This window comes from Entelurus aequoreus, linkage group LG03 (genome assembly GCF_033978785.1).
Source record: "Entelurus aequoreus isolate RoL-2023_Sb linkage group LG03, RoL_Eaeq_v1.1, whole genome shotgun sequence".
NCBI lineage: Eukaryota > Metazoa > Chordata > Actinopteri > Syngnathiformes > Syngnathidae > Entelurus > Entelurus aequoreus.
Window position 1 is genome coordinate 78,709,316 of NC_084733.1, and position 72,089 is coordinate 78,781,404.

A 72,089-nucleotide genomic window follows, 5' to 3' on the forward strand; every position below is an offset into this window, starting at 1 on the left:
GGCATGACCCCCATAATAATATTCACTGTAAACTGAGGGCGCACTCACAAGGAGAGGAGAAAAACAAAAGAAGGCCAGTGCAAAAGTAAAGGCACAAGTCACGGAACTTCTTTCGAAAGAAGAACAACACGTGTACGCGAAGTATGAGGCAAAGCTGGTTTTATCAATCTGGCTGAAATCTGTTTAAGCGAGCTTGGTCTAAATGTCTTGTTTGAGTTATATGGCTGGAGTCCACAAAAAGTCAGTAATAAAGGTGAATTAAGACGGGTTTTGATTGATTGAGACTTTTATTAGTAGGTTGCACAGTGAAGTACATATTCCGTACAATTGACCACTAAATGGTAACACCCGAATAAGTTTTTCAACTTGTTTAAGTCGGGGTCCACTTAAATTGATTCATGATACAGATATATACTATCATATATACTATCATCATAATACAGTCATCACACAAGATAATCACATTGAATTATTTACATTATTTACAATCAGGAGTGTGGAGGGGGGGTGGGGGGGGGGGGGTGGGGATATGGACATCAAGTAGTGGACATAAAGAGAGAGAGAGAGAGAGAGAGAGAGAGAGAGAGAGAGAGAGAGAGAGAGAGAGAGAGAGAGAGAGAGAGAGAGAGATCAGAAGGCATAAGAAAAAGAATCTGCATTTGATTGTTTACATTTGATTATTAGCAATCCAGGGAGGGTGTTAGTTTAGGGTTGTAGCTGCCTGGAGGTGAACTTTTATAGCGGTTTTGAAGGAGGATAGAGATGCCCTTTCTTTTATACCTGTTGGGAGCGCATTCCACATTGATGTGGCATAGAAAGAGAATGAGTTAAGACCTTTGTTAGTTCGGAATCTGGGTTTAACGTGGTTAGTGGAGCACCCCCTGGTGTTGTGGTTATGGCGGTCATTTACGTTAAGGAAGTAGTTTGACATGTACTTCGGTATCAGGGAGGTGTAGCGGATTTTATAGACTAGGCTCAGTGCAAGTTGTTTAACTCTGTCCTCCACCTTGAGCCAGCCCACTTTAGAGAAGTGGGTAGGAGTGAGGTGGGATCTGGGGTGGAGGTCTAGAAGTAACCTGACTAGCTTGTTCTGAGATGTTTGGAGTTTAGATTTGAGGGTTTTGGAGGTGCTAGGGTACCAGGAGGTGCATGCGTAATCGAAAAAGGGTTGAACGAGAGTTCCCGCCAGAATCCTCAAGGTGCTTTTGTTGACCAGAGAGGAAATTCTGTAGAGAAATCTCGTTCGTTGGTTAACCTTTTTGATTACCTTCCCTGGTTTCTGCTATTTTTCATCTTTCCCCATTAAGTGTATTTCCAGAAACACTAAAACCAAAGGTCGCTGGTTTGTGGTGTTTGGATTCTGGGAAGTGGGCCTGGGTCTTCTTCACTTTTGGGAGCGGGGGTCTGCTCGCGTCTTGGTTTCTCCTCCACAAACCCTCTAATTTTCAGCTGGAGCGGCCCCATGCAGTGCATCTGTGGACTATTAGAACCGCTACCCTGGCTGCCTTTGCGGCCTCGTTACATCACCGCTGGGACGCCAGCCCCGGACCGAAAGGAGCCACACAGCAGCCCCCGGGTCCCCCTCCCCACACAATATCACAGAGGTTGATATTTTTCCTACTTGGTCGGCCAGGAAAAGTTTCCGCACGGGTCTTTGTGTGGTCGGTACTTGTTTCCAGTGGAAGGATGTAAAGATGTGAACATGTCATATCACGGTTAACATCGCGATATTGTTCTTAGTGCTCAAAATGTGCTTAGACACACACTGAAACCTTTTAACCACACTTTATTTATTTATTTTAATAAATAAACAAACACACAAAATGTACTTGTCTTGGCTTACTTATATGACACAATACAAACAACCTCCCCTAGTCATTGTGCAAAAAAGAAAATACAATAAACAGAAATAATGTCAAACACTCTCTCCACACTTATCCATCTGCTAAACATGGATACGTTTGGAGAGTGTGTTTTGCACCTTAAACGATGTGGCGGGCGGGCCACAATAATTGACGTGACGGACCACCTTAAACAATGTGGCGGACCATTTTAATTGATTTGGTGGGCCTAATTAAAAATAAGGCAGACGACATGAAATTATATGGTGAATACATTATTTCAAGTGGCGGGCCACCTTAAACGACGTGGTAGGCCACGTAAACAACGTGACGGACAACCTTAAAGGATGTGACGGACCACCTTAAACAATGTGGCGGACCATTTTAATTGATTTGGTGGGCCAAATTAAAAATAAGGCAGACGACATTAAATTATATGGTGAATACATTATTTAAAGTGGCGGGCCACCTTAAACGACGTGGTAGGCCACTTAAACAATGTGACGGACAACCTTAAAGGATGTGACGGACCACCTTAAACAATGTGGCGGACCATTTTAATTGATTTGGTGGGCCAAATTAAAAATAAGGCAGATGACATTAAATTATATGGTGAATACATTATTTAAAGTGGCGGGCCACCTTAAACGACGTGGTAGGCCACTTAAACAATGTGACGGACAACCTTAAAGGATGTGACGGACCACCTTCAACAATGTGGCGGGCCCTTTTAATTGATGTGTTAATTAATGTGGTGGGACAAATTAAATGAAGTGGCAGGCCACGATTAAAATATGTGGCGGGCTACCTTAAACGATGTGACGGACCTTCTTAAAGAAATTGGCGGGCCCTTTTAATTGATGTGGTGGTACAAATTAAATGACGTGGCAGGCCACGATTAAATATGTGACCTGCCATATTATTAGATGTGGCGGGCCACATTAAACGATGTGGTAGGTCACATAAACAATGTGACAGACCATATTAATTGATGTGGCGGGCCTTATTTAAATGATGTGGCAGACCGCATTGAATTATGCAGCCTGTGACTAATTGATGTGGTGGACCAAATTAAATATGTGGCTGGCCATATAAATTGACATGGTGGGACAATTCAAATGATGTGGCAGGCCACAATTAAATATGTGGCGGGCTACCTTAAACGATGTGACGGACCTTCTTAAACAAAGTGGCGGGCCCTTTTAATTGATGTGGTGGGACAAATTAAATGAAGTGGCAGGCCACAATTAAATTTGTGGCCTGCCACATTGTTTGATGTGGCGGGCTATATTAATTAAGGTGGTGGGACAAATTAAATGAAGTGGCAGGCCACCATTAAATATGTGGCGGGCTACCTTAAACAATGTGACAGGCCATATTAATTGATGTGGCAAGACAAATTAAATGAAACGGCACACATTATTATTTGACATGGCGGGCCACATAAACAATGTGACGGACCACCTTAATTGATGTGACGGACCACCTTAAACAATGTGGAGGACCATTTTAAATGATTTGGTAGGCCAAATAAAAAATAAGGCCAACGACATTAAATTATATGGTGAATACATTATTTCAAGTGGCGGGCCACCTTAAACGACGTGGTAGGCCACATAAACAATGTGACGGACAACCTTAAAGGATGCGACGGACCACCTCAAACAATGTGGCGGGCCCTTTTAATTTGCAGTGGCGGGCCATATTAATTAATGTGTTGTGACAAATTAAATGAAGTGGCAGGCCACAATTAAATATGTGGCCTGCCACATTATTTGATGTGACGGGCTACCTTAAACGATGTGACAGACCTTCTTAAACAAAGGGGCGGGCCCTTTTAATTGATGTGGTAGGACAAATTAAATGAGGTGGCAGGCCACAATTAAATATATGACCTGCCACATTATTTGATGTGGAGGGCCACCTTCAACGATGTGGTAGGTCACATAAACAATGTGACAGTCCATCTTAATTGATGTGGCCGGGCATGTTAATTAATGTGGTGGGACAAATTAAATGAAGTGGCAGGCCACCATTAAATATGTGGCGGGCTACCTTAAACGATGTGACGGACCTTCTTAAACAAATTGGCGGGCCCCTTTAATTGATGTGGTGGGACAAATTAAATGAAGTGGCAGGCCACAATTAAATATGTGACCTGCCATATTATTAGATGTTCCGGGCCACATTAAACGATGTGGTATGTCACATAAACAATGTGACAGGCCATCTTAATTGATGTGGCGGGTGATATTAATTAATGTGGTGGGACAAATTAAATGAAGTGGCAGGCCACTATTAAATATGTGGCAGGCTACCTTAAACGATGTGACGGACCTTCTTAAACAAATTGGTGGGCCCTTTTAATTGATGTGGTGGGACAAATTAAATGAAGTGGCAGGCCACTATTAAATATGTGACGGGCTACCTTTAACGATGTGACGGACCTTCTTAAACAAATTGGCGGGCCCTTTTAATTGATATGGTGGGACAAATTAAATGAAGTGGCAGGCCACCATTAAATATGTGGCCTGCCACATTATTTGATGTGGAGGGCCACCTTCAACGATGTGGTAGGTCACATAAACAATGTGACAGTCCATCTTAATTGATGTGGCCGGCCATGTTAATTAATGTGGTGGGACAAATTAAATGAAGTGGCAGGCCACAATTAAATATGTGGCGGGCTACCTTAAACGATGTGACGGACCTTCTTAAACAAATTGGCGGGCCCCTTTAATTGATGTGGTGGGACAAATTAAATGAAGTGGCAGGCCACAATTAAATATGTGACCTGCCATATTATTAGATGTTCCGGGCCACCTTAAACGATGTGGTAGGTCACATAAACAATGTGACAGGCCATCTTAATTGATGTGGCGGGCGATATTAATTAATGTGGTGAGACAAATTAAATGAAGTGGCAGGCCACCATTAAATATGTGGCAGGCTACCTTAAACGATGTGACGGACCTTCTTAAACAAATTGGCGGGCCCTTTTAATTGATGTGGTGGGACAAATTAAATGAAGTGGCAGGCCACTATAAAATATGTGACGGGCTACCTTAAACGATGTGACGGACCTTCTTAAACAAATTGGCAGGCCCTTTTAATTGATATGGTGGGAAAAATTAAATGAAGTGGCAGGCCAGTATTAAATATGTGACGGGCTACCTTAAACGATGTGACGGACCTTCTTAAACAAATTGGCAGGCCCTTTTAATTGATATGGTGGGACAAATTAAATGAAGTGGCAGGCCACCATTAAATATGTGGCCTGCCACATTATTTGATGTGGCGGGCCACATTAAACGATTTGGTAGGTCACATAAACAATGTGACAGGCCATATTAATTGATGTGGCGGGCCATATTAATTAATGTGGTGGGACAAATTAAATGAAGTGGCAGGCCACCATTAAATATGTGGCGGGCTACCTTAAACGATGTGACGGACCTTCTTAAAGAAATTGGCGGGCCCTTTAATTGATGTGGTGGGACAAATTAAATGAAGTGGCAGGCCACTATTAAATATGTGACGGGCTACCTTAAACGATGTGACGGACCTTCTTAAACAAATTGGCAGGCCCTTTTAATTGATATGGTGGGACAAATTAAATGAAGTGGCAGGCCACAATTAAATATGTGGCCTGCCACATTATTTGATGTGGCGGGCCACCTTAAACGACGTGGTAGGTCACATAAACAATGTGACAGGCCATATTAATGTGGTGGGACAAATTAAATGACGTGGCAGGCCACCATTAAATATGTGGCGGGCTACCTTAAACGATGTGACGGACCTTCTTAAAGAAATTGGCGGGCCCTTTAATTGATGTGGTGGGACAAATTAAATGACGTGGCAGGCCACCATTAAACACACATTATTTGATGTGGCGGGCCACCTTAAACGATGTGGTAGGTCACATAAACAATGTGACAGGACATATTAATTGACGTGGCGGGCCTTATTTAAATGAAGTGGCAGACCGCGTTGAATTATGCAGTCTGCGACTAATTGATGTGGTGGACCAATTTAAATGATGTGGCTGGCCATATAAATTGAAGTGGTGGGCCAAATTAAATGATGTGGCAGGCCACATAATTAATTGTTAATTAATTATGTGGCCTGCCAATTTAATTGATGTCAGTCCAACTCAATTGATCTGGCGGGCCATATTAATTGATGTGGCAGGCCACATTAAATGATGTAGACCTTGAGTGTGACACCTGTGTTACAAGATACCACTTATAATTAATCACTACCTTTAAAATAAGTATGTGGGTAATCTCGTCGCCTCCTTAAAAAAAAATGCAAAGAACAACACAAGTAGCCCAAACCCGAGTGTATCTAAAATACATTTTAATCTTGCTGAAACTTTTGTTATTTTCACAATATTGTTCACAATATTCATCATTTATCCGTCGTCTCTTCTCCACAGAACTGTACAATCGTGTCAATTGTTCTACATCAAGGCACAAGACAACAGCCGTTGTGGGGGGATGAGGGGGGGAGTCCTTGGGAGGCTGATGTTAAATGGTGGGGGGCGGGGGGGGGGGGGGGTCCTGCTGGCGTTGAGTGATGAAGGTACACGATTGGAGGAGGACCACAAATGGGCGGAGTTACTGGACGTGCTCTGACCAGGCCAAAGGAGCAAAATGTGAGGAGGTGACCACTTTAGTTTTTTTGTTGTTGTTTTTTTTTTAATGAAGGAAGGAAGTCACGTGTGAACAGAAACTAAAGTGCTTCTTTTTATTATCTGTTTTGTCTCTATGCCCAAGGCAGAAAAAGGAAAACTGTTTTTTATTCTTTTTGTTCCAACGTAAGAATGCTGTTGAGTGAGCGTTTAAAGGGCCACTTCTCTGCTGATTTTGCGCTTCATTCTTTTCTCTCTCCCCGCCCTGATGTTTTCTTGCCGTGTCGACCTGTGTGAGACACAAAGGAGGAGAGAAATTGAAACGTTACTCTTTTTTTTCTTTTTATTCTTTTTCGCCACAGCGCCATGTTTGAGTCGGGACCAACAATGGACGTTTCCATCGGATGCGTGTCCGGGCCACGGCCTGAAATCTACCCCACCCCGTTAATATGGGACGAATAATTATTGGGCCACTATGAGAATTTTTTGTTTCAGAGCGATAAATCTGATGACACTAATAAACATCTCTGATACAATAGAAAATACAATTAAAAAATGTTACAACATGGCAGAATTATATATATATATATATATATATATATATATATATATATATATATATATATATATATATATATATATATATATATATATATATATATATATATATATATATATATATATATATATATATATATATATATATATACACACACATACATAATGTCAGTTCTTATATGTCTTGTACATGATAAGAATGGACAACAATAAAGCAACTTGAACTTGAAATATTTATATATATATATATATATATATATATATATATATATATATATATATATATATATATATATATATATATATATATATATATATATATATATATATATATATATATATATATATATATATATATATATATATATATTTATATATATATATTTATATATACATATATATATATACATACAGTATATATGCTGGTTAGTGTGAATGTGAGCGCTATGAGTATCTAGTTGATAGAAAAGCACTATATAAATCTAAGCCATTATTATTGTTATATATATATATACAAATATATATACACACACACTTATATATATATATATATTTATTTATATATATATATATATATATATATATATATATATATATATATATATATATATATATATATATATATATATATATATATATATATAATTATACACACACATTTATATATATGTAATATATATATATATATACATACATTATATATACATACATATGTATACACATATATACATTATATATACATACAGTATATACATACATATATGCACACACTTATATACGTATATACACACATTTATATATATATATATAAATATACACATATATGTATACACACATTTATATATATACATACATATATACATTATATATACATATATGCATATGTATACATATATGTATATCTATAAACATATATATATATATATATATATATATATATATATATATATATATATATATATATATATATATATATATATATATATTTTATATATATATATATATATATATATATATATATATATATATATATATATATATATATATATATATATATATATATATATATATATGTATATATATTAGGGCTGCAACAAGTAATCGATTAAATCGATTAAAATCGATTAAAATCGATTATAAAAATAGTTGCCGATTAATTTAGTCATCGATTCGTTGGATCTATGCTATGTGCATGTGCAGAGGCAAGTTTTTTTTTTTTATTAATTGTTTAAAAAAAAATTAAAACATTTTTTTTTTAATAAACCTTTATTTATAAACTGCAACATGTACAAACAGCTGAGAAACAATAATCAAAATAAGTATGGTGCCAGTATGCTGTTTTTTTTCAATAAAATACTGGAAAGGATAGAAATGTAGTTTGTCTCTTTTATCCGATTATTAATCGATTAATCGAAGTAACAATCGACAGATTAATCGATTATCGATTTAATCGATTAGTTGTTGCAGCCCTAATATATATATATATATATATATATATATATATATATATATATATATATATATATATATATATATATATATATATATATATATATATATATATATATATATATATATATATATACATATATGTAGTCAATCAGCAATATCAAGCAACTAAATTGCGCCAAACATGGATAAGTATGGGGAAAGTGTGTCGCTTTTTTTCCATCATGCATTGCGGGGGATTTAAATGGTTTTAAATTTAGAATTGTGTGTTGTGCTTGGACTTTTTTTTTTTTTTATAACATTTTTTTTTTTTATAACATCCACAAACTTCAGTGAGCGAGTTGTGCCAGTTTATTTGCGCCGCCAGTGGGAAAGGTTGCTGGGTCATGGATAAAAATGTTGCGCTGTGTACACCTCAACGTGCAATTCATGGTCATTAACCAGAAATACTTACAAAGTCCACAAGATGGCAGCACAGTTGCAGCACTTATACTGTCAGATGTTTGAAATTAAACTGGGCCGGATTCCCAACATCGCAAAGGCCAAAATGAACAAGGGCCATAGTTTGGACACCCCCCGCTCTTGTAAACATCCCCTGAGTTCATTGTGAACAAACACGGCGTCGATCGTGTCGGACCTCGCCACTGCTTTCGAGGAAGACATTTTGCGTGCTATTTGCACCAAATATTCCGTAGATATCGATCTTCAACACATCAAACCTTATCAGCGCCGCTACGACTGTGTTTCGCTAAAGTACAAAGACGCCTGCTGCTCTAAAGAACTGATTTGATTAGCGGGAGTGGTGACTAGCGATAGCGCTTGGAAGGAGGCGCTCTGACTTCGACTTCCTGTTGAAATGCCTAAACCGAGGGTGTCCAAAGTGCGGCCCTGTGCGGACCCTGGCCACTTTTTATGGGCCTGTGGCACATTGTAGACATGGTATAAAAATGGGAGAGACAATAGCGGGAAACAGGACCTTGAATCAATTGCACCTGGACTTGCTCACAGACTGTCTGAGGGCATGGTGCAGGATCCTGCCCTTATATGCCCCCTCCTGTACAGGACAATCACTTTGGAAACTGCACCGTGCCCTCAGACTAGAGCGGTAATCTCAGTCATGGTGCAGGATCCTGGCAAGAATGCCCGTACATACTCCCCTCTGGAAACTGCACCATGCCCTCAGACTAGAGCGGTAATCTCAGTCATGGTGCAGGATCCTGGCAAGAATGCCCGTACATACCCCCCTCTGGAAAGTGCACCATGCCCTCAGACTAGAGCGGTAATCTCAGTCATGGTGCAGGATCCTGGCAAGAATGCCCGTACATACTCCCCTCTGGAAACTGCACCATGCCCTCAGACTAGAGCGGTAATCTCAGTCATGGTGCAGGATCCTGGCAAGAATGCCCGTACATACCCCCCTCTGGAAACTGCACCATGCCCTCAGACTAGAGCGGTAATCTCAGTCATGGTGCAGGATCCTGGCAAAAATGCCCTTACATGCCTTCTTTGGAAACTGCACCATACCCTCAGACTAGAGCGGTAATCTCAGTCATGGTGCAGGATCCTGGCAAGAATGCCCGTACATACCCCCCTCTGGAAAGTGCACCATGCCCTCAGACTAGAGCGGTAATCTCAGTCATGGTGCAGGATCCTGGCAAAAATGCCCTTACATGCCTTCTTTGGAAACTGCACCATACCCTCAGACTAGAGCGGTAATCTCAGTCATGGTGCAGGATCCTGGCAAGAATGCCCGTACATACCCCCCTCTGGAAAGTGCACCATGCCCTCAGACTAGAGCGGTAATCTCAGTCATGGTGCAGGATCCTGGCAAAAATGCCCTTACATGCCTTCTTTGGAAACTGCACCATGCCCTCAGACTAGAGCGGTAATCTCAGTCATGGTGCAGGATCCTGGCAAAAATGCCCTTACATGCCTTCTTTGGAAAGTGCACCGTGCCCTCAGACTAGAGCGGTAATCTCAGTCATGGTGCAGGATCCTGGCAAAAATGCCCTTACATGCCTCTTTTGGAAACTGCACCGTGCCCTCAGACTAATGAGGTAATCTCAGTCATGGTGCAGGATCTATATATATACAGTATATATATATATATATATATATCTATATCTATATATATATATATATATATATATATATATATATATATATATATATGTATATATATAGATATACATACATATATGTATATATATATATATATATATATATAGATATATATATATAGATATATATATATATATATATATATATATATATATATAGATATATATATATATATAGATATATATATATAGATATATATATAGATATATATATAGATATATATATATATCTATATATATATCTATATATATATATATATATATATATATATATATATATATATATATATATATATATATATATATATATATATATATATATATATATAGATATATATATATATATATATATATATATATATATAGATATACATATATATATATATATATATATCGTTTTTCACCTATATATATATACAGCCCGGCTCCCGGCCAAATATTTTTAACTCAATGTGGCCCCCGAGTCAAAAAGTTTGGGGACCCCTGCTTTAGACCCTGCACCATGCCTTCAGACTGGAGCTGTTCTTTCTAAGTCATGGTGCTGGATCTTTGGCATTTATCCTCCACAGGACGGGGAGCGCCTAACATCCTGCACCGTGCCCTCAGACTGTCCAATCCAATCCATTTTCTACCACTTGTCCCTTTCAGAGCTGTCCTATCTCAGTCTGTGAGCATGAACTAATAAAGTCCATTTGCAAATAACATTGTTGGCCTGTGATTGGCTGGCTCGCTTTAGTAGTAGCACACCTGTACCTGCAAGTCAACTGGGAGATGAATGGACGGCTCTTTGGATATTTACCGTTTTTCCCGTTGGCGTGGAAGGGTTGGGGGGGGGGGGGGGCGCTCACATGGCGACGCTTCTCCTCCGCCTGCCGAAGGCCTTGGCGCCGACATTGGTGGGGACGAAGTTGCTGTTGCCCATCCCCCCCGACCGGCTGAGGAAGTCGGCCAGGCGGTGGGTGACGCAGGTGGCCGTGTTGCAGGCTCGCTTCTGTGCTGTAACGCTGCTTCGGGAGAAGCGGAGTGGCGGTTAGCGCGGCGCTCAGGCGTGCGTCGTAAATTGACATAAGAAATTGAAAAAAAAAAAAATCTGTAGATTTTGCGGTAGACTACTGGCATCTAGAATTTTACAGTGAAAATTTACAGTGTGTTACTGCACCTGTGTCAAGTTGCCCCCTCTTCCGCCCAATCTTGTAAAAACATCCCCAATCTTTTTCCATTCATTTGTGCTGGTTTGTGCTCAAAAAACTATTATAGCACAATTGTAGCACAAACGAATCTGACAAGTTTGGGGAGATTTTGACAAGGTGCGGGAGACTGGTTATGAATAATAACATGTTAATAACATAAAAGCTATATCAGTTTAACTAACTATTTTTGCAGCAAAAACAGCACAAAAGTAGCACAAACGAATGGGAAGAGGATCGTGCAGCACAAACCAAGTTTGGGGAGGTTTTTACAAGGGGGGTGGTTATAAATCATAAAACGTTAATGACAAAAAGACTAATATAGTTACACAAACCTTTTTGCACAAAAATAGCACAAAGGTTTGCGACAAGTTGGGGGTGATTTTTGACAAGGTGGGGGCTGGTTAAGAAAAAATAAGACGTTAATAACATTAAAATTACTATAGTTAAACAAAAAAAATTTGCAGCACAAACGTGGCACAAGTTTGGGGAGATTTTTACAAGGCTGGTCTTAATTCGCAAAATGTTAACATAAAAACTATAATTAGTTTGACAAACAAATGCTGCACAATCGTAGCACAAACAAATCGGACACGTTTGGGGAGATTTTGACAAGGTGGGTGAGACTGGTTATGAATAATAAAATGTTAATAACATAAAAGCCATAATAGTTCAACTAAATATTTTTGCAGCAAAAACAGCACAAAAATAGCACAAACGAATGGGAAGAGGATGGGGAGATTGTGACATGGTGGGGGGGACGGTTTATGACTCTTAAAATGTTAATAACATCCATCCATCCATTTTCTACCACTTGTCACTTTTGGGGTCATAAAAACTATAATAGTTGAACAATATACTTTTGCAGCACAATCCAGCACAAATGTGGCACAAACGTTTGGGACTAGTTTGGGGAGATTTGCACCAGGCTGGTTATGAATTATGAAACATTAATAACATAAAAACTGTAATAGTTAAACAAAATATTTTTGCAGCAAAAAAACAGCACAAAAGTAGCACAAACGAATGGGAAGAGGATTAGAATATTTTGACAAGATGGGGGGGATTTTTTATGACTAATAAGATGTTAATAACATAAAAGCCATAATAGTTCAACTAAATATTTTTGCCGCAAAAAAACAGCACAAAAGTAGCACAAACGAATGGGAAGAGGATTAGAATATTTTGACAAGATGGGGGGGATTTTTTATGACTAATAAGATGTTAATAACATAAAAACTGTAATAGTTTGACAAAAAAATGCGGCACAAACAAAGTCTGGGGAGACTTTTACAAGGGAGGTGGTTATGAATCATAAAACGTTAATAACAAAAAGACTATTATAGTTACACAAACTTTTTTGCACAAAAGTAGCACAAAGGTTTGGGACAAGTTTGGGGTGATTTTTGACAAGGTGGGGGGCTGGTTAAGAAAAAATAACACGTTAATAACATTAAAACTATTTTAGTTAAACAAAAAAAATTTCAGCACAAACGTGGTACAAGTTTGGGTAGATTTTTACAAGGCTGGTCTTAATTCGCAAAATGTTAACATAAAAACTATAACAGTTAGACAAACAAATGCTGCACAATCGTAGCACAAATGATTGGACAAGTTTGGGGAGATTTTGACAAGGTGCCGGAGACTGGTTATGAATAATAATATGTTAATAACATAAAAGCTATATTAGTTTAACTAAATGTTTTTGCAGCAAAAACAGCACAAAAGTAGCACAAACGAATGGGAAGAGGATGGGGAGATTGTGACATGGTGGGGGGGACGGTTTATGACTCTTAAAATGTTAATAACATCCATCCATCCATTTTCTACCACTTGTCACTTTTGGGGTCATAAAAACTATAGTAGTTGAACAATATACTTTTTGCAGCACAATCCAGCACAAATTTGGCACAAACGTTTGGGACTAGTTTGGGGAGATTTGCACCAGGCTGGTTATGAATTATAAAACATTAATAACATAAAAACTGTAATAGTTCAACTAAATATTTTTGCAGCAAAAAAACAGCACAAAAGTAGCACAAACGAATGGGAAGAGGATTAGAATATTTTGACAAGATGGGGGGGATTTTTTATGACTAATAAGATGTTAATAACATAAAAACTGTAATAGTTTGACAAAAAAATGCGGCACAAACAAAGTCTGGGGAGATTTTTACAAGGGAGGTGGTTATGAATCATAAAACGTTAATAACAAAAAGACTATTATAGTTACACAAACTTTTTTGCACAAAAGTAGCACAAAGGTTTGGGACAAGTTTGGGGTGATTTTTGACAAGGTGGGGGGCTGGTTAAGAAAAAATAACACGTTAATAACATTAAAACTATTATAGTTAAACAAAAACATTTGCAGCACAAACGTGGCACAAGTTTGGGGAGATTTTGACAAGGTGGGGAGACTGGTTATGAATAATAAAATGTTAATAACATAAAAGCTATATTAGTTTAACTAAATATTTTTGCAGCAAAAACAGCACAAAAGAAGCACAAACGAATGGGAAGAGGATTGTGAGATTTTGTCAATGTGGGGGGATGGGTTATGACTCTTAAAATATTAATAACATAAAAACTATAATAGTTAAACAATATACTTTTGCAGCACAATCCAGCACACATGTGGCACAAACGTTTGGGACAAGTTTGGGGAGATTTGCACCAGGCTGGTTATGAATTATAAAACATTAATAACATAAAAACTGTAATAGTTAAACAAAATATTTTTGCAGCAAAAAAACAACACAAAAGTAGCACAAACGAATGGGAGGAGGATTGGGAGATTTTGACAAGGTGGGGATACTGGTTATGAATAATAAAATGTTAATAACATAAAAGCTATAATAGTTCAACTAAATATTTTTGCAGCAAAAAACAGCACAAAAGTAGCACAAACGAATGGGAAGAGGATTAGAATATTTTGACAAGATGGGGGGGATTTTTTATGACTAATAAGATGTTAATAACATAAAAACTGTAATAGTTTGACAAAAAAATGCGGCACAAACAAAGTCTGGGGAGATTTTTACAAGGGAGGTGGTTATGAATCATAAAACGTTAATAACAAAAAGACTATTATAGTTACACAAACTTTTTTGCACAAAAGTAGCACAAAGGTTTGGGACAAGTTTGGGGTGATTTTTGACAAGGTGGGGGGCTCGTTAAGAAAAAATAACACGTTAATAACATTAAAACTATTTTAGTTAAACAAAAAAAATGTCAGCACAAACGTGGTACAAGTTTGGGTAGATTTTTACAAGGCTGGTCTTAATTCGCAAAATGTTAACATAAAAACTATAACAGTTAGACAAACAAATGCTGCACAATCGTAGCACAAATGATTGGACAAGTTTGGGGAGATTTTGACAAGGTAGGGGAGACTGGTTATGAATAATAACATGTTAATAACATAAAAGCTATATTAGTTCAACTAAATATTTTTGCAGCAAAAACAGCACAAAAGTAGCACAAACGAATGGGAAGAGGATTGTGAGATTTTGACAAGTTGGGGGTATAGTTTATGACTCTTAAAATGTTAATAACATAAAAACAAACAATATACTTTTGCAGCACAAACCAGCACAAATGTGGCACAAACGTTCGGGACAAGTTTAGGGAGATTTGGACCAGGCTGGTTATGAATTATAAAACATTAATAACATAAAAAGTGTAGTAGTTTGACAAAAAAATGCGGCACAAACGAAGTCTGGGGAGATTTTGACAAGGGGGGTGGTTATGAATCATAAAACGTTAATAACAAAAAGACTATTATAGTTACACAAACCTTTTTGCACAAAAGTAGCACAAAGGTTTGGGACAAGTTTGGGGTGATTTTTGACAAGGTGGGGGGCTGGTTAAGAAAAAATTACACGTTAATAACATTAAAACTATTATAGTTAAACAAAAAAAATTTCAGCACAAACGTGGCACAAGTTTGGGGAGATTTTTACAAGGCTGGTCTTAATTCGCAAAATGTTAACATAAAAACTATAATTACTTTGACAAACAAATGCTGCACAATCGTAGCACAAACAAATCGGACAAGTTTGGGGAGATTTTGACAAGGTGGGTGAGACTGGTTATGAATAATAAAATGTTAATAACATAAAAGCCATAATAGTTCAACTAAATATTTTTGCAGTAAAAACAGCACAAAAGTAGCACAAACGAATGGGAAGAGGATGGGGAGATTGTGACATGGTGGGGGGACGGTTTATGACTCTTAAAATGTTAATAACATCCATCCATCCATTTTCTACCACTTGTCACTTTTGGGGTCATAAAAACTATAATAGTTGAACAATATACTTTTGCAGCACAATCCAGCACAAATGTGGCACAAACGTTTGGGACAAGTTTGGGGAGATTTGCACCAGGCTGGTTATGAATTATAAAACATTAATAACATAAAAACTGTAATAGTTAAACAAAATATTTTTGCAGCAAAAAAACAACACAAAAGTAGCACAAACGAATGGGAGGAGGATTGGGAGATTTTGACAAGGTGGGGATACTGGTTATGAATAATAAAATGTTAATAACATAAAAGCTATAATAGTTCAACTAAATATTTTTGCAGCAAAAAACAGCACAAAAGTAGCACAAACGAATGGGAAGAGGATTAGAATATTTTGACAAGATGGGGGGGATTTTTTATGACTAATAAGATGTTAATAACATAAAAACTGTAATAGTTTGACAAAAAAATGCGGCACAAACAAAGTCTGGGGAGATTTTTACAAGGGAGGTGGTTATGAATCATAAAACGTTAATAACAAAAAGACTATTATAGTTACACAAACTTTTTTGCACAAAAGTAGCACAAAGGTTTGGGACAAGTTTGGGGTGATTTTTGACAAGGTGGGGGGCTCGTTAAGAAAAAATAACACGTTAATAACATTAAAACTATTTTAGTTAAACAAAAAAAATGTCAGCACAAACGTGGTACAAGTTTGGGTAGATTTTTACAAGGCTGGTCTTAATTCGCAAAATGTTAACATAAAAACTATAACAGTTAGACAAACAAATGCTGCACAATCGTAGCACAAATGATTGGACAAGTTTGGGGAGATTTTGACAAGGTAGGGGAGACTGGTTATGAATAATAACATGTTAATAACATAAAAGCTATATTAGTTCAACTAAATATTTTTGCAGCAAAAACAGCACAAAAGTAGCACAAACGAATGGGAAGAGGATTGTGAGATTTTGACAAGTTGGGGGTATAGTTTATGACTCTTAAAATGTTAATAACATAAAAACAAACAATATACTTTTGCAGCACAAACCAGCACAAATGTGGCACAAACGTTCGGGACAAGTTTAGGGAGATTTGGACCAGGCTGGTTATGAATTATAAAACATTAATAACATAAAAAGTGTAGTAGTTTGACAAAAAAATGCGGCACAAACGAAGTCTGGGGAGATTTTGACAAGGGGGGTGGTTATGAATCATAAAACGTTAATAACAAAAAGACTATTATAGTTACACAAACCTTTTTGCACAAAAGTAGCACAAAGGTTTGGGACAAGTTTGGGGTGATTTTTGACAAGGTGGGGGGCTGGTTAAGAAAAAATTACACGTTAATAACATTAAAACTATTATAGTTAAACAAAAAAAATTTCAGCACAAACGTGGCACAAGTTTGGGGAGATTTTTACAAGGCTGGTCTTAATTCGCAAAATGTTAACATAAAAACTATAATTACTTTGACAAACAAATGCTGCACAATCGTAGCACAAACAAATCGGACAAGTTTGGGGAGATTTTGACAAGGTGGGTGAGACTGGTTATGAATAATAAAATGTTAATAACATAAAAGCCATAATAGTTCAACTAAATATTTTTGCAGTAAAAACAGCACAAAAGTAGCACAAACGAATGGGAAGAGGATGGGGAGATTGTGACATGGTGGGGGGACGGTTTATGACTCTTAAAATGTTAATAACATCCATCCATCCATTTTCTACCACTTGTCACTTTTGGGGTCATAAAAACTATAATAGTTGAACAATATACTTTTGCAGCACAATCCAGCACAAATGTGGCACAAACGTTTGGGACAAGTTTGGGGAGATTTGCACCAGGCTGGTTATGAATTATAAAAAAGTAATAACATAAAAACTGTAATAGTTAAACAAAATATTTTTGCAGCAAAAAAACAGCACAAAAGTAGCACAAACAAATGGGAAGAGAATTGGGAGATTTTGACAAGGTGGGGAGACTGGTTATGAATAATAAAATGTTAATAACATAAAAGCTATAATAGTTCAACTAAATATTTTTGCAGCAAAAAAACAGCACAAAAGTAGCACAAACGAATGGGAAGAAGATTGGAAGATTTTGACAAGATGGGGGGGGGTGTTTATGATTAATAAGATGTTAATAACATAAAAACTGTAATAGTTTGACAAAAAAATGCAGCACAAACGAAGTCTGGGGAGATTTTGACAAGGGGGTGGTTATGAATCATAAAACGTTAATAACAAAAAGACTAATATAGTTACACAAACCTTTTTGCACAAAAGTAGCACAAACGTTTGGGACACATTTGGGGTGATTTTGACAAGGAGGGGTTGGGGATGGTTATGAATCATAAAGCTGTAATTACTTAAACACTACAATAGTTAGACTGGAAAATTGTGCAGCACAAATGTAGCACAAATGAATAGGACATTTTTGGGGAGATTTTGAAAATGTAGGGGGAGGGGCTATGAATCATAAAACGTCACTAACTTAAAAACTGTAATAGTTAAACCAAATAATGCAGCGGCACAAACACTGCACAAATGTAGCACAAATGAATAGGACATTTTTGAGGAGATTTTGACAAGGTAGGGGGAGGAGCTATGAATCATAAAACGTCACTAATTTAAAAACTGTAATAGTTAAACCAAATAATGCTGCGGCACAAACACCGCAAAAATGTAGCACAAATGAATAGGACACGATTGGGGAGATTTTGCCAGAGTGGGGGGAGGGGCTATGAATCATAAAACATCACTAACTTAAAAACTGTAATAGTTCAACCAAATAATTCTGCTGCACAAACACCGCACAAATGTAGCACAAATGAATAGGACACATTTAGGGAGATTTTGACAAGGTAGGGGGAGGGGCTATAAATCATAAAATGTCACTAACTTAAAAACTGTTAGTTAAACTAAATAATGCAGCGGCACAAACACTGCACAAATGTAGCACAAATGAATAGGACATTTTTTAGGAGATTTTGACAAGGTGGGGGGAGGAGCTGTGAATCATAAAACGTCACTAATTTAAAAACTGTAATAGTTAAACCAAATAATGCTGCGGCACAAACACCACACAAATGTAGCACAAATGAATAGGACACGATTGGGGAGATTTTTCCAAAGTGGGGGGAGGGGCTATGAATCATAAAACATCACTAACTTAAAAACTGTAATAGTTCAACCAAATAATTCTGCTGCACAAACACCGCACAAATGTAGCACAAATGAATAGGACACATTTAGGGAGATTTTGACAAGGTAGGGGGAGGGGCTATGAATCATAAAATGTCAGTAACTTAAAAACTGTTAGTTAAATTAAATAATGCAGCGGCACAAACACTGCACAAATGTAGCACAAATGAATAGGACATTTTTGAGGAGATTTTGACAAGGTAGGGGGAGGAGCTGTGAATCATAAAACGTCACTAATTTAAAAACTGTAATAGTTAAACCAAATAATGCTGCGGCACAAACACCGCACAAATGTAGCACAAATGTAGCACAAATGTATAGGACAAGTTTGGGGAGATTTTATGAGAGAAGGGGGGAGGGGTGTTATGAATCATAAAATGTTACTAACTATAATAGTTAAACCCAAATATTTATGCAGCACAAACCAGAACAAAAGTAGCACAAACGTTTGGGGAGATTTTGACAAGGCTCGCTATGAATCACAAAATGTTAAGAACATCACAACTATAGTAGTTAAACAAAATATTTTTGCAGCACAAAAACAGCACACAAGTAGCACGAACGAAAGGGTGGAGGCTTGGGAGATTTTGACAAGATGGGGGGGTGATTATACATAATAAAACATTAATAACATCGTTATAAATCATAAAATGCTGATAGCATCGAAACTATGAAAGACAAACAATGTGCAGCACAAACGTGGCACAAATGATTGGGACAAGTTTGGGGAGATTTTGACAAGGTGGGGAGGGGGTGCCGGTTATTAATCATAAAACATTAATAACATTAAAAAAAACAGTTAGACAAAAAAAATGTGCGGCAAAAAAATGCAGCACAAATAGTTGGGACAAGGTGGAGGGAGGGGTGCAACTTCCCAAAGGGCATTACTGTAATTGTAAAAACAGCACCACTATTATTATATAATAATAATGTGTATATATATATGTATATATATATATATATATATATATATATATATATATATATATATATATATATATATATATATATATATATATATATATATATATATATATATATATATATATATATATATATATATATATACAGTACAGGCCCAAAGGTTTGGACACACCTTCTCATTTCAATGTGTTTTCTTTATTTTCATGACTATTTACATAGTAGATTGTCACTGGAGGCATCAAAACTATGAATGAACACATGTGGAGTTATGTACTTAGCAAAAAAAGGTGAGATAACTGAAAACATGTTTTATATTGTAGTTTCTTCAAAATAGCCACCCTTTGCTCTGATCACTCTTTTGCACACTCTTGGCATTCTCTCCAAGAGCTTCAAGAGGTAGTCACCTGAAATGGTTTTCACTTCACAGGTGTCATAGTTTTGATGCCTTCAGTGACAATCTACAATGTGAATAGTCATGAAAATAAAGAAAACGCATGGAAATGAGAATGTGTGTCCAAACTTTTGGCCTGTACTATATATATATATATATATATATATATATATATATATATATATATATATATATATATATATATATATATATATATATATATACATATATATAGTCGAGGTTACTGTGGTTTATCCATTATACAGTGCTCAAAACCCGGGGTAGAGCGGACTAAACGTTAAGTCAGGAAAAAACACAGAGGCAATTTCATCCCCACAAGCCTGTTTTGTGGGTTTCCCTGAAGTTTATCAACTCCCCTGAAGAGGAGGGAAACCTGCGAAACAGGCTTGTAGGGATGAAATAGCCTCCGAAGTTTATAAACTCCCCTGGAGAGCAGGGAAACCTGCGAAACAGGCTTGTAGGGATGAAATAGCCTCTGAAGTTTATAAACTCCCCTGAAGAGCCGGGAAACCTGCGAAACAGGCTTGTAGAGATTAAATAGCCTCTGAAGTTTACAAACTCCCCTGAGGAGCAGTGAAACCTTTGAAACAGGCTTGTAGGGATGAAATAGCCTCTGAAGTTTGTAAACTCCTCTGAAGAGCAGGGAAACCTGCGAAACAGGCTTGTACGGCTGAAATAGCCTCTGAAGTTTAAAAACTCTCCTGTTAACTTTAACTTTAAGAGCAGGGAAACCTGCGAAACAGGCTTGTAGGGATGAAATAGCCTCTGAAGTTTATAAACTCCCCTGGAGATCAGGGAAACCTGCAAAACAGGCTTGTAGGGATGAAATAGCCTCTGAAGTTTATAAACTCCCCTGAAGAGCAGGGAAACCTGCGAAAAAGGCTTGCAGGAATGAAATAGCCTCTAAAGTTTATAAAATCCCCTGAAAAGCAGGAAAACCTGTGAAACAGGCTTGTAGGGATGAAATAGCCTCTGAAGTTTATTAACTCCCCTGGAGAGCAGGGAAACCTGCGAAACAGGCTTGTAGGGATGAAATAGCCTCTGAGGTTTACAAACTCCCCTGAAGAGCAGAAAAACCTGCGAAACAGGCTTGTAGGGATGAAATAGCCTCTGAAGTTTATAAACTCCCCTGAAGAGCAGGGAAACCTGCGAAACAGGCTTGTCGGGATGAAACAGCCTCCGAAGTTTCTAAACTCCCCTGAAGAGCAGGGAAACCTGCGAAACAGGCTTGTAGGGATGAAATAGCCTCTGAAGTTTATAAACTCCCCTGAAGAGCAGGGAAACCTGCGAAACAGGCTTGTAGGGATTAAATAGCCTCTGTGTTTTTACCTGACTTAACGGCTGAACCACAGTAACCTCGACTATATGTATATACATACATAATATTTATATATTAATGGTGCACACTGTAAATGTCAAAACGGTACCCATCCATCCATCCATTTTCTACCGCTTGTCCCTTTCGGGGTCGCGGGGTGTGCTGTACCACTTTTTTTTTTTTTCACGCTAAAATCTACAGACTTTTTTTTTTTTTTTTGCTGACAGACTGAATATTTCCTGTGTTTCCTTACCTTCAAAAGGTGGCTTTAAAGCCCCACCCCCTTGCCTCTCGGTGCCTCTAAAAGCCTACTTCAATTAATTTGGCGGCCAGAGCACAGGTGTTCTGCGCCTTACTGGCAGCGTGTGAATGAAGGTGAGCTAAGGCTTTCTGGTAGAAAAATATGTTTATTGAGCAAGAAAGATGGCGTCTGCTGAGCGGGGCATTTATTCATATTATAGTGAGGGGGGTGTGTGTGTGTGTGTGTGTGTGTGTGTGTGTGTGTGTGTGTGTGTGTGTGTGTGTGTGTGTGTGTGTGTGTGGTCCCTGCTTCTCTGCCAGGGTGAAGGTTTGACGAGGCGAAGAGCATCCGATTGTCTGACATGTGGAGGCTCTGCCCAAAATGGGGACTTTTTTTTTTTGTTGTTGTTTTTTTTTTGAAGGTGTCAGTCAGGCAGCTCATGCCAACATGCACTTGCCAATGAGGCCTAATGGTAGACAATGACGAGGCGGGGGGTGCAGGGGGGAAATGGGGTCAGGCAGGGGCGGGGGCGGGGGGGGTTAGATGGTCTGGATCGCCTCGCCGTAGCCTGCAAAACGCTTCTTGCCGGGCGTGCTCGCTCCCACGTTGGTGCGAGGGAACGTCTGCAACTTGTGCAGCTCCTGAGACAGTTTGCCCAGCACGCAGGTGCTGAGGTTGGAGCAGCGCTTGGTTAGGGGTCTGTCCATGCTGTCGGGGAGGGGACACAGATCACATGCAGAGAACAAGGCTCATAGAAACCAGGGAAGAAAAGACATGCAGGAGTTCATTCATCCCACCGGAGGTCTCGGACTGAGGGCCGATTTTTACATCAGGGGGTGTCCAAACTTTTTCCAGCAAAGGGGAAAAGGGAAAGACCACTTTTATACATTCTGTACGTTAAATATGCTAAAATATTGCAGCTATAAATCAATTCTCGATTCAAAATGTAATACTTTTTTACTAACATTGGGTGCCAGTTCAATGATTAACTACATGTCAGAATAATTGTATCTAAGTTATCACAAAACTTTGAGTTACATTGAGTTCAGCTCGCCCTGCGAGAGGACAAAAGCTGTCTTTGATCCTACCAAGCGAAAGGCTTGTAAAACTCCACTGTGTAGGATGGGGAGCGACATGAGGGTGTCGGTTTCTTTGATGTATTGTAATCCACAGGAAAATTTTGTCTTTACCCGAGATCTACAAAGCGGAAATGAGGCAAGGCCTGACCTCCCTCCAGGCACCTTTTCTTCGAACTGTTTTACGACCTTTTCTTTGAACTGTTTTGTAACCAAAGGCGATGGCTGCTTATGACCCCCCTCCCTTAGAAACAGCTGTTGACATGTAATCAGGGAAAGTCCAAATAAAAGAGGAGGCGTACAATCTTTCGTCAGAGCGTGGGACGACACTGTGCAAGGGGACAGTGTCTATGCGTTTCTCCTCAATTGAGCTAAATTGAGTTCTGTCTCTGTTTAATTCCTTGCCTCTTCTCTTGTTTAATAGATGTCATCAGTGTTTGAATTTTGACACTACATTCCTCCATAAAATAGATAAAAAGCTATATTACTTATAAGAAAACTGGGTTTTGTTTTTAAAAAAAATCTACCAAAACATTCAATAAAGTGGCTGGACAGGACAGATTTTAAAAAAATAAAAAAAATAAAATAGAATAAAAGATTTCATTTAAAAAATCGATTTTTAATCTTCTTAAATCGATTAGGAATCGTTAAACAATTCTTCAAAAAAGGGAAAGGCCATTTTCATACATTCTGTACATTAAGTATGCTAAAATATTGGAGCTATAAATCTTTGGGCAACACACGATTCAAACGATTCCATTCAGAATCGATTCAAAACAATTCTCGATTCAAAATCAATACTTTTGTACTAACATTGGGTGCCAGTTCAATGATTAACTACATTCTCCATAAAATAGATTTTTTTAAAAAGCTATATTACTTATAAGAAAATTTGGTTTTGTTTAAAAAAAAATCTACCCAAACATTTAATAAAGTGGCTGGACAGGACAGATTAAAAAATAAAATAAAATAAATGTATTAAAAAAATTGATTTTTAATCTTCTTAAATTGATTTAGAATCGTCACAAATAAAAATTGCCATTCATTTGAAAAACTCTTATAAAATATGACATAGGTCAATATATTCTAACCCAGTGTTTCTTAACCATAAGGCGGCATTTATGGGCCACAAGCGCCCCTTAGAGGACCACCAGAAAATATCTGATTCTCAGCTCTCATTACTGCCACAAGTGGTGGAAATGTGTATTACAATATCAAACTAGAGAGAGTATGGCCAAATAAGATTCAAAATTGGTAGCAAACATGGCGCCCTGTAGCCACACGAGTGGCTTTTTGACAAATAATTTAGGACAGTGTTTCTTAACCATAGGGTCGGGGCCAAAATATGTGTTTCTCAGCTGTGGTCCGCATACTTGTAATACACATTTCCACCACTTGTGGCAGTAATGACATTGTCAAACGAGAGAGAGTATGGCCAACTCAGGTTTAAAATTGGTAGCAAAAATGGTTTCTTCCGTGTTTCTTAACCATAGGGTCGGGGCCCTAGAGGGCTGCCAAGAAATATGAGTATGGGCCGCGGCGGTACTTAGTTGTAATACACTTTTCCACCACTTGTGGCAGTAATGACAATCTCAAACAAGCAGAAGAAGTCTGGAGCTAAAGTCATAGAAAAGTTTCTAAAGCGCAAAAAATATGACTAAAGTGTATTTTCATTTTGACTTTACTTCTATTGACATTTTACTTTAGAAACATATTTTTTTCATTATTTTAATGTATTTATTTTAGCACAACATAATTTTACGTACATGTATTTTATAAGAGTCCCTTCGTATGCAGTAGATTTGGTTTATAATTATTTTCTCATCAGCCTGACCTCAGCCTAATGTTTATGTGTTAAATAAATAATAATATCTGTGACTAACACATGCTTTCATATCATTTGACAAGGTCGCAAACTGTGAGTAAGTTGAACATAATTATAGAATACGATTAAAATCAAGGGTAAGATTACTGGTTTGGTGTTAATTTTTCACATGACTATAGGGCGCCATGTTTGCTACCAACATTAAAAACAAGTTGGCCAATACGCTCTCTGTGCACGGCTCTGTATCAAACAGCAGAAGTCCGGATCTTAAGTAAAGGAGAATGTTAGGAATTCTCCGCGTTTATATACGTTTTCAGAGACTTTTATTTTGAAGCATTTCTTGACAGTGTCACTTCCGCTTCCCTTTTGACTTGCGTTAATGTGTGGTAACTTGTTCACTCTGCTACGTTCAAGCAGTGCTGTAGTCTTTGACGATGTGAGTATGTTGATGATTGTATAAGACTCATTTAGATTATTAATATACATTGCTGTGTTTGTGTAATGTTTAGTGGTGTTTTAAGAACATTACTGGTGCTGTGTTGTTAAGAAGCTACCGGCTAACATCTCACTGTTAAGGATTGCATTGCTGTTGCTAATGTGGCTAATGCTATTGTGTGACTGCAATATATTGACAGCTTGTTTGTGCATGTATGTTTTCTGTTCTTTATATGATGTCTCTAGTACTATAATTTAATTTATGACATAAGACACAGATTGTTGTTTAATTTGACAACAGAAAAGTATTTTAATTGTGTATTACAGATACTAACCAAACCAAAGTACCGCTGTGGTACCAGTCTCAGAGTTTAATACTCAACAGAGAAGTTTATTTAAGCGCAAAAATTATGACTAGACTAGACATGAAATAATATTAACGCTGTTTAATCCAATATAGTAATTCTGCCTGAGGCTGAGCCAATCAGTAGCCACGATACTGAACAGGGCATTCATATCGATTTGCTCTTATATAGTAGCCTATTCTACTGTAGTGTTAAAATTTTAGGGTAATTTAGCCGATTTTATCGTTAAAAATGCTTAATTTAGGCATAAAATGCTAAAAAAAAAAAAAAAATCCACAATAGAGTGAAACTGGGGACTTTGTAGCACGATGTGGCAAATGTAACACACGGAGAAAAAAAATCTGTAGATTTTTTTGTACTGGAAGCTAAATCGCCAGAATTTTTTCCCTAAAATTTGCAATGTTTTCACCCCAAATCACTGTAAATTTGAAACATGCTAGCAATGTTGTCTTGACGGTAAAATTCTCACGACTGAGCTGCCAGTTTGTTTGTTTTTTCGTAAAATATACAGTTGTTGTTTTTACAGCGCTTTTTTTACCCAGCCATCAGCGCCCCCTACATGGCCTTCAAACAATATGTGTTTCTCAGCTGTGGTCCGTATAGGGCCGTAGCGACACCCACTTGTAATACACTTTTCCACCACTTGTGGCAGTAACGACAATATCAAAAAAACAGAAGAAGTCTGGAGCTAAAGTCGTAGAGAAGTTTCTGAAGTGCAAAAATTATAACTAAAGTGGTGAAATTGTATTTTCATTTGCACTTTAGTTTTATTGACAGCTTATTTCAGAAACATATCCATTATTAATACTTATTATTAATTTAGTTGGAGTTTGCTTATTTAATTGTACGCAAATGTATTCTTTATCAGTTTTTACGAGTTGTACAGTGGAAAATTTGGGCTCCGGGGTAAAAAAGGTTAAAACCCTTACGCTAATCTATGTGAAACAAATTAGTGTACAGTAAAGAATCCCTCGATCACCGCAGTTTCTGCCAGATAGCATAAAAAAAAAAACGGTTTACGACCTCATAAACGTAGTTTTTGACATTTTCAGAGCCCTCTAGACTTGAAATAACACTCACATAGTCACCTTAACGCTGTTTAATCCACTGTAGTGACGCTGCCTGAGGCTGAGCCAATCAGCGGCCACAAAACTGAACAGCGCGTTCGTATCGATTTGGTCTCATTTAGTGGCTAATTCTACTGAAGTATCGATATTTTTAGTTAATTTAGCCATTTTCAGGCTTAAATTGCACAATTCAGAAATGCTAAAAAATAAAAACTAATGTTAAATCCATGACACACCGAAGACTTCATAACTCACTGTAAAAAAAATATCTGTAGATTTTACGGTTAAAAAAAATAGAATCTCAGTCACCAGAATTTGTGTTCCACCACAAATTACTGTAAATTGTAAAAACGCTACTACTACCGTCATTTTTACGGTAGAATTCTCACCACTGAGCTGCCAGTTTTTTCCCCCATGGAATTTACCGTTGTTGTTTTTACAGCGCTTTACGACAGCGGCCCCTAGAGCGCTACCAAAAAATATATCTTTCTCATCCATGTGGGGCGCAGCAGCGCTCAGGTGTAATACACTTTTCCACCACTTGTGGCAGTAATGACAATATCAAACAAACATAAGAAGTCTGGAGCTAAAGTCATAGAGACGTTTTTTAAGCACAAAAATTATGACTAAAGTGGTGACGCTGTATTTTCATTTGCAATTAAACTTTATTTTTAAAGTATTATTATTATTCATTATTAATTGTAATTAGTAACTGTATATTCTTACGAGCTGCAGACTTTTAAGCATAATGTGGGGACTTTATTACGGTGTAAAAAAAATATTTGGAAATTTTACGGTTAAAAAAAACAACAAAAAAACTGGAAGCTAAGTCACCAGAAATTTACCTTAAAAAATGCAATTTTATCACCAAATTATTGTTGATTGGAATTTATTTAAAAAAAATGTATATAAAATACATTTTACTGTTAAATCAGTATAATTCTCACGACTGAGCTGCCAGTTTTTTCCCCATAGTTGTTGTTTTTACAGCACTTAACAACAGTGTTGGTGAACCACCCGTTGTTGGGCCACTAGCGCCCCCTACAGTGCTGCCAAAAAGTATTTATTTCTCATAATTTCGCCACACCTAGTGTGTGTGTGACCATCATTGGTACTTTAATAATAAACTTTAATCTGAGCCGCTCAGTTGTAATACACTTTTCCACCACATGTGACAGTAATGGCAGTATCAAACAAACAGAAGAAGTCTGGAGCTGACGTCATAGAGACGTTTTTTAAGCGCAAAAATTATGACAAAAGTGGTGTCTCTGTATTTTTATTTGCACTTAAACTTTATCTTTAAAGTATCATTATTATTTATTATTAATTGTAATTAGTAATTGTATGTTCTTACGAGCTGCAGACTTTTAATCATAATGTGGGGACTGTAGTACGCTGTAGAAAAACATTTGTAAATTTTACGGTATTTGTATATATATATATATATATATATATATATATATATATATATATATATATATATATATATATATATATATATATCATTTATTCTTATTCAATTTAATTTTTTTATTTTTTTTATTTTACAGTAAAAGTAATTTTATATTCATTTTTTATTTATTTTTCCAATTAATAATTTGGTGTTAAAAATAGCATTTTTTAAGGTAAATTTTTGGCGACTTAGCTTCCAGTTTTTTGGGGGGTTTTTTCAAACACCAAATTATTGTTAATTGGAAGAATTTTTAAAAATTTATATAAAATTAATTTTACTGTGAAATCAGTAAAATTCTCACCACTGATCTGCCACTTTTTTTCAATTTAAAACTCTCCAGTTGTTTTTACTGTGCTTTTCTAGAAATGCAAAAACAGTACTTATTTTTTTTTCTCAGTAAAATTCCAGCGACTTTCACGATAAAACCTACTGACTTTAACAAAATATGTATTTATCAATGAATTATGCGAAAAGGTCAAAGTTTTTTCACCCCCCAAGTACCACCGTAATAACCATTGTTAAAATTAAGTAGCGTAGCAGGCCCAAGTATTCATTAGAGACTTATTTAACGAGTATATGTGATATTTTCAACGAACAGTTTGAACAATAACACTGTGTTGGAATATTTCACAAGATGGAGCCCGCAGTTTGATGGCGGTACACCATGCTGCTTTTTTTTGCAGACGCCGCAGGTTCGATTCCCACAGCCCGGGTAACATGGGTGGGCTCCAAGCCCGAGTAAACAAACTAGTAAACGCTCATTTAAAAATGTCCCCCGAGGCCATGCTTTGGACACCCACTGGGAATGATTCATTGCCGGAAAAATCCGTTAGATGTCCGGTGGGATACACAGTGGTTGTCTACAACCATGCAGTTCTAGTCACACATACAGTATATATTCAGCTTTTTTTTTTACTCCCCCATGCCAGTTCGTCTCGTGCCAAACACCCATACATCCCCCCCCAGAAACCGGATGCAATCCCACCTGGCTAACATCATGCACAGTTCTTCAATGCATGCCCCCCCCGACCCCCCTGTCCTTCCCCCCACATAAAAAAAACCAAACTTGTCCATGCGAGGGAGGGGGGAAAAGGGGTTCCTTCATGACAGACATGTTAGAACGTGAGAAGTTACCTCCACTGCTGACGTCATCGGTACCCGCTTTACTTCCACTAGTGACCCCGCCCCCTCCGCCCACGCCCCGCCCCTTCAGCGCACGTACCTGTTCCCTTCGGTCGCCTGCGCCTCCATCTCCTCCGCCGTCATCTGCACGAACTCCTTCACGATGGCGTTGAGTAACCGCCGCGCCTCGTAGTCCGTGAGCGTCACTCGGTCCGACATGGATTCCAAACCCGGTCTGTGGAGACAGAGTGTGTGTGTGCGTGTGCGTGTGTGTGTGATTACAATAAGAAAATAATTAAGAAGCATTGAATGATAATGACTCAATAAATGCATATATAAATAAAAATATTCTATTCAATTATATTATTCCACAAATAAGTTTAATAAATCAAAATATATTCATTTAATCCCCCCAATTTTTAAATTAATAATAACTCAATTAATTAATATAATAATAATAAAATATTTTGGTTTTTTTGAACAAATAAACATCTAATAAAGAAGATTATTCTATTCAATTGTATCAATAAAAAAAATTGATTTAATAATTTAAAAAAAAGTATATTAAGTTTTTTTCTCTGAACATCGCTAAATTGTATATATTAAAAATATATATTTTTTCAAACAATTCCCTGTAATTTGAGGCATGTTTAGTATAATTCTTTACATAAAATATGTTTAATAATAAATCAATTAATAAATATAATAATAATAAAATAATTAGTTATTTCTGAAAAAGTAAACATCTAATAAATAAGATTATTTTATTCAATTGTATTAATTGAAAACATTTATTTAAGAATGAATAAAAAAATAAAGGTATATTATGTTTTTTTCTCTGAACATCTAAATTGTATATATTACAAAAAAAACCCAATTGAAACAATTCCGTGTATTTTAAAGCATGTTTAGTATAATTCTTTACATAAAATATGTTGTTGTTTTTGAAAAATGTAACATCTAAGAAATGAAAATACTCTCATTTATCTCCAGAAATTTTTTAATTAATAATGACTTCGCTAATAAATATAATAATAATGAAATATTTTGTTATTTTTGAAAAAATACACATCTAATAAATAAGATTATTCTATTAAATTGTATTAATTGAAAAAATATATTTAATAATGAATAAAAAATAAAGGTATATTATGTTTTTTCTCTGAACATCTCAAAATTTTAAATATTAAAAAAAACATTTTTTTTCCAAACAATTCCCTGTATTTTGAGGCATGTTTAGTATAATTCTTTACGTAAAATATGTTTTTGATTTAGAAAAATTAAACATCTAATAAATGAAAATATTCTTATTTATCCCCCAAAAATGTTTAATAATAACTAAATTAATAAATGTAATAATAATACAATATTTTGTTATTTTTGAAAAAATAAACATCTTATAAACAAGATTATTCTATTCAATTGTATTAATTGAAAACATAGATTTAATAAAGAATACAAAATGTAAGTATATTACGTTTTTTTCTCTGAACATCTCTAAATTTTATATATTAAAAATTATATTTTTACAAACAATTCCCTGTGTTTTGAGGCATGTTTAGTATATTTCTTTACATACATCTTCTTATTGTTTTTGAAAAATTTAACAATTAATAAATGAAAATATTCCTATTTATCCCCCAAAAATGTTTTATAATAACTCAATTAATAAATATAATAATAATGAAATATTTTGTTATTTTTGAAAAAATAAACATCTAATAAAGAACCTTATCATATTAAATTGTATTAATTAAAAAATAGATGTAATAATGAATAAAAAATAAAAGTACAATACGTTGTTTTTCTATGAACGTCTCTAAATTTTATATATTAAAAAATATATATATTCTAAGCAATTCCCTGTATTTTGAGGCATGTTTAGTATATTTTTTTACATAAAATATTTTATTGTTTTTGAAAAATTAAACATCTAATAAATACGAGTATTCTATTCAATTGTATTAATTTAAAAATAGATGTAATAATGAATTTTAAAAAAATAAAACTATATTACGTTTGTTTCTACATTTTATATATTATTTAAAAAAAAGTATCTTGAGGCATGTTTAGTATAATTCTTTGCATAAAATATTTTATTGTTTTTGAAAAATGTAACATCTAATAAATAAAAAATATTCTCATTTATGCTCCCAAAATGTTTAATTAATAAATGTAATAATAAAATATTTAGTTATTTTTGAAAAAATAAACATCTAATAAAGAAGATTATTCTATTCAATTGTATTAATTAAAAAATAGAGGTAATAATGAATAAAAAATAAAAGTATGTAATGTTTTTTCTCTGAACATCTCTAAATTTTATATAATAAAATATAAAAAATATTTTTTTTCCAAACAATTCCCTGTATCTTGAGACATATCTATTTCTTTACATAAAATATGTTATTGTTTTTGAAAAATTAAACATCTAATAAATGAAAACATTCTCATTTCCCAACGTTATATAAATTATTTTACAAATATATGTATAAATATATATTTTTTCCCAGTATTTTGGGGCACGTTTAGTCAAATTCTTCTACAGAACATTTCCTCTTCCAAAGGACAGCACAGTTCCACCAAATGAGCTTTCCTGTCTTAATTGAGTTATTTATCCCCTATGTGCCACGAGCAGGACAATGAAATTAGAGAAGAGTAATAGGATGTAGGAACTTCCTGTAAGTGGATTATTAGCATTATAGAACGACATCTCCTTCAACTTCAACTCTTTCCAACCGCACACCTCCTAAACACCAGCTATACGGCGTGCTGACACAAAATGCCAAAAGGTGGCGCGCGTCTCACCTGGCGGGGGCGGCTTGTGAGCAGTACATCTGGCAAATGACCAGGGCGTAGGCGACGAGGAAAGCGGAGATCTTCAACATGACCATGGTCCCCTGCGCGGCGAGACATAAGAGACCCTTGTCAGCGCCTCATCCTCCACTTCATTTTGTGTGCGTGTGTGTGTGTGTGTGTCAGAAAAAAAAGGAGTGGCGTTTTTTCCCGTAAAGTCCTGAGCTCCTGCACACAACACACCCTCTGATCATGCTCCTCGCCTTGCTCCTCCAGAAGGGGACAGCCCGTTCTTGCAGGTGTGTGTGTGTGTGTGTGTGTGTGTGTGTGTGTGTGTGTGTGTGTGTGTGTGTGTGTGTGTGTGTGTGTGTGTGTGAGGACATTCGGGTCCTAGCGTGTGCACTACATGTTGCTTTTGCTCCGGGAGCAGAGAGGAGGGGGTGACAGGTTGTACTGGGGAGGGGGGGGGGGGGTTACTCCTATCTTCCCAACTCCCTGAGGAACCAGTGCATTAGTGTAATGAGCACACACACACACACACACACACACACACACACACACACATGCTTCCCCCTATTCCCGCGTCTTCTAGCTCCACTCTAATTCCCTAATCCGCATTCCTTTGACCGCCTCCCCGGCCTCCGCAGGGCAGGCGGTGACCCCGGCCGCCGCCGTCCAATCCCATTACCAACCAGGCGCCATCACGGGGCGTCATGCAACCCGGCCGGCACTCACCTTCTGCGACAAGCACCCGGCGGGAAAAAAAGGAATCTCTGGTGGCGGGACTTTGTCCAAACTTGCGACGCTCGTGCTCAACGGTGACTGTTGCGTGCAGCGGCCGGGGCGCCGGCCTATATATCCCATCACTCGGATTTGTGCGTTGACTGTGTAGGTGTTTAATTATCCGCAGGCGGCCAATGGGGCGGCGCCGGCGTCCGCGGGCGGCCAATGGGGCGCCGACGATGCCGCTGACGTCCGTCCCCAGTCACTAAGTGCTCCATTCACAAAATGCACCGGTCCTACGGACCACTTCCCTGATTTGCATTGATGTCATTAATGAAATAGGAAGCACAGAAAGTGGGGGGGGACCTTACCCCCCCGCCAACTCCGCCCCCGAAAAACAGTATTTTTCCATTGCATTATATCTTATATGCCAAATTGATAGGGCACTCCCCCGCCCCCCCCGCGGCACTTTCAGGTGGGGCCATCTGCTGGGGAGGGCCCCACACTACACGATGACGCACCCCGTTCACAACCCGACTTGGGCCCGCTCTGCACGGACCAACTTATGTAAGGACATGACTCACCGCAGATGCTGAACTTCTACATATCAGTAGTAATGGCGGCCGCTTTGCCGTTTGCGGTCAAGCGCGGCGGCGAGCCGTCAAAGTCAATTGAGTTAATAGAGCGATAGCGCAGCGGCTGCACTAATGATGGCCGCCGCACCCGGGCCTCCGCCCACGCACTGAGTAAACGAGTTGTCTGAGGCCGATCGATGGGAGCCTCCGACAGGGGCCGTTTCTCAAAAGCAATTACACAACTCTTTGTCATGCGCCATCATCTCAATTCCCTTCCTTTTCATTAGCGGGCGCCAACATGGCCACGCGAGTGTGTCTGTACGTGTGTGTGTGTGTCGGTGCAGGGGGAAGCAAATGAATGGCTGCACGGGATGAGTGTGTGTGTGTGTGTGTGCAGGATGATATGTCGGCGGCGCAGAGAGGGAGGGGCCTGTGCGTCATAGAGGAACCCCATTAGACGGGATGAGCCTTTTAGCGCTATTGAGCCAGCAAGCGCACCCGTGTCAGGTGCTAAATCAACCCCTCAACCGACAGCACGTGGACCTTCTAGCTGCACTTTTTGCCCCACTCGGGAACTTTGTGATCCCCGCTGGCGCGCCATGGTGGGACTGGGACCGCTTCATTCAGGTTCTCCCCCCTGTTTAAGGCTCTTGAGGGGTCTTCACACCCCAAATATCGTAAAGCCCAGGAGTGACCCCGTAGCGGCCCCTAGGGATGATGTTTGATAAGAAATTATCGAGTTCAAGCCTATTATCGAATCCTCTTATCGAACCGATTCCTTATCGATTCTCTTATCGAGTCCAGATAGGTTGTTGTATATGGAAAAAAACACACAATATTTGGTTTAACAAAAGCTCACTTTTATTATAAAAGAAAAAAATAAAATCTAATAAATAAATAAATATTGACTGTTACCCCCCTAAAAAAATAAAATAAAATAAATAAATATTGACTGTTGTTACCCAAAGTATATTAAGTGGGATTTTTCAGAAAAACCAATATATACAGTAACGCAAAAACAACCTGTCTCTGTGATCACTATAGGTGTATAAATAATAATATAGTGTTAAATAAAATCAGTCCCTTGGGCACAAAACTGAAAATAATACAGCTCTCCAAAAAGTGCACTTCTGCTGCTATTGGAACATACTAACTACAACTATTACTCAGGAAAAGGCTCAACAGGACTCAGCTGGACCTGCAGAACTTGCTGACACGGAGCCTGACCTTGCTGACCAAGGACTGACAGCAGTGTCCGCGTCACCTGCTGTGAACTTGCCAATAGTTTTTTTTACTTTCAAATATTTGTTTTAATTGAAGAAGACTGTTTTTTACTTGCAAAACTTTTTTAATTGAAGAACATTCTTTTTTTTACTTGCAAACCAACTCTTTTTCTTTACTATAGTGGTCTCGATAACCGGTACCGGTTCTCAAAAAGGGATTTGAGTCCGAGGACTCGGTTCTTTTCTTATTGAACAACCGGGAAAACCGGTTTCGAGCATCATCCCTAGCGGCCCCCCCGAGTTCAGTTGAAAACTTGGGAGTTCCCCGGTTCTATAGAGAAACTTGGACCACTGTGGAAACATTGGCAGATCCTTGTGTTGACATTTGAACCTTGCTAAACTTGTGGTTTTCTTAGCTGAGGGGTTCCTCAAGGCATCCCCCGCATGCGATCTTTAGCGCCGCCCTAGTGGCTCCCTGGGGCTGTTTTTAAAGAAAATGTATAAAAATGGAAAAAGATGAGGAAAAAATATATTTTTGTTGTAATGTGGTTTCTGTAGGATGACACAAATATCGTAAGGGCATACTCACACTAGGCCGGGGCTAGTCCACTACAAATCTGGCCCAGGTGTGACCCCATAGCGGCCCCCCCGAGTTCAGTTGAAAACTTGGGAGTGCCCCGGTTCTATAGAGAAACTTGGGCCACTGTGGAAACATTGGCAGATCCTTGTGTTGACATTTTAACCTTACTAAACTTGTGGTTTTCTTAGCTAAGGCATCCCCCGCATGCGGCTCTTTAGTGCCGCCCTAGTGGCTCCCTGGGGCTTTTTTAAAGAAAATGTATACACATGGAAAAAGATGAGGAAAAAATATATTTTTGTTGTAATATGGTTTCTGTAGGATGACACAAACCTTCTAAATTGTTAGGAAGGCCACTGTGTAATATGTTTGTGTTTATGCTTCACTGATGAGAGTGCTTACTAATTTCGGCAGTTCTTGAACTCACCGCAGTTGTGTGGACTGTGACGCAAAAGTTTGTTTACATGTACAACTTTCTCCGACGCTGCCACAGAAAGACGTGTTTTATGCCACTCCTTCTTTGACTCATTTTGTCCACCAAACGTTTTATGCTGTGCGTGAATGCACAAAGGTGAGCTTTGTTGATGTTATTGACTTGTGTGGAGTACTAATCAAGTTAATCGATGCTAAAATGCTATTTAGGGTAGCTATATGTACTAGGACCGCTTCATTCAGGTTCTCTCCCTGTTTGAGGCTCTTGAGGTGTCTTCACACCCCAAATATCGTAAGGGCGTACTCACACTAGGCCGGGGCTAGTCCACTACAAATCCGGCCCAGGAGTGACCCCATATCGCCCCCCCCCCCCCCCCCCCCCCCGATTTCAGTTGAAAACTTGGGAGTGCCCCGGTTCTATAGAGAAACTTGGACCACTGTGGAAACATTGGCATACCGTAATGTCCTATACATTGTGACTGTATTTTTTACGGGCAATTCCTGGCAACATACATATATATGTATATATATATATATATATATATATATATATATATATATATATATATATATATATATATATATATATATATATATATATATATATATATATATATATATATATATATATATACATGTATATATATATAAATATATGTACATACATACAGTCATGGTCAAAAGTTTACAGACACTTGTGAAGGACATACTTATCAATTTTGGTGATGTAGAAAAGTTACAATCAAATCAAATTAGCTTCATGGCATGGCCTCTTAACTTCATGTGAGTGTTTATGATTGACGACACCTGTTGACTTCTCTAAGCCCATTTAAATAGGGCTCAGGTGATGCAGTCATTAGACTCGTTTACAAACGCGACAATGGGAAAGTCAAGGGAACTCAGCACAGATCTGAAAAAACGAATCATTGACTTGAACAAGTCAGTGAAGTCACTTGGAGCCGTTTCAAAGCAGCTTAAGGTCCCAAGAGCAACTGTGCAGACAATTGTTCGTAAGTATAAAGTGCATGGCACAGTTTTGTCACTGCCACGATCAGGAAGAAAACGCAACCTATCCCCTGCTGCTGAGAGAAAATTGGTCAGGATGATCAAGAGTCAACCAAGAACCACCAAAAAGCAGGTCTGCAATGAATTGGAAGCTGCTGGAACACAAGTGTCAGTGTCCACAATCAAGCGTGTTTTGCATCGCCATGGACTGAGAAGCTACTATGCAAGAAGGAAGTCCATACTCCAGAAGCGACACCTTAAGGCTCGTCTAAAGTTTGCTGCTGATCACATGGACAAAGATAAGACCTTCTAGAGGAAAGTTCTGTGGTCAGATGAAACAAAAATTTTGTTGTTTAGTCACAATACCCAGCAATATGTTTGGAGGATAAAAGGTGAGGCCTTTAATCCCAGGAACACCATCCCTACCGTCAAGCATGGTTGTGGTAGTATTATGCTCTGGGCCTGTTTTGCTGCCAATGGAACTGGTGCTTTACAGAGTGACTAAATGGGACAATGAAAAAGGAGGATTACCTCCAAATTCTTCAGGACAACCTAAAATCATCAGCCCGGAGGTTGGGTCTTGGGCGCAGTTGGGTGTTCCAACAGGACAATGACCCCAAACACACGTCAAAAGTGGTAAAGGAATGGCTGAATCAGGCTAGAATTAAGGTTTTAGAATGGCCTTCCCAAAGTCCTGACTTAAACCCCATTGAGAACACCCCTTAATAAATTCATAAAAGAACCAAATTTCATGAATGTTTTTTGTGACAAACAAGTATGTGCTCCAATCACTCTCTCACAAAAAAATAACAGTTGTAGAAATTATTGGAAGCTCAAGACAGCCATGACATTGTGTTCTTTACAAGTGTATGTAAACTTTTGACCACGACTGTATATACATATATATTTATACATATATACATACATATATGTATGTATGTATGTATATATGTACAGTATATACATACATATATATATATATATATATATATATATATATATATATGTGTGTATGTATATATATATACACACATATACGGCCACTTTTTTTTTTAACCCAATGCGGTCCCCGGGTCAAAAAGTTTGGGGACCCCCAGCTTTAAACAATACACGACTCAATCTGATCCAATTAGTGCATATCTATTGGTTGTAATCGTCTATTGATCTTTTGCAGACGGTCAGGCAAGAACAGCGCCTGGCGTTGCCAGGGTCAAAGGTTGCATCGGGACTGTTTTACACTATTGGCTTCATTGTGGAGCGGTTGTGGCTCACTGCTAATTATCGACACTGCATGTGTGTGTGTGTGTGTGTGTGTGTGTGTGTGTGTGTGTGTGTGTGTGTGTGTGTGTGTGTGTGTGTGTGTGTGTGTGTGTGTGTGTGTGTAATGACGAAGCTCGTTAACACTGTGGTGTTTATTACAGGGGTTGCTGCATCAGCAAAATCACAGACTGTTACCAAGAGTCCACCTAAGAATATACTTACCTTTTAGTTTATGGGCTTGATTTTGCTCGAATGTATTACAGCCCTTTTTTTCCCCCCCAGTCACATTATTTGACTTATCGCAGCATGAAAAGCACAGATGGTTCATTTTAAATCAGTCTGCTTAAAGTCATTCAAGTGGTGCCACACACATCATGTTTGGCCAAGAATAGCATTATCGTCGGCACCTGTTCACCGAAAAAACTACGACATCCTTTGCCTTCCAATCTTTCAAAGGGCGTTGCTGGTGACGTGAGCCAAAGATGCAGAGACGACAGGCGACGTGCAGGTAAAAACAGTGGCGGGCCATGCGTTTCTCACCTAGGCCTTCAGTGACGTCCTACTTAGTCCGACTTCACCTCTCAAAATACCGTAATTTATGTGTGCAAATGTAGCCATGGTCCATGGTGCGTGTGTTAAGTCTGTAGGCCTGGAGTCGCTCCGCAGGCGGTGGCAAAGGAACAGAGTTCATCATTCCAGGTGTTGTTGACAGAGAATGAGTTTGTCTCGTCTTCGCTGCACTGTCCTCGAGGGGAATCTTTAAGCAACGACCTTACTAAGTCGCAGGCAGGGAAAACAATCAAGATTAGAATGGTTGTGTTTTAACGAGCAAAAAACTATTTAAACTTGTTTGTCTCTTTGTGGTCTTTAAATTAATCTTGCGGGGCAGACGGTCCAATGTTATCCAAAAAATTATTATCCTGCCCGTATCCTCCAATCATTTGTGGCAGCTTCAGGCTACTATTAATGGCTGCCACCATCATCCAATTTGTCGATACAGGTCAACGCTTACTCCAATCTGCAGATGTCCTTTTATCATTATTCCGAAAAGGTATATATATCTTTAACGTCCACGACTGAAATGGTCCCCAGGCATGCGGCACTCCTCTTCTCCTGACAGTCCGTCAGGGCCACACTATGGACTGGACTCTCACTATTATGTTAGATCCACTATGGACTGGACTTTCGCAATATTATGCTAGACCAGCTCGACGTCCATTGCATCCGTTCTCCCCTAGAGGGGCGGGGGGGTCACCCACATCTGCGGTCCTCTCCAGGGTTTCTCATAGTCATTCACATCGACGTCCCACTGGGTTGTAAGTTTTTCCTTGCCCTTATGTGGGCTCTGAACCGAGGATGTCGTTGTGGCTTATGCAGCCCTTTGAAACACTTGTGATTTAGGGCTATATAAATAAACATTGATTGATTGATTGATGTGTGCAGCTACAACCGTTCCAACAGGACAGACTGGTTCCCCTGAACCCGAGGGCTTGTCAATTTTGTTACGAGTCCAGTTGATCAATTTCATTGTTAAGATTTTGGAGAGCAGTGCAAAAAGAGGCAACAAGAAGGTTAAACAAGACAGGGCGAGACAAGGAGGCAAGCAGGGCAAACATGTAGAGGGGAGGGAGTGCGACCGCCTTTGCATAGAGCCAAGAGAGAAACAAATCACTTGCTCCTTATCCCATTTCCTGGAAATTAGATGAACATTTGCCCATAACTCTTTAAGCTATTTAAAGCGGAGTGAACACTCTTGTCAGTCTTTCCCTGTCTTTGTGTCTGCGGGGACACTAACATACACACACAGAAACGTAAACATAAGGTAACATACTAGAAAATGATCCGGATCTGCTTCAAAATGTAATCACTTGTTCCATATACCGTGTCTGACATTTCCCGAAATTAGACGAAAATCCGCCCATAATTTTTTTAACTACCTTTATCACAATGAAAGAAACGGCGCAAACACACTTGTTACTCCTCCATTATCTTTGTCTCTGCAGGGCCGCTAGCATACACACACAGAAACATAAGCATTAGGTAACGTAGTAGAAATCGTCCCATCAGGCTGAAAAATCTAAGTAGTGGTTTCTTAACCCATTTTGGACATTTCCTAAAAAGTTCCATGAAAATCCGAGTTATTTTAGTTTATTTAACGAACAAACTAACAGACAAACCTACGGCAACTATTACCTTAACTTATTGGCAGAGGTAACCATAACAATGGAAATAATGAACATGAATCCAAACTGTCGTGTATAACATAAATCACATTTCTATGTTAATTTTTTTAGATGTAATTTTTTTTAGGTACAGTGCTACCTCAACTTAGAGTGCCCCAACTTGACAGTGTTTTCGGTTAGAAACTGTCTTTTAAGTCGCGAGCAAAAGTTTGTTGGCGTAGCAAAATGTAACAGTGAACCCCAAAAGATCCGACCGAAACATCAGATCTTACTCACTAGCATTAGCTTATAGCTAGAGATACGTCCTGGGCTTGACGTTAAAGTGCATCCGGCAGTGGAGGCTCCTCTATGGGGTCTTGGGGCACTAGGAAGTTAACCCCTTTACTACTGTTACCCCAGGTAGCCCTTTGCAAAGGCCTAGTACCTGACTGCCCCCTAGCCAAGGATACGGTGAAGACCTCAACGGCGGAGCAGGCGGAAGACGGTAGATGTAAGAACTACCACAACGGCGGCGATGGCGGAAGAAGGCACCCCCACATCCATGTGGGCCCAGTTATGGGGAAATAACAACCCAAGACCTCAACGGTGGAACAGGCGGAGGATGATTGCTAACCCTATGGAGCGTCACAACGGCTGGGATGGCGGATGAAGGCTGCAGCAAAAAAGGGTCCCCAGTAGTCTTGGACTCCATGCCACTGATCCCTGACCCGGATCTGTCAAGGATCATGTGGTGACTGTCTGTGCACCAGTCTCCCCACGTTAAACAAAGTCACGCACAGGCATCCTCCACAAAGGGATACCCCCCTATCAGGAGGATCGTCGTACTCGTTTCGAGTGACCGCCGATGATGATGATAGCTAGAGATGGACGTAACATTGTTTGAGAAGAAGAAGTGAATGATATTCATTGAATTAAACAAATAAATCTTCAAAAACATGCCAGTGAAGCAGTTGGAGCTTAGCACTGCGAGTCTGCACCATATGGGCATATGAGTCGATAAGACCAGCCAAGTACCTTAAAATAATATCTCAACGACATTTATCCATGAAAATATGGAGAAGCTGCTGATGGTGTGTTTGACCGGGAAGCAGCTAGAAGAAAATACAGTAGAAGTCCACTCTCGAAGGTAATTATCAGGGCTGTGGACCTTTAGGCACCACACAATTCGATTCGACTCGATTCTTGGGGGTAACGATTCTATTCAAAACAAACACATTTCTTCTTAAATTTGTACAGCAGATATAGATTATCTACATCAACAATATGATTTGCCTGAGTGGCTGGACAGTACAGATATAAAAAAATATATGTAATACATTTTTTTAAATCGATTAAGAATCGTTACAAATAAGTATCGTGATTAGTCTGAAAATCGGAAAAAAAAATTGACACCCCTACTAACTATTGCAATTCTTCATAATGTAGTTGTTTCTACTACATTCTATTGTTTAGTTTTTCGTGGAATATTTAATTATTAACAGTTCTGATTTGTAAAAAGACATGTTAGACGTCGAGGGGGAGCCAAGCACCAATTGGTTTTAATGAATTAAACATTTATTTGAGATACAATTGTTTTGAGTTACGAGAACCAATTTAGCTCCTAAGTTGAGGTACTACTCTATGTATTGCAGTTCTAATGTTGGGTCACCATTTCACTATCATTTGATTTATTTTGTTTTCCTATCAATTACACTGCGCCTACACGTAAGAACGAGCGGAAAGTTTTCTGTATTGAATATTGACCGGACTAAACTAATGAACGCATCTTTGACTAAGGACCGCAGCTTCAATATTTAACGTGCCAGTGCCACCCACGCGAAAAGCAGGAAGAAGTCGATGTGTTTTCTCTCTAGCGTGATGAAGAACCCCATGAGAAATGCAGGAAATAGAATATAAATCAAATAAGTCGAAGAAAGATGCTGATCAGGCTTCAAAAGCTTCAAAACATGCAACACTTGGGGCGCAGTCTTACATATAACAAGCGCCGTGACGTCACACGTGTACAGAAGCTATCAATCGCCTTAGGCCCTGGAACAGAGTGTCGATTAGGTCCGAGCCAATGATGTGATTGATGAATGGCCGTGTTCACTAGCGGGTATCTCCCGGTTTGATGGAGCCACAGCGGTCCAGATAAATCATTTCCTGAGGAGAACCAGCACTTAAGTCATTATCTGGCTAATGGTTCTACAGCTTCGGCTCTAATCAGGTGGCAAGCCCCCTTGGTGGCGGCAAGCCGCTGATTAAACGCAGGTTTAAGCGCCAGAACCGGTATCACTGTGGCGGATGTCACTCAGAGAGACTGTTTGGACTCCACCTGTGTTACCCGCCTGTTTGAGACCCTGCTTTTCTGCTCCCTCAGGACTCCAACCTGGATCGTATGGCATGGGAGATAGCTACGAAGCTAAAAGCCAGAGCTATCAACCCCATAGCCAGCACTACTCTTGAGGCTGTGAGGGACGAAGGTTTACCAACAACACTGGCTGACCTCCGTTACACTCACCACCCCCAAACCTCATTCTCATCCGGGTTACGGCACCACTGTAACCCGCCTGGCCGAACCCCTGCTTTTCTGCTCCCCCCGGACTCAAACCTAGATCCTATGGCATGGGAGCTAGCTATCAAGTTAAAATCCCGAGCTATCAACCCGATAGCCAGCACTACCTTTGAGGTTGTAAGGGACGGAGGTTTACCAACAACACTGGCTGACCTCCGTTACACTCATCCCCCCGAACCTCACTCTTATCCGGGTCACGGCACCAATGCAACCTGCCTGGTTGAGACCCTGCTTTTCTGCTCCCCAAGACTCAAACCTGGATCGTGTGGCATAGGAGATAGCTACCAAGCTAAAAGCCCAAGCTATCAACCCGATAGCCAGCACTATCCTTGAGGTTGTAAGGGACGGAGGTTTACCAACAACACTGGCTGACCTCCGTTACACTCACTACTCCCGAACCTCTCTCTCATCCGGGTCACGGCACCACTGTACCCGGCCTGGTTGAGTCCTTGCTTTTCCGTTTGACATGAGGGACAAGCATTCTAGCTACCGAGTCAAAAGCCAGAGCTATCAACTCGATAGCCAGCACTACCCATGAGGTTGTAAGGGACGGAGGTTTACCAACATCACTGGCTGACCTCCGTTACACTCACCACCCCAAAAATCACTCTTATCCGGGTCACGGCACCACTGTAACCCGCCTGGTCGAGACCCTACTTTTCTGCTCCCCCTGGACTCAAACCTGGATTGTATGGCATGGGAGCTAGCTACCAAGCTAAAAGCCCGAGCTAACAACCCGATAGCCAGCACTACTCTTGAGGTTGTGACGGACTGAGGTTTACCAACAACACTGGCTGACCTCCGTTACACTCATCACCCCAAACCTCACTCTCATCCGGGTCACGCCACCACTGGTTGAGACCTTGCTTTTCCCAAACTCAAACCTGGATCATGTGACATAGGAGCTATCTACCAAGGTAAAAGCCCAAGCTATCAACCCGATAGCCAGCACTACCCTTGAGGTTATAAAGGACGGAGGTTTACCAACAACACTGGCTGACCTCTGTTACACTCTCCCCCCAAACCTCACTCTCATCCGGGTCACGGCACCACTGTAACCCGCCTGGTTTAGTCAATCAAATCAAGCTTTATTTGTGTAGCACTTTTCATACACTATAATAAGTTGCACATAGTGCTTAACATTTAAAAACATACCCTCATAATCCCAGACTCAGTCAGCCCCCCCACCCCCAGTACCACACACATTATAATAGTCATGTAGAAACAAATGTGGCTTAGCACAGAGGAACCAGGTGAGAAAACACTATCTATAGAGCTGAGTGCACCAGGAGCTGCATGATGACGGGCTACGACTCTGACCCAGGGCACATAGCAATGGCCAGCACTACTCTTGAGGTTGTCAGGGAGGTAGGTTTGCCAACGAGCTTGTCGCCCAGGCACACTGGCTGGTCTCCGTTACACCCGGAACACTCTCTGATTGTGAACCTCAAAGCAGGCAACATTAGCAAAGAAGCACCTCAAGTTAGAAGAGTTCTCAGTTAACAGTTAACAGTTTGCAGCTCAACCATGGTTGGACCTCAGGGAGATGACATCCAATGGTTAAAACCTCAAAGCATCCATCAGGGCCGTCAGCGTGACGACACGTTGGATGCTGTGACGCTGCATCTCATTCAGAGGAAAAGGAATGACAGAAAGGTAGAAAAACATAATAACTAATGGGTAGCAAGACGTTAACAGATGAAGTGGAGGCACACAAAGGAGAGTTTGTATTTCTGAGAAGTGCCTCCTAGAAGCTCCATTTGTCATGATTACACAAGAAGGAATGAAGTGGCAGCCATTGTGCTTGCCAAGTCTACTGCATAAAATCTGGCCAGGATCAATCACGCATTTCATCCGCTCACATTTCTCTATTATTAGCCTCGCCCTGTTGGCAGAGTGGAGGAAGTGCACTAAGCTAACGGCACGTCAGGGACCGGGTAAGTGGAGCCAACGCACAAACCTGACAGGAGCACTCAATGGAGACCTCCGCCAAGGCCGAACGGCGCTGCCAGATGGCGCTGGGTTCCTGGTTGTACAAATCATAGTCAGTAGGTGGCAGTAATGCTCATGGTCTTCCCTAAGGCTTAAAAAGTTTCTCCCTTTTCATATTAACTCTATAAAAAATTCGACTCTCAGTTCACAGTGTCAATCACAATTCATTTATATAGCCCTTAAACACAAATGCCTCAAAGGGCTTCACAAACTCAAAATGACATCCCTTGATGTGAAAAACTTCAAAGCCCAAACTGGGAAAAGGAAGACACCGTGGGAAGGGGCTACAGATGTGGAGAACCCCCTACAGGGTGACCTGCTGTAATGAATGCAGAGTAGGTACAGCTATTGAATTGTTGGATAATGTGAGTCCAGGGTCGTAGGGGGATCTTCTTCCATGTAGACAAGTGGGCAACGCAGAGATGTCACCAGCTAATGCATATATGCAGTCTAAGGCGTGGAGTATACTCTCGCATCACGTAACTTGCGTTAGCGGCGCCGTCTTGCTCCTCCCCCTGCGTACCTTCCCGCAGACCCTGACGTGCACCTGCCAAAAATCCTAGCTTCGCGTCGGCGGAAATGCCGAACCGCAGAGATCAGCTTGTTTACTACATAATTTCCGGGGTTACTTGCCCAACAAAAGCATTCGCCCGTCCGCTGCCTTGACTTGTTCAGGGGTCACGCAGCCCACCTTTGCAAACGACTTCTCTGCCAGGTTCGAAGCATTTTTTACATTAAAAGTGACCATTGTTTTAAAAGTAATAGTTCCGGCTCCAACTATAAAGTGGGTGTCACTTCAGGCGCCCTTGTTTACTACTACTTCATGTAACCCATATGGAAATATAGTGTCACTAATATATTCTCCTATTATTCATTTCTAATCTATGGTGTGCCAAAGTCACTTTGGTCACTTAAAAAATGTTAAACTTGATGTGTCAAAGTCATGTGGTCACTACAGGGTTAAATTAATGATACATGCACGCAGCACGTTATTCACATGTTGGCCAGTAGAGGTCGCATGCACCTTTCTCATTCCAGACATTCCTTCACTGAACGTCAAAGAGTGAAGGCACGAGTCATATCGTTGTGTTACAAAGACAAGGTTTATAAGTTAAAATACTTGTCACTCCTCAAACCGAGTGTTGGAAAAGCAGCATAAGATAGCCTGGTTCCAGTGGGAGCTGAATTGCTGTGTTTTGTGCTGCTGAGAACTTCAGTAAGTGTTACTTTGTGAGTGAGGCCTACTAGCAAGCCTGTTAGCCTAGCCATCCTGTTAGCGCTAAAGAGAGGAGTTTGATAACAAGACACAGAGTTAAAATGTACAAAACCAATTGGAGTAATATGATGTCTTGAGAGAATGCCCTGTGACATGTTAGCATGTTGCAGTTGGATAACTTTATTGTATTTTCGTTTTGTGTAAAAGAGAGGTTTATTTAATGTTACTGTGTTCAGCCTTAGCAGTGAGCAGAGGAGCTGCATTCATTTCAATGCTGCTAAAAGCACCCTCGTCATTCTGCTTAAAGGGGAACTGTTGATACATTTCATTTATTAAATTGATACAGTTAAAATGATAACCATTATAATACATGATGACCAAAATGTGATTTCAGTTAAATAATCATTTATTATATTTTGTGATGGTTTAAAAAGTGATAATTCACAGTTCATAATTTAAAGATAAAAGGGTAAAAATCCTTAAATGGATGTAACTCATTTCATTCATTGAAGTCATAAGTAAGAGGTGAAGCTACTATAGTTTTCATGATTTGATGCTGCTGTTAAAGTCTTACAGACTTATATGGAGTACAGTGTGAACCGACCAGTATTCATATATCCATAACTAAATGGTTAAAATGAGTAACTGTGTTTATTGATTTATAATTGAAGTTAACATGGTACCATATGGAAGAGAACTAAGAGTAACAAGAGTATTCTAACTGATTACATTCTGTACTGCTATGTGCAGATTGGTTTTTGTATGATCCTGAAGTCTGGTTCCAAACTGGACTTGAGTTATGATGGCGAGCCAGTCCCAGTGAGTGAGAGTCTGCGGAGAGGGAGCGTTTGGATGTGGTGTGGCCAGCTGCATCGGTCTCCACACTCTGCAGCGACCTATAACTGAACTGATCCACCATCAGAGTCGCAAGTATCGAACCGAATCAGTATGGAATAACGGATTACAATAGAACTAAGGATTCCCAACCAAGGAATATAGACAGTGTTCAATTCATTACTACCCGGGTAGAATTTACTTTTTCAAAGGACAATTTAAAAAGGACATTTCTTCTATTTTGCTACTTTTGAATTTTTGCAACAGAGCTCTATTTTTATTTATTTTTGGGGGGTATTTACAATTTAAAAAGCACACTGTTCATGTGTTATTGTTTATTATTGTGCAATAAATTTGCCAGCAGTTGTTCTGTGGTCCACTAAGTACGTAACGTCTCATTGCGAGTCTCTCAATTATACAGCCAAGAACCTAGTAATCTTAATTGTTGTACTAACCTGCTATCCTACAGTAGGGGTGCTACACACTTGGCGAGCCAGCCAGGAGCGCTGTGATTCCGAATTCATAGTGTACGTACAATACAGAACAGCTCTGGCAACGTTTATTCACAAATTTTGTAATACCTCTGACTTTACACTTGAAATATGGATGTCATTAAGTCTGAAAACATTAAGGTACCCAGTTCAGTACTGGTCAGTGGCATGTCTGGTACTGAAGTAGATGAGGAGGTATTTGACTTTTTGAATCAATATGGGTCCATTGAAAGAGTGGTTAAAATTGACAGTTCCGATGCTAAATTCCCAAATTCTGCTATTGTTGAGTTTAAATCTGGGGAAGGTGTTAGTGTTCTTGCACGTGATTTACCATATAACAGACCTTCTTCAGATGACAAAATTACACACTATGTGCAACTTTTATCTAGTGTTTATGCTGCTAATGCAGGTTCGAACATAACCAAATTCTACCTGTGTGAGCTTGAAAGCATTGCAAAATTGAGTGGCACAGACTTTGAGAAAATCCTGCGAGAGGAGTTGGCCAGAATTCAAGAAAGCAGGCCAGCTCAACGAGATGAGGATGTTGAGCACCAAACCCCCTCGTCTACTCCTCACAAGAGTGGAGTTGAACCAGCATCAGTCCAAACCCCAACTCAGTCCACTCTAAATATGAATGCGGTCCCACTTAGACAAACCCTGCCTAGTGGTGCCAGATCACCCTTTCAGCTACCACTTGACCAAATTAACACACCTGAGGTGCAGAGAATGGTCGTGGAGCATATTGTAAAGAGCAGTGACATGTCGTCAACACACCATGCCAGGTTGAGGCCTTTCTCTGGGAAAACTCCCTGCCCCAGCCTGGAAGTCGATTATGACACTTGGCGTAGTAATGTCGAGTTCTACTTCAGCGATTCCACAATCCCTGACAAGCAAGTGGTCAGAAGGATTGTAGAAAGTCTCCTTCCTCCAGCTGTAAATGTTGTAAAGCATCTTGGGCCCCAGTCGAGCCCACGTGACTATTTGCATGCTCTTGACTCAGCCTACGGTACTGTGGATGATGCTGATGAGCTCTTTGCAGCATTCCTTACCACCGACGCAGAGCCGGGTGAAAAGGCTTCTGCTTATTTACATCGTCTACAGTCAATAATGAGCAAAGTAGTCAAGAGGAATGGCATTCCTGCCAGCGACGCAGACCGGCAACTGCTGAAACAGTTCTGCAGGGGATGTTTCAACAATAGTTTAATCACACATCTTCAGCTGTCCCAACTGCAGAAGGATGCCCCACCCTCATTCTCCGAGTTGTTGCTCTTAGTGAGGACGGAGAAGGACAAGCAGGCTGCCAGATCTCGTCGTATGAAGCAACATGTTGGATTTCACAAAGCTAAAGTGCAGTCTAATAATGTGAACGTGTACAAATCTGATACAGATGAGAGGGACGTAGCAGCCGTTGCTGTAAAGTACAACCATAATGAGAGTACAAAGAAAATACAAAAACAACTTGCACAACTTCAAGCCCAGTTGGCAAACCTGAAAGCGTCCATGGATGAATCTTCCACAAAGGCTACCTCCAAGGGAGCTAAGCAAAAGAAACCCAAGGAAAGAGAGCCTAAGACTGAGGCTGTCCTAAGAGGCAAAAAGAGACCACGAGCGTGGTATTGCTTTAACTGTGGCGAAGATGGACATATAGCGCCAGCTTGTCCCAACGAGCCCAACCCGGAGGTTGTTGAGGCTAAACGCCAAGAACTCAAAGAGAAACAAAAGCTGTGGGACGAACAAAGCAAACAGGATTTATAAATCATGTTCCTGTTGAGGAGCAAACAGGAACAAAGACTAACACAAGCTCCAAACAAAATGTTTCAAGTTATTCTCACAGAACCAAGCACCAATCTAAAATACCAAAAGGTTTAATTGGCAACAAATGCATCAGTAATGTGACTGTGTCAGGTGTAAATTGTAACTGCCTTCTTGACACAGGGTCTCAGGTGACCACAATTTCAAACTCATTCTACACAGAGCACTTGTCAGAACAGCCTATCCAGCCATTCAATCTTCTTGATGTGGAAGGTGCTAATGGTCAGTCTGTCCCATATTTGGGCTATGTAGAAGTCAGTATTAGGTTGCCAAAAGAGTTTATTGATACTGCACCCGAAGTGAACACTCTAGCATTAGTTGTCCCTGATCAACGCTCCAACAGTGACCTTCCTGTTCTAATAGGGACCAACTTACTTGATGTATTATATGATGAAGAGTGCCAATACAACACTCAAAAGACCACTTCAACTGTTCATGGCTACAAACAAATCCTCAGTGCACTTGAATTTAGACAAAAGCTAAAGAGCACTGGGCAAATAGGTCTAATGACACTCAAAGCGAAACCGCAGAAAGTTATTCCTGCACATGATAAAGTCCTTGTGGAAGGCCAGGTCAATGTCAATCTTGCAAATACAGAGAAATTGGCAGTTCTGGAACAGCCAAGAAAGTCTGTCTTACCTGGTGGCATTTTCGTTGACTGTTGCCTCGTCACTTTGCCCCAGCAGCCTCAGCACAAGTTGGCTGTTTGGCTGAGAAACGAGACAGACCATGACATAACACTACCCACAAACTGTATTGTCGCAGAACTGCATGTTCCTGATAAGATTGTTGAAAAAAGTCCATTACCTGACAAGAATGCAGCTACTGTGAACTGTTGTAGTGCAACATTTTCTCCAAATCAGTCCACAAACAACACCCTGACATTTGACTTCGGCAATTCTCCTCTACCAGAGGAATGGAAAACCAGAGTCACAGAGAAACTCAATGGTTACTCTGATGTGTTCGCACATCATGACCTTGATTTTGGTCATGCCACCAAAGTCAAGCATCGTATCAAGCTCAAGGACGAGACGCCTTTTAAACAGCGTTCAAGACCCATACATCCCAATGACTATGAGGCTGTGAGGAAACACCTTAAAACACTGCTAGAAGCTGGTGTGATACAGGAGTCCGAGTCACCCTACTCGTCACCCATAGTCGTTGTAAAGAAAAAGAACGGTGATGTCCGACTTTGTGTCGATTACCGTAAGTTGAATACGCAAACCATAAAGGATGCTTATGCACTACCAAACCTCGAAGAAGCATTCTCTGCCCTCACCGGGTCACAGTGGTTTTCCGTAATGGACCTCAAGTCCGGATATTACCAAATTGGTATGGAAGAGAGTGACAAAGCCAAGACTGCTTTTGTCTGTCCCCTGGGGTTTTGGGAGTTCAACCGTATGCCCCAGGGGATAACCAATGCGCCGAGTACATTTCAGCGCCTAATGGAGAAATGCATGGGTGACATTAACCTGAAAGAGGTGCTTGTCTTTCTTTATGATCTCATTGTGTTCTCTGCCTCCCTGGAGGAACATGAGGCCAGGCTTCTGCACGTCCTTCAACGGCTAAGAGAATATGGTCTCAAGCTTTCTCCCGAGAAGTGCAGATTCTTCCAAACGTCTGTACGTTATCTTGGACACATCGTCTCAAGAGATGGTGTCGAGACTGATCCCGAGAAAGTCATTGCACTGAAAACGTGGCCAAGGCCACAGACCCTAAAAGAATTGAAGTCCTTTTTAGGCTTCGCCGGCTATTATCGCCGCTTTGTCAAGGACTATTCTAAAATAGTGAAGCCCCTAAACAGTCTCACTTCTGGCTATCCACCTCTCAGAAAAGGCCAGAAGATGACGACATGTAAAGGGAAATATTTCAATCCAAAAGAGCCGTTCGCAGAACGATGGACACCTGCTTGTCAGGACGCTTTTGAATGCATCATAGAGAAGCTCACATCTTCTCCCATCCTGGGGTTCGCAGATGCAAAGCTCCCCTATACACTGCATACGGATGCTAGTACTACTGGTTTAGGAGCTGCTTTATACCAAGAGCAGGACGGCCAATCAAGGGTCATCGCCTATGCCAGTAGGGGCCTTTCATCTAGTGAGGCCAGATATCCAGCACACAAGCTGGAGTTTCTAGCTTTAAAATGGGCAATCCTAGAGAAGTTCCAGGACTATCTCTATGGTAACAACTTCACTGTGGTAACGGATAACAATCCGTTAACTTACATACTCACCTCAGCTAAGCTAGATTCTGCCAGTTATCGCTGGCTAGCAGCCCTTTCTACGTTCAATTTCAACATCAAGTACAGGGCTGGAAAGAGCAATCAAGATGCCGATGGTCTCTCCAGGCGACCGCATGGAATGCTGGTTGAGGATGACGCTTCACTGGAAGAAAGAGAGAGAATAAAGCGGTTCACCTCACATCATCTATCATCGTCACCTGACCATCTAAACTTACCTGAAGATGCAGTTACAGCCCTTTGTCACCGACACCTGATAAGAGAAACCGACAACTTACCTTCCATCACGTTGGTTGAATCCCTAGCTCTCAACGCCAACGCTGTTCCAGACATCTACAGTGATGAAGAATTATTAGGTCATGTGACAGTACCCATCTTCAGTGAGGATGACCTCCGAGAACGACAGGAAGCTGATCCTGCCATCAAACATGTTATTCATCTGTTGGAATCTGGAGGCCCAGTACCTCGGAACATTGGTCCTAATTCTCCTGAACTCACACTGATGCTCAAGGAGTGGAAGCGCCTTGAGATGAGAGACGGTCTCCTGTACAGGAAGCGGAAATGTGAAGAGGAAACGATCTATCAACTCGTTCTTCCAGAGTCCCTCAGAGTCACTGTACTCAAGTGTCTCCATGATGACATGGGACACATGGGCATAGACCGTACCATTGACTTAGTACGGTCAAGATTCTACTGGCCACGAATGGCTGCGGATGTTGAGCACAAGGTCAAAACCTGTGGCCGTTGTGTTAGGAGGAAGACTCCGCCTGAGAAAGCAGCACCGCTGGTCAGTATCCAGACAAATAGGCCAATGCAATTAGTCTGCATGGACTACCTATCACTGGAGCCTGATTCCCACAATACTAAGGACATTCTGGTCATCACAGACCACTTTACAAAATATGCAGTAGCCATACCCACGAAAGATCAAAAAGCTACTACTGTTGCAAAGTGTCTGTGGGAGCAGTTCCTGGTTCACTACGGCTTTCCTGAACGCTTGCACAGTGATCAGGGAAGAGATTTCGAATCCCACACTATTAAAGAACTGTGTGCCATAGCCGGTATCAAGAAAGTGAGAACCAGTCCTTATCACCCGAGGGGAAACCCGGTTGAGCGGTTCAACCGCACGCTTCTTGGCATGTTGGGTACTCTGAAAGAAAAAGAGAAGAGTCACTGGCGTGATTTCGTTAAACCACTCACACATGCCTACAACTGTACCAGAAGCGAGGTCACCGGGTTCAGTCCCTATGAGTTAATGTTTGGGAGACAACCCAGGCTTCCAGTCGATATTGCATTCAACCTACCCGTAAGGGAAGGAACACCAGTATCTCACTCCCAATATGTGCGAAATCTCAAGTCTCGACTGGAGGAGAGTTATCAAACAGCCATTGAAAACTCCCAGAAGGTTGCTGAGAGGAATAAGCAGCAGTGGAATAAACGAGTCAGAGAGTCTGCACTTGAAGTGGGAGATAGAGTACTGGTGAGAAATGTCCGTCTGAGGAACAAACACAAACTCGCTGACAAGTGGGAGTCCGCTGTGTACAGTGTCTTACAACAGATGGGCGACTTACCTGTTTACAAGGTTCAGCCAGTAGATGAAGATGGTCCAGTCCGCACTTTACACAGGGATCTTCTGCTGCCATGCGGGCAATTGGTTGAAGTCGAGGATGAGGAACCCAATCAGCCAAGGCCGATTCGTCGTCCCAGGACAAGACAATGTTCTCCTCAGGTCCAAGAAGAGGAAAGTTCTGAGTCTGAAGAGGAGTACACAGTCCTTCCCGAGGAAACCTCAGCTCTCACTGAGAAGAGATTTACAAAGGTCTATGACATCCCTAAACAGCTGGTTGTAGCTGACAATCCTCCCACAGAAAAGGAAGTGGGCGAGACACTACAAACCCAATCACAAGTGGAGTCCTCTGCTGGTAATGAGCCTGCGTTGCCAGTTGAAAAAGAAAAGGAATTTCCTGAAGTGGTTGGAGATCACCAGTTGGAGAGTAATGAAAATGGAAAACCGGGAAATGACACTGCAATTCCAGAAGCTCAAGATACTCAAGGCGAGGGAACCGACTTACCTGATGACTGTGGGGAAGGCAATATGGTACGCCGATCTATAAGGTCACGGCGGCCACCAGACCGATTGAACTACCCACTGTTGGGTAAACCCTTCATCTCTTTTGCTCAAAGTCTTTTAGACAGTTTCAATCACGCACTCATTTCCTTAGGTGACTACGACAGTCATGAGGTTATAGCAATTTGAGTCAAGATGTTATAGCACATGAAGGGACTCATGCTGACTTAAGGGGGGAGTGTGTAACCCATATGGAAATATAGTGTCACTAATATATTCTCCTATTATTCATTTCTAATCTATGGTGTGCCAAAGTCACTTTGGTCACTTAAAAAATGTTAAACTTGATGTGTCAAAGTCATGTGGTCACTACAGGGTTAAATTAATGATACATGCACGCAGCACGTTATTCACATGTTGGCCAGTAGAGGTCGCATGCACCTTTCTCATTCCAGACATTCCTTCACTGAACGTCAAAGAGTGAAGGCACGAGTCATATCGTTGTGTTACAAAGACAAGGTTTATAAGTTAAAATACTTGTCACTCCTCAAACCGAGTGTTGGAAAAGCAGCATAAGATAGCCTGGTTCCAGTGGGAGCTGAATTGCTGTGTTTTGTGCTGCTGAGAACTTCAGTAAGTGTTACTTTGTGAGTGAGGCCTACTAGCAAGCCTGTTAGCCTAGCCATCCTGTTAGCGCTAAAGAGAGGAGTTTGATAACAAGACACAGAGTTAAAATGTACAAAACCAATTGGAGTAATATGATGTCTTGAGAGAATGCCCTGTGACATGTTAGCATGTTGCAGTTGGATAACTTTATTGTATTTTCGTTTTGTGTAAAAGAGAGGTTTATTTAATGTTACTGTGTTCAGCCTTAGCAGTGAGCAGAGGAGCTGCATTCATTTCAATGCTGCTAAAAGCACCCTCGTCATTCTGCTTAAAGGGGAACTGTTGATACATTTCATTTATTAAATTGATACAGTTAAAATGATAACCATTATAATACATGATGACCAAAATGTGATTTCAGTTAAATAATCATTTATTATATTTTGTGATGGTTTAAAAAGTGATAATTCACAGTTCATAATTTAAAGATAAAAGGGTAAAAATCCTTAAATGGATGTAACTCATTTCATTCATTGAAGTCATAAGTAAGAGGTGAAGCTACTATAGTTTTCATGATTTGATGCTGCTGTTAAAGTCTTACAGACTTATATGGAGTACAGTGTGAACCGACCAGTATTCATATATCCATAACTAAATGGTTAAAATGAGTAACTGTGTTTATTGATTTATAATTGAAGTTAACATGGTACCATATGGAAGAGAACTAAGAGTAACAAGAGTATTCTAACTGATTACATTCTGTACTGCTATGTGCAGATTGGTTTTTGTATGATCCTGAAGTCTGGTTCCAAACTGGACTTGAGTTATGATGGCGAGCCAGTCCCAGTGAGTGAGAGTCTGCGGAGAGGGAGCGTTTGGATGTGGTGTGGCCAGCTGCATCGGTCTCCACACTCTGCAGCGACCTATAACTGAACTGATCCACCATCAGAGTCGCAAGTATCGAACCGAATCAGTATGGAATAACGGATTACAATAGAACTAAGGATTCCCAACCAAGGAATATAGACAGTGTTCAATTCATTACTACCCGGGTAGAATTTACTTTTTCAAAGGACAATTTAAAAAGGACATTTCTTCTATTTTGCTACTTTTGAATTTTTGCAACAGAGCTCTATTTTTATTTATTTTTGGGGGGTATTTACAATTTAAAAAGCACACTGTTCATGTGTTATTGTTTATTATTGTGCAATAAATTTGCCAGCAGTTGTTCTGTGGTCCACTAAGTACGTAACGTCTCATTGCGAGTCTCTCAATTATACAGCCAAGAACCTAGTAATCTTAATTGTTGTACTAACCTGCTATCCTACAGTAGGGGTGCTACACACTCACAGTTAATCCCTGCGGTTGCTCCTTCAGGAGCCACTGCCCCTTAGTGTTTTTGAAGAGCGCTACCATAGCGAGTCTAATGACTGATATGAGTTAGAACAGACCTGGGCATTCTGCGGCCCGCGGGCCGCATCCGGCCCTTTGTACGTCCCTGTCCGGCCCGCGTGAGGCCAATTATAAATTACAAAATAAATTTTAAAAAGTATCTATTTCGAGTGTGCAATACAACGGTGCTGCTTTTGTTTTGAAAAGCGTTGTTTGTATTACCTCCGTGTGGACGTATGCTCGTGCGCGCAGCGGCAATCACAAATTACAAAATAAATTTAAAAAAACATCTTTGTCGTGCGTGCAATACAACTGTGCTGCTTTTATTTTGAAAAGCGTTATATGTGCGTATGTCCTGTGAGGGAAGGCGCACAGCGACAAGTGATGCCCGGTTATCCCCGAGACGCTAAAAAGAGAAAAGGTGATGACGAATGGCGTGTTTTCAACAAGACATGAACTGCCAAGTAAAGGTAAAGCTGTGTGCTTATTTGTGGTACACACGTTGCTGTGTTTAAAGAATATAGTGTAACGACCTGCTGAAGTAGATGTTGTCTTCTTGAGTTGCGTAAATGAGGAGTGAGGAGACGTGCGTGTGGAAGGAACGAGATATGTTGAGCTGTGTTAGTATAGCTTGCTCAATAAAAGTTTAAAAAGAGCGTCAGACTTGGTGTGCACTTCTTCTGGACGCTACAATTGCTGTCAGAAGTAAAACTTTGCGCATACTGCACTGTTTGTGTGCTACGTCATCGGGAGGTACGTGCCACGTGAGGAGCTCGCCGCAAAGAGAGAGAGAGAGACGGAGAGAGAGAGAGAGAGAGACAGCGTTTACAGGTGCAGCCACGCTGTTTGGCATGGAAGAATTCCGCCCTCAATGAAGACTCCCAGGTTTGATGGCAAGGCGAACTGGGAGGCATTTCATCCCACTTGTGACATCAATTGTAGCGTCCAGAAGAAGTGCACACCAAGTCTGATGCTCTTTTTAAACTTTTATTGACCATGCTATACTAACACAGCTCAACATATCTCATTCTTTCCAAAAGGAAAACCAATCCTCACTCCTCATTTCCGCAACAGCAACGCTTCCTCCTTCTTCGCCAATCACCTTACAGGCGTGCTACGTTCACAACAAAGAGGATGCAGGATAAAGTGACAGAAATGGAAACTTTTGTATTGTAATATACATCAGGAAGTGTTGCGTAAGAAAGTGTTAAAAATAAAACCATCAAAAGCCATCTGCTTTTGTATAAAGATAAGTTAGGTTAAATGAAAATATTATTATTATTATTATCTATCTTACGGTATATCAAAAATAATTTGAGCAAAATTTAATTGAAATATTGTCGGTGTGGCCCTCCAGCAGTGCTCGGGTTGCTCATGCGGCCCCCGGTAAAAATTAATTGCCCACCCCTGGGTTAGAACTTTACGCTACTTTATGTGCAACAGTGGAGGACAATGCCCCACAACAAGAGGATGGAGAAAAAGAAGAAGCTTATCGACTATGTGTCAGCACGGACTACAATGGCGGACGAGCGCAAATTTTCAGGACTCATGCATATCCCAAATCAAATCAGCAAGTACCAGAAGGTAAGAAAAGTTGGTTTTGCATAATATTGCGAAACCAAATGCCAGATATGTCTGCTAAAAGGTGTCATTTTGCGGTCCTTATACACACACCATAATAATACTCGTATGTTGAAGCAGAGTACGTCCGACTACAGTAGCCGTAATGCTCCGACAATCCATCAAGTGGTGGGACTGCATAACTTACCAAAGTCGTACTAAAACAATTTGACAGATTTTTGAGCGCCGTGTGCAATGTTCTATATTTTCAATGGAACATTTAAAGTTTTGGTGTTGTTTATTGGCGTCATCTTGCAGTTTACACGTATCTCTTATGTGTGACTGCCATCTACTAGTCCAGCGTTTCTCAAAGTGTGGGTCGCGCCCCACTGGTGGGGAATAGAGACATGACAGGTGGGGCGCGAGGAACTGGAGGAAATTTCACTTTACTTTTTTTTTTTTTTAAATTATATTCTTAGATTTTTTTTTTTACTATGCTTTCATTTTCTATACACACTGTAAATCACTTTGTGATTCTGTCTGTGAAATCCGCTATATAAATAAATGTAAATTACTTATTTTTCCTGTAGGCTTTAAATTTCTAGGTAGGAGCGAAAGTTTGACAGACATAGCAACAGTAACTAATGGGGGCGGGGCTAAGCGGAAGCTTTGTGAATGGCGAGTCACTGTGCGAGGATTTGCTGTTTTGCAAATACATAAAAAATAGAGCCACTGCTGATGAGCTGTTCGAGATAATGGACATTTTCCTCAAAGAACACAACCTTAAATGGGAAAACTGTGTGGGCTTTTGCTCTGATGGCGCACAGACCATGGCAGGGTAAAGAAACGGGCTGCAGGCTCTAATAAAGAGGGTTGCGCCAAATGCGCATTGGACACACTGTGTCATTCACCGGGAAGCACTCGCGTCAAGGCAGCTCAGCCCCCTAACATGAGGTTTTAACAGTGGCAGTGTCAAGCCTGCAACCCCGATTTGAAAAGCTGTGCAGTGCAAAACAGGCTCATTGCAGCCACTAATGCTGGAGTACTGTAAAACTCATGTTCACCCACTCTGTCTTGCCAAAATGCATAGCTCCTCCTTTTTTTTTGCAAAGATTGCAGAGTGGCACTTTTATTTGATCTATTATTGAACTTGATGCAAGTTATTTGATTTATTATTGAACTTGATGCAAGTTATAACAGTTTTATTTGATTTATTATTGAACTTGATGCAATTTATAACACTTTTATTTGATTTATTATTGAACTTGATGCAAGTTATAACAATTTTTTTGATTTATTATTGAACTTGATGCAAGTTATAACACTTTTTTTGATTTATTATTGAACTTGATGCAAGTTATAACACTTTTGTTTTATTTATCATTGAACTTGATGCAAGTTATTTGATTTATTATTGAACTTGATGCAAGTTATACCACAGCTGCACAGTTATTTTATTTATTATTGAACTTGATGCAAGTTATAACACAGCTGCACAGTTATTTTATTTATTATTGAACTTGATGTTATTTTATGTTATTGAGTTTGAATGTATACAACTTGATGTTACTTGATGTTCAATAAATTTGAAAACGTTAAGCTTGGCATTAGCGTTCTGTTGGGGCGATGGGGGCAGGTGGGGCTTGAAAACTCCCCCTTGTCCAAAGTGGGGGGTGACAAAAAAAGTTTGAGAACCACTGTACTAGTCACACTTATCATTATACCATGTACCAAATAAAATAGCTTCGAGGTCGGTAAGCACAACTAGAATTATTCCGTACATTAGGCGCACTGGGTTATAAGGCGCACTAACGATTTGTGAGCAAATGAGAGGATTTTAAGTGCGCCTTATAGTCCGAAAAATACAGTACAGGTCCCCTGCGGAAAAGCTAACGAGGGGAGTAGCAGTAGGGCAGTAGCTCTGTCAACTCAAAGAAGCCGCTGGTTCTTTAAATCAAGAGGAGCCAGATGAGGTGTCTCGTGCATCTGGTCAGAACGCCTCCCTAGGGAGGGGGACGTCCGACCAGTAGGAGGCCTCTGGGAAGATCCAGGACAAGTTGTCTCTGGAATCCCCTGAAAGGAACTGAACGAAGGAGCCAGAAAGAGGAAGTCTGTGCTTCTCTGTTTAGATTGCTGCCTTTCGACCTGAGCTTGGTTAAGCCAAAAAGATGGATCATTACAATTTAACGTCTAAATGACAACAGTTCCAGCAGCAAACGCTTACTTCTCACACTTCCTGTCCCTCAGTAAGGCTCCCCAACCAGGTTGAGTTGGCTCCGCTGGCCTGGTTCTACCCGCTGACGGTCAACGACGCCAGGGAGGCTTGCAAGAAGAGCGATCGCATTTAATTGCTAATAATAATAATAATAGTGGATTTATCTCAAATGTGAAAACATTGCCCTGGACGTATGTGTGTATGCGCTCGAATAAAAATCCCGGAAAATCGCAACCTCGGTTCTGAGTAAAAAAAATTGGGATTCACATTTTCCCAAAAAACGTGCAGCAAACTACAACATACTTAAGACTATCAAAAGCTTCGAAGGACCAAGTTTGTAAACAAATCAACACGTTTCTGAGCACCACTTGTGAAAGCTCAGAAAAAGTTAGAAACCAGGTTTAGGGTCGTCCCGATACAGTTATTTTCACTTTCCATACGATACCGATATTGGAGTCTTGAGTAATGGCCAATACCGATAATGATCCTAACTGTTGTCAGCAGGAATCATACATACTTTCTTATTTTGTAGTGTGGAATGTTAGAACAGGTTTGATCAAGTGAAAATAGTCAAATAGAGAACAATGGCAGGTATAAAAGACGCTAACTTTTTTATTATTAAACCTCTGTAATGGACTTAAATGTATTGGACTCTTTAAATTAAATTTGGCGACACCTAGTGTTCAGGATGATTCACAACGTTAAGCTCATAACGGTGTAAATCGAATGCGGACACCTTCGTTACTGGATACTTTCTAATAGTTTAGTTTAGTTTAGTTTAGTTTAGTTTAGTTTAGTTTAGTACGCTTCTGCCTCAGAGACTTTGTAGGGGTAAATATTATGCAACCGTAATTATTTAATGCTTGTTTATATTGACAATCGTGCTGTTTTAGACAATATTTAGTATTGTTCAGTGAAGATCACTTATTATGCATTCTAGTTTGTGTGCTTAGCTGTTGTGTAGCTGCGAGTAGCCTATAGCCTGGCATGTTTACCTTTTGTAAATGACATGACTACAATACAAGAAAATATCAACCTTGAGTGCTTATTGGAGGACATTTAGATGTTAACCGGCTGACTGCTTGCGCTTGTATCCGAGGTTTTACATGCCAGCCCAAGTTTTTTTTGCTGATATATTTTTGCAATATCCATCTTCAATGTCGGATTGGGACACTTCTAAACAGGTTATCTTCAGATCATTTGATTTCACAGCCAAAGACGTCGTGTTAGCTGTAGTTGTAAGTGGCCATGTCTGCAGATATTAGCATGAATGTTTTCCGTCATGCAAAACCCAAAACCAGTGAAGTTGGCACGTTGTGTAAATGGTAAATAAAAAGTTGGCACGTTGTGTAAATGGTAAATAAAAACAGAATACAATGATTTGCAAATCCTTTTCAACTTATATTCAATTGAATAGACTGCAAAGACAAGATATTTAATGTTCGAACTGAGAAACTTTTTTTTTTTTTGCAAATAATCATTAACTTAGAATTTAATGGCAGCAACACATTGCAAAAAAGTTGGCACCGGGGCATTTTTACCACTGTGTTACATGGCCTTTACTTTTAACAACACTCAGTAAACGTTTGGGAACTGAGGAGACACATTTTTGAGGCATTTCAGGTGGAATTCTTTCCCATTCTTGCTTGATGTACAGTTTAAGTTGTTCAACAGTCCGATGTCGTATTTTACGCTTCATATTGCGCCACACATTTTCAATGGGAAACAGGTCTGGACTACAGGCATGTCGGTCTGGTACCCGCACTCTTTTACTACGAAGCCACACTATTGTAACAACTGAAATAAGCAGGGGCGTCCATGATAACGTTGTTGCTCCAAAACCTGTATGTACCTTTCAGCATTAATGGTGCCTTCACAAATGTGTAAGTTACCCATGTCTTGGACACTGACACACCCCCATATCATCACAGATGCTGGCTTTTCAACTTTGCGCCTATAATAATCCGGATGGTTCTTTTCCTCTTTGGTCCGGAGGACACGACGTCCACAGTTTCCAAAAACAATTGAAATGTGGACTCGTCAGACCACAGAACACTTTTCCGCTTTGCATCAGTTCATCTTAGATGAGTTCAGGCCAAGCAAAGACCGCGGCGTTTCTGGGTGTTGTTGATAAATGGCTTTCACTTTCCATAGTAGAGTTTTAACTTGCACTTACAGATGTAGCGACCAACTGCAGCTACTGACAGTGGTTTTTGAAGTGTTCCTGAGCCCATGTGGTGATATCCTCTACACACTGATGTCGCTTTTTAATGCAGTATCGCCTGAAGGATCAAAGGTTCGTAATATCATCGCTTACGTGCAGTGATTTCTCCAGATTCTCTGAACCTTTTGATGATATTTCAGACCGTAGATGGGGAAATCCCTAAATTCCTTGCAATAGCTCGTTGAGAAATGTTGTTCTTAAACTGTTCGACAATTTGCCCACGCATTTGTTCACAAAGTGGTGACCCTCGCCCCATCCTTGTTTGTGAATGACCGAGCATTTCATGGAAGCTGCTTTTATACCCAATCATGGTACCCACCTGTTCACAATTAGCCTGCTCACCTGTGGGATGTTCCAAATAAGTGTTTGATGAGCATTCCTTAACTTTCTCAATCTTTTTTGCCACTTGTGCCAGCTTTTTTGACACATGATGCAGGCATCAAATTCCAAATGAGCTAATTTTTGCAAAAAATAACAAAGTTTTCCAGTTTGAACATTAAGTATATTGTCTTTGCAGTCTATTCAATTGAATGTATGTTGAAAAGGATTTGCCAATCATTGTATTCTGTTTTTATTTACCATTTACACAACGTGCCAACTTCACCGGTTTTGGGGTTTGTACATGATGATTTACCCATAATGCACTCAGCTTGCAAACAAATCTTAAGTTGTTTTTTTGCTGGTGTTTTTGCTGAAAAGTGTGTGACTCAGGCTGGCGCAAAGAGAGCAGTTCCTCTGAAGTATCCTAAAGAAACTTGGCTCCGGTCTGAGGAGCCATTTCAGATTCAATCACACTTGATCAACTTGGACGGCGCCGTGCGGTATTTATAGAAAGTTAAACGTTATGCGGTTGTAAAGCCTGGCCGCCGCCCAAAGATATGCTTTCATTTCTGCCTCTGCACCAAAGCTGCCAGTTTGCCCCTCAAAATCTGAAGACGCTGATGAGCTGACGGAAAGACTTCTTGATGTTCCAGATAAACTGAGAGACCTGTCAGGGGTCTGTCCTGGACCATCTCAGTCCTGTGCTGCTGCGTCATTTTCTGTCATTACCTCTCTTTACTTCTGCTTCTTCTCTTCTTCTACTTTTGTGCTGCTGAGAAGAGTGCTCGCCGTATCTTGGAGAGCTCCATTTCACAGCAGGAGGGAGAGATGTCGCCAATTGTCATCCATCAGATTCCTGACCTTTGAACCTCTTCTGAAAACCACCCCCACTCCGTGGTGTGGCGTTAGCAGGCCATCATGGCCGTTGCAGTTGCCTTTCCAGACCTCTGATTAGACAAAACTTTAGACAAAATTTTCCTTGTGGATCAATAAAGTTTGTCTAAGTCTAAGACAGAGACTGTTTTAAAACTACAACTGTACCTCAACCGGGGCTCAAATCAGCCTCGCCCACTGAAATTAATTGAAATAAAGTAAATCAGTGCTTGTCCCCCACTCAAAACACCACCATGGGCTCAATTTCAATGGTTTGTTTCTCTGATTCGGTCGTCCACTTCTTCTCCTTCGCACTACCGTTCCCATTTCCGGTGGTTTAAGGGCGGGATTGTGTCGATCTCTGGCCCTGGGCTGTGACAACTACGCGTCTTGGTACTCGGTACTCAAATTATGCTGGCTTAGCATAACAAAACGCAGACAGACCGCACGTAATCGTAAAATACTCGTACTCATAAGTTGAGGTACCACTGTACACCAGAGAGACCATGTCTCAAAGCAGGACCTGAACCTTTTTGACCTCAGGGCCCAACTTTTCCGCTACACAGCGTCCCGGGGCCCTCTCAAATATTAACATCTTACTCTTGATTTCAATCGTTTTCAATAATGATATCTAAGCTACGTGCAGTTTTACAGGATACACCTTGTCAAATGATATAAAACCACGTGTTAATCACAAATATTTTAATGAAGGCTTCGGTCAGGCTGATTACAAAATAAATACTAATCGAATATACTGCAAAAGAAGGGACTTGTGAAAACTGATGAAAAATACATTTACTTACAATTATGCAGTGCTTGAATAAATCGTTTCTAACTAAATTAACAGTAAATAATTATGTTTATGTTTATATGTCAATAACATTTTATTGCAAATGAAAATACAGTTTATCCACTTTAGTCATAATTTTTGCGCTTGAAAACTTCTCTGTGACTTTAGTGTCAGAATTATTCTATCTAAATCATCACAATACTTTGTGTTGAAGTGAGTTCCTAGCAGGGGGACGGTAGCTGTCTTTGAAACCTACCAAGAAGAATGCTCGTAAAACTCCCCTGGGACTTCAAAGCGGACAGATGGCAGGATCTGCCCAACTTCCAGGCGAACTCTTTTTGAAGTATTTTACGAACTCTTTTTGAACTATTTTATGGAACTCTCTTTGAACTATTTTATGAAACTCTCTTTGAACTATTTTATGGAACTCTTTTTGAACTATTTTATGGAACACTTTTTGAACTGTTTTACGACCTCTTCTTTTGAACTGTTCAGTAACCGAAGTCAACGCTGTTTACGACCCACTTCCCTCTGGAAGCAGCTGTGGGCAGGTGGTGGGAGAAAGTCCAATAAAGAAGGAGGAGTACAATCTTTTGGCAGAGCGTGGTGCAAGACTGTACAGAGAGTACAGTGGCCGCGTCTCTCTTCAAAATTGAGTCCAAATTTAATTCTGTCTCTGTTTGATTCTTTGCTTCTTGTCTTGTTTAATAGATGTCATCAGTGTTTGAACCTGACATTTAGCTCCAGACATCTTCTGTTTGTTTGAGATTGTGATTACTGCCACAAGTGGTGTAAAAGTGTACTACAACTGAGTACCGCTGGGGCCTATGCGGGCCACAGCTGAGAAACAGATATTTTTTTTATTTTTTGGAACGTGAATTGTGACCTTCCTGTATCGCCAAATCTTTTTTTTAAACTATAATATTTAGCAAAAATAACATTTGTGGCTCCCCACAATTTAATTAATCTATTTATATTTACCACAAATTACCAAAAAATATGTTTTTTCAACCTTTAGAGGCCTACTGAAATGAATTTGTTTTATTTAAATGGGGATAGCAGATCCATTCTATGTGTCATACTTGATCATTTTGCGATATTGCCATATTTTTGCTGAAAGGATTTAGTATAGAACAATGTCGATAAAGTTCGCAACTTTTGGTCTCTGATAAAAAAAAGCCTTGCCCCTACCGGAAGTAGCGTGACGTTGTCAGTTGTTCACTTCCTCATATTTTCCTATTGTTTTCAACGCAGCTAGAGCTATTCGGACCGAGAAAGCGACGATTACCCCATTAATTTGAGCGAGGATGAAAGATTTGTGGATGAGGAACGTTAGAGTGACGGACTAGAATGCAGTGAAATACATATCTTTTTTCGCTCTGACCGTAACTTAGGTACAAGCTGGCTCATTGGATTTCACACTCTCTCCTTTTTCTGTTGTGGATCACGGATTTTTATTTTAAACCACCTCGGATACTATATCCTCTTGAAAATGAGAGTCGAGAACGCGAAATGGACATTTACAGTGACTTTTATCTCCACGACAATACATCGACGAAGTTCTTTAGCATGAGCTAACGTGATAGCATCTGTCTCAAATGCAGATAGAAACAAAATAAATAAATCCCTGACTGGAAGGATAGACAGAAGATCAACAATACTATTAAACAATGTACATGTAACTACACGGTTAATAATTATCAGCCTGGCAAAGCTTAACAATGCTGTTGCTAACGAAGCTAAGGCTAACTTCGCAACTTAGCAACCGGACCTCACAGAGCTATGATAAAAACATTAGCGCTCCACCTACGCCAGCCAGCCCTCATCTGCTCATTAACACCCGTGCTCACCTGCGTTCCAGCGATCGACGGCGCGACGAAGGACTTCACCCCAACACAGATGTGGTTGGCGGCTAGCATTGGCTGGCGCGTCTGCTATCCAAGTAAGTCCTTCTTGTTGTGTTGCTACAGCCCACCTACAACTTTCTTCTTTGCAGTCTCCATTGTTCATTAAACAAATTGCAAAAGATTCACCAACACAGATGACCAGAATACTGTGGAATTATGAAATGAAAACAGAGCTTTTTTGTATTGTATTCAATGGGGAAGTCATACCTCTGTTCCCCTGGCTACGTCACACGCATACGTCATCCTCCAAAGGCTTTTTCAACCGGAAGTTTAGCGGGAAATTTAAAATTGCACTTTATAAGTTAACCCGGCCGTATTGGCATGTGTTGCAATGTTAAGATTTCATCATTGATATACAAACTATCAGACTGCGTGGTCGGTAGTAGTGGCTTTCAGTAGGCCTTTAGGTGATACATGTGCTGCCCTCTCCTGCCAATTGGGTTCGATATAACATGTTTTGTTATCAAATTTGAGTTTTGAGATTTGATAAACAGGCATTTAGTGCGGAGAGCAGCATATATATGTTATATAAAGTATTCGTGCCCAGAGTTTGGTAAGAAAAATATATGTCTGTAAGTAGAAATGCATTTGTTGTTTTATGTCAATTTTGTTCCGCTAAAATGTTATTTGTTTAATGTTTGTAAAAGTTTAAAACGATCTCGATGCTAACTTTAGCCTGTCAATGGGATCCTCCATTGTATGGTAGCATTAAGCTAGCAGCATGAGTGGCAACTTTTACCCTGCAATGGTTGCGTCGCTTTTTTCAGTTTATTCCAAGCCATATTGTTGATTTACCACGATTCTTACATATGTGTGCACTTCATGTGTATATTTGTGCGCTTCCTCTACTGTAACTACATTCGGGAGAATATCAGTAAACAGTATCAGTTGGACGTTGTTTTCACCTCTAATTTGAAAGGCTGTTTCTATCTCTGCCAACCTGCATTCCAACATTCGGGAGGGCAGAATAATATATGTCAATAAAGTAGGGGTGTACAAAGTGCGGGCCATGTTACATTGTACCAATGAAATAAGCTACAAATTGAAAATTATACAGCAAAATGTTATAGATATACAAAACCCAAAACCAGTGAAGTTGGCATGTTGTGTAAATTGTAAATAAAAAAAGACTACAAGGATTTGCAAATCCTTTTCAACTTATATTCAGTTGAATAGACTGCAAAGACAAGATACTTAACGTTTGAACTGGTTAATGTTTTATTTTTTATAATTAATATTTTGCAAATATTAGCTCATTTAGGATTTGATGCCTGCAACATGTTTTAAAAAAGCTGGCACGAATGGCAAAAAAAAGACTGGAAAAGTTGAGGAATCCTAATCAAGCGATTATTTGGAACATCCCACCGGTAAACAGGCTAATTGGGAACAGGTGGGTGCCATGATTGAGTATAAAAGCAGCTTCCATGAAATGCTCAGTCAAACAAGGATGGGGGGAGGGTCACCACTTTGGCAACAAATGCGTGAGCAAATTGTCGAACAGTTTAAGAACAACATTTGGCAACGAGCTATTGCAAGGAATTTAGGGATTTCACCATCTACGGTCCATAATATCATCATAAGGTTCAGAGAATCCGGAGAAATCACTGCACGTAAGCGGCAAGACCGAACACCAACATTGAATGCCCGTGACCTTCGATCCCTCAGGCGGTACTGCATCAAAAAAGCGACATTGGTGTGTAAAGGATATCACCACATGGGCTCAGGAACACTTCAGAAAAATTATGAAGCGTTAAATACAACAACGGAGACACCCGGACTGTTGAACAACTTAAGCTGTACATCAAGCAAGAATGGGAAAGAATTCCACCTGAAAAGCTTCAAAAATTGGTGTCCTCAGTTCCCAAATGTTTACTGAGTGTTGTTAAAAGGAAAGGCCATGTAACACAGTGGTAAAAATGGCCCAGTGCCAACTTTTTTGCAATGTGTTGCTGCCATTAAATTCTAAGTTAATGATTATTTGCAAAAAAAAATTAAGTTTCTCAGTTCGAATATAAATATCTTGTCTTTGCAGACCTATTCAATTGAATACAAGTTGAAAAGGATTTGCAAATCATTGTATTCTGTTTTTATTTACGATTTACACCAACTTCACTGGTTTTGGGGTTTCTATATTAATAACACATGCGTCATGGCCCATTATGCAAATAATCTGATGATTTCATCTTGATACCGTCCCGGCCAGTTTTTTTTACTGTGTCTTTACTTTGGTCTAATGACTGTAGTTGCAAAGTCATTCTTCAGTGCCTAATTAAAGTTTCTAAATAAAAACCAGTTTGGCAGCAGCCATAGAACACAAATATGAAGTGACCTTATTAGAATCCTGGCTTTTTTTTCCTACCCTTTCTGGGACTATCGATTGCTGGACCTTCTTGTCCCTATTTGCTCTGAAGCTCCTTGGATGCCGTTATTTACTACCATCCTTATTTTTGCCTTGGTTGTGCACTGGTTGGGCGTTTTGGGTTGTGTCCAGTGCATTAGTGGAAGCTTAAGAAATGACCGCGGTGACGTCAATGAGGGCTCACGTGATGCCCCGTTGGCTCGGCGTCAAACAAGCACTACATTTCCTGTGAAATACATCCTGATCAGATTGGCCCGGGAAAAAATCTCATCAGCACCAAAGTGGTGAGTCAGAGGGAAGTCGCCGGCCCCGCCCAGTGCGACGCCTACAGCACGCATCAATTAGCGTGATTACGGGGCGCGCAACATGATGTTCTGATCCGTGCGACATGCTAACATGACTTTTATTATATGGCGGTAACACGGCGGCACTACATGAGCAAATGTCATTAAAGCAGGGGTGTTCAAACTTTTTCCACTGAGGGCCGCACACTGAAAAATCAAAGCAATATTTTTTATTTTAAAAACCGATACAATATATGTATAAAAAAATATACATTTAGGCCTCCACTCAGGCTTGATACCGGGGACTCCAAAGGGTTTAGGTTAAAAACATGTTTTAAAAAGTCATTATTTAGTATTATTATAATTACTATTATTCAAAGTTTAAATATCTAGATCAACATTAGGTATATCTGTCAATATAACGTTTTTTATTTTTTTTATTTAGGTTGTATGCCCTTTTTGTCAAGGAAAACCCATTTTTTTATGGAAAAAACACAATATATTAAATATTTTCCCCCAATAAAATTTTAAAGTGGAACATTTCAGATTATATAATAATTGGAGCTCATAACATAACTCATAACAACATTGATTTTAATTTATTATTATTTTTTGAGCAATGACACTTAAAAAAATAAAAAGTCCCACTAAAATGATTGGGGATCCAAAAGGGGTCCTGCTCAGTAAAGTGTTAAAAAATAAATCGTACATTTTTTTTAAACTGTTAAACACAATAGTCTCGAGATCAACTTCAGATCTATCCGTCAATTATAACTTGTATTGTTGTTTATTATGTTCCTTGTTTGTTCATTTTAGGCCCTTCTTTAAAAAAAAACAAAAAAAACATCGTTTTTTTATACGGCAAACACAAAATATGCAACCTTTTCCCCAAAAAATATCTCAAAGTGGAATATTTAATGTGACCTAATTGGAGCCTTGAATAGGTCAATAATTCATAATAACATTGTTTTTGATTCATTATTATGTTTTAAAGAAAGAAACAGCCTGCATGACAGCTTAGTGTTATTAGAGTCAACATAGCAACATTTTATTGTCACTTGTTTACTCTTTTGTACTACTTTTTATGTTTTGTTTTTTTCGTAAAATATGCATTTTCTTCCATTTTCGGGTTTTGTCGGGACTCCTGATGACGTTTTGAGACATCTCTTACAACTACAGCACCAGAATTGTGCTGCTGAAGCAAGTCCGTTTTTTTGAATTTTTTGTAAGGGTCCCCCCTTACGACATTTTAGCAAAAAAATGTTTCCGGAAAATATGCATTTTCTTACATTTTCTTACATTTACGGGTTTTGTCGGGACTCCTGATGACGTTTTGAGACATCTCCTACAACTACAGCACCAGAATTGTGCTGCTGAAGCAAGTCTGTTTTTTTGAAATTTTTTACGACATTTTAGCAAAATATTTTTTTTTCGTAAAATATGCATTTTCTTCCATTTTCTTCCATTTTCGGGTTTTGTCGGGACTCCTGATGACGTTTTGAGACATCTCCTACAACTACAGCACCAGAATTGTGCTGCTGAAGCAAGTCTGTTTTTTTGAATTTTTTTACGACATTTTAGCAAAATATTTTTTTTTTGTAAAATATGCATTTTCTTCCATTTTCTTCCATTTTCGGGTTTTGTCGGGACTTCTGATGACGTTTTGAGACATCTCCTACAACTACAGCACCAGAATTGTGCTGCTGAAGCAAGTCTGTTTTTTTGAATTTTTTTACGACATTTTAGCAAAATATTTTTTTTTTGTAAAATATGCATTTTCTTCCATTTTCTTCCATTTTCGGGTTTTGTCGGGACTCCTGATGACGTTTTGAGACATCTCCTACAACTACAGCACCAGAATTGTGCTGCTGAAGCAAGTCCGTTTTTTTGAATTTTTTGTAACATTTTAGCAAAAAAAAAATTGCGGAAAATATGCATTTTCTTCCATTTTCTTACATTTACTGGTTTTGTCGGGACTCCTGATGACGTTTTGAGACATCTCTTACAACTACAGCACCAGAATTGTGCTGCTGAAGCAAGTCTGTTTTTTTGAAATTTTTTACGACATTTTAGCAAAATATTTTTTTTTCGTAAAATATGCATTTTCTTCCATTTTCTTCCATCTTCGGGTTTTGTCGGGACTCCTGATGACGTTTTGAGACATCTCCTACAACTACAGCACCAGAATTGTGCTGCTGAAGCAAGTCCGTTTTTTTGAATTTTTTGTAAGGGTCCCCCCTTACGACATTTTAGCAAAAAAAAAATTCCGGAAAATATGCATTTTCTTACATTTTCTTACATTTACGGGTTTTGTCGGGACTCCTGATGACGTTTTGAGACATCTCCTACAACTACAGCACCAGAATTGTGCTGCTAAAGCAAGTCTGTTTTTTTAAATTTATTTTATTAGAGTCAACATAGCAACATTCTATTGTCACCTGTTTACTCTTTTATACTACATTTTATGTTTTTTTTGTTTTTTTATCGTATTTTTAGAATGTGCCGTAGGGACGTTAAAAAATTACCTGCGGGCCGCAAATGGCCCCCGGGGCGCACTTTGGACATCCCTGCATTAAAGCAAGGAGGCAATATGTGTGAAGACTGCATTGCCTGTTTGCACCGTCCTCGTCCAATATTAAATTCATTTCAATGTTTTATATGTCCCGTCTGTAATTATTAGGCTTGTTTTAGCCCGAAACTAGATGTGTTTTGTCCACATTTCAGGCTGTAATAGTACTAGCGTGCATGCTACATGTACACCACAGTATACACTGCAAAAAGTCAGTGTTCAAAAACAAGAAAAAAAATATTTTATTTGAACTAAGCAAAATTATCTGCCAATAGAACAAGAAAATTCGGCTTGTCAAGACTTTCCAAAACAAGTAAAATTAGCTAACCTCAATGGACCCAAAAATACCTTAAAATAAGTATATTTTCACTAATAACAAGTGCACTTTTCTTGGTAGGAAAAAAAAGAGAGACCTTTTTGCTCAATATGTTGAAAAATATTCTTATATTAAGTAAATGCTAGTGCCATTATCTTGACATAATGATATGCGCTCGGCATCATGATTTTTATTTTTCATGCTTGAAATAAGAAATTATGACTTCAAAAAAGTAGTTTTATACTTGTGAGTGTTGATGACACAGCTTTGCAACAGTTGATATTCTAGTTTCAAGCATGTTTTACTCAATATAGGTCATAACATTCTCAGCAACAAGCTGTAATATCTTACTGAGATCATTTAGGACCAAAACCCTTAAAACAAGTAAAACACCCTAACATAAAATCTGCTTAGTGAGAAGAATTATCTTATCGGACAGGAAATAAGCAAATATCACCCTTATTTGAGATATTTAATTTTACTTATATTTCAGTTTTTGTAGTGTAGGGCTGATATTGTAATATTACTAGGCTGCATGAATGACACAACTGATACAAATGCGGTTTAATTACATTTTTCTTTTAGAGAGATAATGTATTTATAATATGGCGTAAGTTATGTAAAGCTTTAAAATTTTTTACATATAAACAAAAAGACTACATAGACAAAAATTCAGTTTAATCCAATATATTCGATAATTATTAGGGGTGTGCATTTCTACCTTAAAGGGGAACTGCACTTTTTGGGGTAATTTTGTTCACAATCATTATGACAGACATGACGACGGATGGATTTTTTTTAATGCACTCTAACTTGTAAATAAAAGCCAATAGGAGCTCCTCTATTTCAATAATCAATTTACATTTGGTGACTTGAATATTAACCAAGTATTAGTAAAATTGTTATTATAAGCGCTAACGCAGACAAACTATTTATAGCGGTGACGTGATCACTACCGTGTGTCCCTATGTTTACATCATCCAGTGGTCTGCTGCTTTCTCGCTTCCTTGTAAGTTTATACTAGAAATCATGCCTCTCACCTGGACAGAAGAGGTCTGAGTAGGTATGCCGACAAGTTGGCACACTTTGACAGCCATTTAGGACCCGAAACTAGCGAGGATGACACAAAAGGACGCACCCTGCCCCCCACACCTTTTGTTTGTAAGGATTATAAGACATTCTTCATCTAAATGGAATACATGAATA

The 72,089-nt window shown here is 39.5% G+C and overlaps 1 protein-coding gene across 3 annotated transcripts; it reads right to left on the reverse strand.

The window, feature by feature from the left end:
• Nucleotides 1-6,164: 6,164 nt before the first annotated feature.
• On the reverse strand, nucleotides 6,165-33,210 carry LOC133646908 (calcitonin gene-related peptide-like). 3 transcript variants are annotated; one of them, XM_062042827.1, is made up of 5 exons: nucleotides 33,019-33,210; nucleotides 32,296-32,387; nucleotides 29,588-29,722; nucleotides 11,404-11,611; nucleotides 6,165-6,766 (listed from the first exon to the last, which is right to left on the reverse strand). In XM_062042827.1, the coding sequence occupies exons 1-4, from the start codon at nucleotides 33,145-33,147 to the stop codon at nucleotides 11,449-11,451; spliced, it is 519 nt and encodes a 172-aa protein (XP_061898811.1). In that variant the 5' UTR covers nucleotides 33,148-33,210; the 3' UTR covers nucleotides 6,165-6,766; nucleotides 11,404-11,448. The 3 variants fall into 3 exon arrangements, with proteins under 3 accessions (XP_061898811.1, XP_061898812.1, XP_061898810.1); XM_062042828.1 differs by having other exon boundaries at nucleotides 6,169-6,766; nucleotides 11,404-11,608; XM_062042826.1 differs by lacking the exons at nucleotides 6,165-6,766; nucleotides 11,404-11,611 and adding an exon at nucleotides 21,843-22,852.
• Nucleotides 33,211-72,089: the final 38,879 nt, after the last annotated feature.

Bases quoted from the DNA above. Each gene is read 5' to 3' on its own strand.
- LOC133646908 (XM_062042826.1), bottom strand. From the start codon at position 33,147: ATGGGATATATAGGCCGGCGCCCCGGCCGCTGCACGCAACAGTCACCG. The intron at 29,723-32,295 runs GTGAGACGCGCG...CTGTCTCCACAG, and splicing joins TCACAAGCCGCCCCCGCCAG to ACCGGGTTTGGAATCCATGT. The intron at 22,853-29,587 runs GTACGTGCGCTG...CCTCCCCGACAG, and splicing joins CAGGCGACCGAAGGGAACAG to CATGGACAGACCCCTAACCA.